At 34.3% G+C, this 72,089-nt stretch overlaps 4 protein-coding genes and 1 pseudogene across 13 annotated transcripts; 4 read left to right on the forward strand and 1 right to left on the reverse strand.

Moving 5' to 3' along the window:
- The first annotated feature begins 6,458 nt into the window (after positions 1-6,458).
- Positions 6,459-10,464, forward strand: LOC116126575 (monocopper oxidase-like protein SKS1). The gene is made up of 9 exons (XM_031412253.1): positions 6,459-6,599; positions 7,497-7,606; positions 7,734-8,004; positions 8,103-8,241; positions 8,574-8,940; positions 9,202-9,567; positions 9,660-9,738; positions 9,959-10,158; positions 10,252-10,464. The coding sequence occupies exons 1-9, from the start codon at positions 6,459-6,461 to the stop codon at positions 10,364-10,366; spliced, it is 1,788 nt and encodes a 595-aa protein (XP_031268113.1). The 3' UTR covers positions 10,367-10,464.
- Positions 10,465-14,015: 3,551 nt separating this feature from the next.
- On the forward strand, positions 14,016-21,436 carry LOC116126576 (annotated as a pseudogene).
- Positions 21,437-25,594: 4,158 nt separating this feature from the next.
- On the reverse strand, positions 25,595-29,929 carry LOC116126586 (NAC domain-containing protein 7-like). The gene is made up of 4 exons (XM_031412265.1): positions 29,381-29,929; positions 27,113-27,293; positions 26,756-27,027; positions 25,595-26,537 (listed from the first exon to the last, which is right to left on the reverse strand). The coding sequence occupies exons 2-4, from the start codon at positions 27,270-27,272 to the stop codon at positions 25,893-25,895; spliced, it is 1,077 nt and encodes a 358-aa protein (XP_031268125.1). The 5' UTR covers positions 27,273-27,293; positions 29,381-29,929; the 3' UTR covers positions 25,595-25,892.
- Positions 29,930-38,272: 8,343 nt separating this feature from the next.
- On the forward strand, positions 38,273-47,164 carry LOC116126523 (pentatricopeptide repeat-containing protein At5g62370). Of its 3 annotated transcripts, XM_031412201.1 has the most exons (4): positions 38,273-38,566; positions 38,675-41,464; positions 41,552-41,671; positions 47,080-47,164. In XM_031412201.1, exons 1-2 carry the CDS (start codon positions 38,437-38,439, stop codon positions 41,434-41,436), a joined length of 2,892 nt encoding a protein of 963 aa, XP_031268061.1. In that variant the 5' UTR covers positions 38,273-38,436; the 3' UTR covers positions 41,437-41,464; positions 41,552-41,671; positions 47,080-47,164. The 3 variants fall into 3 exon arrangements, with proteins under 3 accessions (XP_031268061.1, XP_031268059.1, XP_031268060.1); XM_031412199.1 differs by having other exon boundaries at positions 38,273-41,464; XM_031412200.1 differs by having other exon boundaries at positions 38,273-41,460.
- Positions 47,149-52,328, forward strand: LOC116126525 (transcription factor MYB86-like). Of its 8 annotated transcripts, XM_031412205.1 has the most exons (10): positions 47,149-47,201; positions 47,288-47,382; positions 47,658-47,793; positions 47,911-47,958; positions 48,217-48,307; positions 48,658-48,736; positions 49,175-49,268; positions 50,875-50,984; positions 51,078-51,207; positions 51,415-52,328. In XM_031412205.1, exons 7-10 carry the CDS (start codon positions 49,204-49,206, stop codon positions 52,220-52,222), a joined length of 1,113 nt encoding a protein of 370 aa, XP_031268065.1. In that variant the 5' UTR covers positions 47,149-47,201; positions 47,288-47,382; positions 47,658-47,793; positions 47,911-47,958; positions 48,217-48,307; positions 48,658-48,736; positions 49,175-49,203; the 3' UTR covers positions 52,223-52,328. The 8 variants fall into 8 exon arrangements, with proteins under 8 accessions (XP_031268065.1, XP_031268069.1, XP_031268070.1 ...); XM_031412209.1 differs by having other exon boundaries at positions 47,658-47,958; positions 50,814-50,984; XM_031412210.1 differs by having other exon boundaries at positions 47,658-47,958; positions 50,819-50,984.
- The last annotated feature ends 19,761 nt before the right edge of the window (positions 52,329-72,089 follow it).

Here is a 72,089-nt window from a genome sequence, read left to right on the forward strand (position 1 = left end):
AACTGGTGAGCAGGGCGACGTCTATCGATAGAGGTGGTAAGGTGTAAGGCTGAGCAACCACCATCTGGTGAACTGCTGCCACCTAGCCACTACACCACCTATAACTCCTTCATTTTTCCTTTCTTTTGTTTCTTATTATTCTTCTTCCTTTCTTTTTTGTTCTCCTTTCCTTCTTTTATTTCTTCTCTCCTTCTCTCCATGGTCGCTTGGCCCTCGCAGCAGCTAGAATTTTGCGGCCGCGTGAGGGCCTCATGGCGGTTAGATTTTGGTTGCCTCGTGGCAACTGGATTTTCCCACCACAAAGCCCTCACGTGGTGGCCAAAATCTGGCCACCTCGAGGGGTAAGAAGTGGCCATTTGGCTATTGCTTTTAGCCCACGCCAAGGCCAAATCTGGTTGCCACAAGGCCTCCATGCGATGCCGAAGAAGAGATTAGGGTTTGGTTAAGGGTTAGGGAGGGAAAGAGAAGCATGGTTGCTGGTTAGGGAGAGAAATGGGAGGCTATGGTGAAGGAGAGAGAAAGAAGTGGCAAAAGAGAAAGAGTTTTAGAGAAATAGGGATTGTGAGAGAAATTTAAGATGTGAAGAGTTATTTTAAAATTTTTATTTTCATTTCAGATATAACCCAAATGTAAATGACCACTCTACCTTTTGACCATTATATTAAACAATTTTTTTATTAATTTATGAATATAAATTTTGTATTTACGAACCAGAGTGAAAACTAGCTATTTTCATAATTTGTAAGACATTCGGCAGGAACATGTCTTGTACTGAACTCTTTATTCAATTAATTTCTATTTAACAATAATCATTGGGTCCTTAATGGATGGATAACGTTGTAATGCCCCAGACACTCATGTGATAAAATGAGCTGGCAGCCGTTGGAAGTGGCAGTAGTGAGTAGGCCGTTAGCATACCTGGAAAACTTTTGATTAAAAAATTAATTTCAATGTGACTTTAAAGTTTAAAAGTGTTTTGGATGCAGCTAATGGGTGCTTATTTGATGGTCTTCTATTCATTTTCTTTTTACAATATTATATATATTTGTTGTCTTTGTGATTTTTATTATATTTATTCTTTATGCCTTTCAACTTTATCTTTTCTCGGTTATCTCTTCTAATCACTCTGTTCAATTTTGAGGTTCAGAGATTGTCCCAAAAAAAAAAAAAAAAAATAGTTTTCAAACCTAAGAGATGGTAAATGTAAAGGATGGTACATGATTTAGTTACTAAAATTATAATAAAGCTTTAAAATCAATAATACTAGTTTTACAAACACCTCTCACTAATCACATGTGACAGTTTGTAATTGACTTGATTAGACAGGACTTATTGTTAGATAGATGAGATTCATACAAACTGATCAATAATAAGTTGATACGTCATATTTATAAAATAAAATTAATGAGAAGTGTTTGTGAATATAATATTACTCTTTAAAGATACTAAGCCAATAACATAGGAATTCTACATTTTTTAAATCCAATAAGATTGTATTAACAACTTGGATGCACGACATATACATCTTTACTATGATCCTCCATTCATTAATTGACAATTATAAGCAGAACAACTCTTCATTGTTAATTAAAACCAATTAATTCGACCTACCAGTTATAAATATAATGGACAATATCATCTGCAGACTGCAAAAGGTCTTTTGTTTGGCACTCAAAGTAGAACATAATCACAATTTACGAGGTAATGGAGATATTAAATATTAAATTTGTGTAAAATTAATATTATTGTTATCACGTTGAAGTAAAAGTTATGGTGTCGTGGAAGCATGCATAGACGAAAGTACAAGTACGGAGAACTGAATTGATCAACCCAATGAATTCAAAAGAGAAAATATAGTCAGAGGAAGCATTAATGGTTGTAGATGAGAGCATAAGCAAAGCTGACAACGTTGATCGTCGGATCACATGCAATAACAAATTTCCCAAGTAAAGGAGGCTTTTATTTGGCAGCTTTACGAAGAGTAATATTACGATAACTATCATTTTCTATAAATTTTTTTTCACAATTTTGATATAATAATTTATAATTAATTAACGAAATTCAAGTAAGACCTATCATAAATTAACTAATTATGAACTGTTATATTAGGATTGTGAGAAAAAACTATCAATGCAATATTATTGAAAGTCATCATAAAATTTCATTTTTTGTATGGAGCATTGTATATGAATCTCTTGAAACAAACTTATTTCTATTGATTTGATAATCCTTTTAAGACATGATTCATATTAGCGAGAATAATTATTGAGAATGATATTAAATTACATTAAGATATAATAGTTTTGAAAAATCATTACATATAGTTAAAATATCACAACTAAAGTAATGCTACTTATACAAACTATTCCCTACAAACTGATGTGATAAACTTGCATGTTTGACATATCATTTATCTTAATTATTACATTTATCTCTAATTCAAAATAATTTGATTACATTAAAACACGTAATTTATATAAATGAGTTTGTATGAAAAGATGGTTAAGACGAATTAGAGATAGTATGGATTGACGCACGGCCTCATATTTGATTCTCTATCTGAGCATTCACGATTTAAGTGGATGACGTGACAGTAGGTTGTTACGCTAGTCTTTTTTGCATGTGTTGCTAGCTAGCAAAATTAATGCCAACCTAAACATATAAGCATAATATTACATATACAATATTTCTCATCAAGTTCATACAATTTGATGTCAAAATATAATTGATTGATTTTAAATTAAAAATAAATTTTTACTCAATCATCTTTTGTCGCATCAAGTTGTATGAGAAAAGTTGCATGTGTAATATTATTACTCTTAGCATACCTACCCTAGAATCCTTCCTCTCATGATGCCGGCCCAAACCTTTGACTCACGAATTCCCCACAAAGAAGTCATTTAAAAGTTGACTTTTCAAATGCACATGGGAGATGAAATATATATATATATATAACTTTAGTATGCTCCAAAGGCCAAAGTGGATTAATTAATAGTAAATATAGAATTACTTGTCTCTTATACACGTCAAGACGAGAGAAAAGTTCTTAACATATTAGAATTAAAGAGTAATGTTACAGTTATCAAATGTAACACATCAAATTTATGTACCAAATGACGTGACGTAATCCTGACCATCGATTAATATTAATTCATAATTAATTGACTGTCAGGATTACACTATGTCATTCGATCGCTCCTTTTGGTAACTGTATTATTTTCTAAAATTAAAATTTCACCCTTAATTACACGTGTCAAATCAACAATTAATATATATATATATATATATATTATTTTATAAAATTAAAATTTCATCCTTAATTACACGTGGTCAAATCAACAATTAATATAATTATATTATAGTGTGTGGTGTGTGTGGTTGTGTGTGGTGTGTGTGGTGTGTCGCGTGTGTATGCGAGTGCGTAAATTAAGACATTATAATATAACAATTAATAAAAAAGAAAATGAACAAGAAATCGAATGTAGAATATCCAGAGTTGGTGTGATCTTGGAGATGTGGCATGTGCGTGAGCTTGAATTTTTTTGGTAACGGATATATATTCAGAGTTGGTGTGGTCTTGGAGGTTTGCATGTGCGTGAGCTGAACTTTTTTTTTTTTTTTTGTAATTGGGTGTTCGAGATAGCTTACGTGTATCTCAATTAATTTTTAGTGCCTATTGAACACTTTACAAAGCCTAAACACTTTACAGACCTAAATAACCAAATATTTTGATAAATAACCTCAAAATTTGAACCCAAAAACTTAAAAAGAACAAACCTCTTTAAAATCTCTGTTTCGTGAGCCTGAACTTTAAAGCCTTTTTATTTTAATTTTTATTTTTTTTTCCCCTCTGAAATAATTAATTTAATAAAGAAAAGGGGAAACCAAGATTGTCATTAATAAAAGTACGAGGTACAGAAACTTGTGCAAATGTGAAGGGTGGCGCATTGTCTATGGGTACCAGTCTGTCACTCTCTATTATTTTCCAATTTTCTCAATGTCACCGGCTGCACCCGGTTTAAGCTTTTTTTGTCACCCGAATATGACAAATTATGGTTTGGATTTGAAATATGGGCAGGTAACAATCTAATAATGTAATTCATGCTATTTGTATTGTTTATTATTAAATTAATATCATAAGTAGACTTAAGGAGATAATTTAATAAATTCAATTGTTATTGAAATAAATTATAGATAAGGTAAGTAAAATATTATAACGATTTTTTAAATATCCTAAAAGAATAAACTAAAATTAGTTAACTATTAAGTAAATAACAGTTTTTCTACCTTTTGCATGTGTTGTAGCTAGCAAAATTAATGCCAACCTAAACATTTTAGGAGGTGTATGCATTGTATAAGCAAATACATAATAATATTTCTCATCAAGTTCATACAATTTGATGTCAAAATATAATTGATTGATTTTAAATTAAAAATAAATTTTACTCAATCATCTTTTGTCGCATCAAATTGTATGAGAAAGTTGCATGTGTAATATTATTACTCTTAGCATACCTACCCTAGAATCCTTCCTTCATGATGCCGGCCCAAACCTGGACTCACGAAATCCCCACAAACAGTCATTTAGAAGTTGATTTTTCAAATGCACATGGGAGATGAATATATATATAAATTTAGTAGCTCCAAAGGCCAAAGTGGATTAATTAATAGTAAATATAGAATTACTGTCTCTTATACACGTCAAGACGAGAGAAAAGTTCTTACATACTAGAATTAAAGAGTAATGTTACAGTTATCAAAAGTAACACACCAATTTATGTACTAAATGACGTGACGTAATCCTGACCATCGATTAATATAATTCATAATTAATCGACGGTCAGGATTGCACTATGTCATTCGATGCGCTCCTTTGATAACTGTATTATTTTCTAAAATTAAAATTTCACCCTTAATTACACGTGTCAAATCAACAATATATATATATATATATATATAATATATATATCTATATATATATATTTATATATATATAATATTATATATTATATATGTGTGTGGTGTGGTGTGTGTATGTGTGTGCGCGCGCCGAGTGCATAAATTAATTACATTATATCTAAGATGTGTGTGTGTGTGTGTGTGTGTGTGTGTGTGTGCCGCGTGTGTATGCGAGTGCGTAAATTAATGACATTATATATATAACAATTAATAAACAAGAAAATGAACAAGAAATCGAATGTTTAGAATATCCAGAGTTGGTGTGATCTTGGAGATGTGCATGTGCGTGAGCTTGAATTTTTTTTGGTAACTGGATATATAATTCAGAGTTGGTGTGGTCTTGGAGGTTTGCATGTGCGTGAGCTTGAACTTTTTTTTTTTTTTTTTTGTAATAGAGATGTTCGAGTTAGCTTACGTGTATTTCAACTAATTTTTAGTGTCTATTGAACACTTTACAAACTTAAACACTTTACAAACCTAAATAACCAAATATTTTGGTGAATAATCTCAAAATTTGAACCCAAAAACTTAAAAAGAACAAACCTCTTTAAAATCCCTTTGTTGGGTGAGCCTGAACTTTAAAGCCTTTTTATTTTTATTTTTATTTTTTTGCCCCTCTGAAAATTAATTAATTTAATAAAGAAAAGGGAAACCCAAGATTGATTCATTAATTAAAAGTACGAGGTACAGAAACTTGTCCAAATGTGAAGGGTGGCGCATTGTCTATGGGTACCAGTCTGTCACTCTCTATTATTTTCCAATTTTCTCAATGTCACCGGCTGCACCCGGTTTAAGCTTTTTTTGTCACCCGAATAATGGCAAATTATGGTTTGGATTTGAAATATGGGCAGGTAACAATCCTAATAATGTAATTTCATGCTCATTTGTATTGTTCAATAAAGTATAAGGTTTATTTTATTTTATGTATAGATACGTTGAATTCTTTCAGGTTGTATATTGTTAAATGTTATTTTAATTCAACGGTTTAGAGTCATTTTTCTAATTTCTTTATCCATTGCACATCATATTATTTAAAAAATCATCTTATTACGTCTAATTAATTTAATATCTATTATCAATAAAGTATATGTTAAAACTTGCCAAATACTACAAGAAGAAGCCGCGTGCAGGGTATTTGTATTTTATTATTCTGTTGTCTTCTTGGAGAACTTAAAACTTCCAAATACTTCAAGAAGAAGCCGCTCTATCTTTCTTGAGTAATACTAGTCTTATTCATTCCTCTTACTTACTTCTCTTACTCACTTAATGGGGAGAAGTGAGTAAGACTCACTTATGGGAAGAATGAGTAATGTGAGAATCATATACTAGCCTTACTCACTTCTCCCCATAAGTGAGTAAGAGAAGTAAGTAAGAGGAGTGAGTAAGGCTAGCATTATTTATCTCTTCTTTATGTGAAAAAAATCCTTTATAAATTAGTGTGAAATATGTTCTAAACAACTCCCATTCATCTCCAAACTCATTTTACGTTGCGTATACTCATGGCTCTGATGAGGTCCCTTCTCTGTATTTTCATGCACATTGTTTTATTTTCAACCCTCTGTTTCGCTGCCGACCCCTATGTCAACTACGTTTTAAAAGTCTCTTACATCACTGCCTCGCCTTTGGGTGTTCCTCAACAGGTTCATTCTCTTAACTGGCTTTGTAGAACAAAGTTTTTTTTTTTTAATTATTTTTTATCTGGGTTTTTGTTGGGTTGACGCATACACTGATAAAAATGGTACCTTGGTCATGGTTTTTTAACTTATTTTGTATCTGGTTTTGGTCTTGGTTCTACTGGAAATAACAGTGTAGAATTTTTTTTTTTTTTTTCCCTCTACGTGGGTATTGACTGATTTTCAGTGTGGTTTTGAAAGATTTGAGCTTTATGTTGAATATGGTGTTGTTTAAGGGTGGTTGTAGATTAAAGGCACAAGCTTGTTTCTGACTTTTTACTCGCTTTGATACTAATTTTCCATTTGCACCAGTAAACGAGATTTAAGGGCCTGTGGAATAGCTTAAGGTCTATAAATGTCAGTTTGAGTTGATTATGTTCTTCATTATTTTTTGTTCTAAAGATCAATTTTTCAAGTACTTGAGCTTGATAGGGTACTTTCGGGATTATGGAGAGAAAAATTTTCTTTATGTTATTTGTTGTTATTGCTGTTGAATTAAATTTTGTGGTTGAGCGTAGTTAATGTGGTGAAGGACTTAAATATTTCACTTCAGATTTGGTTAAAGAATTTTATGTGCATTTTATTTTTCTCTGTTTGAACCCAAAATAACTCTATGTGAATAATTTGAAAAAGTAGTTGAACTAAGTAGTGCATTTTGTTTTTCCTAAAGCATGTAGGCATAGTTGAACTAAGTAGTGCATTTTGTTTTTCCTAAAGCATGTAGGCATAGTTGAATATACTCTCTAGTTTTTTTTCCCCAGTACAAAGTTTATCGGGTCTGAATTAGGATTTTGATGGTTTTGAGTTGTACAAAATTTTGAATTAGTTGTATTGTTACTAAAGGTAAATAGCTTTTGATTGCAGGTTATAGCAGTTAATGATAAGTTTCCTGGCCCCCCTATCAATGCAACCACTAATTACAATGTTGTTATTGATGTGACGAATGAATTGGATGAAGATCTCCTAATGACATGGTAGGTTTAAGCCAAACTTTTTTTTTTCTCATATATTATTATAAGGACTTCAAATCTATCTCTACCTCCTCTTTCCCTGCTTTTTCTTTGGGTCACTTTGAGAAAAATGAGTTTGATGGTTGAGCAGGCCTGGGATCCAAATGCGGCGTAATTCATGGCAGGATGGTGTTCTTGGAACAAATTGTCCAATCCCACCAAAATGGAATTGGACTTATCAGTTCCAGGCCAAGGACCAGATTGGGAGCTTTTTCTACTACCCATCACTTAATCTTCAGAGAGCATCTGGTGGCTTTGGTGGCATTATTATTAACAATAGGGCAATCATTGCAATTCCATTTGCACCGCCAGATGGAGATATTGTTATTCTGATCGGTGACTGGTATACCCGAAACCATACGGTTAGTACTTTATTTTAGGGTTGATACATTATGTATTTCACAACATTGAAGGAGTGATTGCAGCTTATCTCTAATATTGGTCTCTTTCTTGATGTTAGGCACTGAGGAAAGATCTGGACTCAGGGAAGGACCTTGGGATGCCAGATGGAGTTCTCATTAACGGGAAGGGACCTTGCCGATACAATACCACCCTTGTTCCCGATGGCATTGAATATGAAACTATTAATGTAGAGCCAGGTAATATAGTTTTGGCATTTATAATTTGTTCAACCATTTTTCTTCATTGCAGTTGTAATGAATATGCTTTGTGCTGCAAGACACCTCTGTTCTTTTATTAGTTTGATAGAACCATGCCTCATCCCTGGTTACTAGTTCTTTCATTTATTTATTTATTTTTTGGTGGTTTTCTTGGAATACTTTAGTTTCTTTAGCCCTGAATGTTCTTTTACATACGCTGAATGCAAGTACTGAGAAACTGGTGCTGATTGTCGGTCATGCTGTCACTAATTATAATGGAAAATACTTTGAACTTTTCGAAATTTAATTGACAGTGGTATAATGTTGTGCAGGAAAAACTTATCGAATGCGTGTGCATAATGTTGGGACTTCAACTAGTTTGAACTTCAGAATTCAGAATCATAATCTGCTTCTTGTCGAAACAGAGGGATATTACACAGTGCAGCAGAATTATACCAGCTTTGAAATTCATGTGGGTCAATCGTATTCGTTCTTAGTCACAATGGATCAGAATGCAACTTCTGATTATTACATTGTGGCCAGTGCTAGATTTGTGAATGAATCAGTTTGGCAAAAAGTGACTGGAGTTGCCATCTTGCACTACTCCAATTCAAAAGGTCCAGCATCTGGTCCTTTGCCGGAAGCGCCTAGTGACATATATAACACATGGTCAGCAATGACCCAGCCAAGGTCTATCAGGTTTGTTTCTAAATTTGAAGACTTTTACTATATAAATACATTCCTTTTTGCTTTTTCTACGATATGTGGCTATTGTCTGTTTACCACGTATGGTTTCTTGTGGTGAATATGTTGCTTAAATTGACTAATTTGGTTTGTACTTTTTATAAGGACCCCTTACCCTTCATTTTGTCTTAAAACTGGATATTTTATACAAAATTTATGATATTTAAATAGTGGTTTATCAGTCTATATTAAATTCTAAATTTTTGTGTTGATCAGGCAAAATACAACTGCTAGTGGAGCTCGTCCAAATGCTCAGGGATCTTTCCATTATGGTTCAATCAATGTGACTGATACTTATGTTATAAGGAGTTTGCCACCAACAACGATTGACGGGAAACTTCGTGCTACAATGAATGGGATTTCCTCTCTCAAACCTGATCTACCAATCAGGCTTGCTGACAAGCACAATGTGAAGGGAACTTACAAACTAGATTTTCCAGCTAAGCCTCTGGATAGAACTCTACGGATAGACAGATCTGTTCTTAATGCTACATACAGGGGATTTGTAGAAGTTATTTTGCAAAATAATGACACCAGAATGCAGAGCTTTCACATAGATGGTTATTCATTTTTTGTGGTTGGGTAAGAGTTTTTATATTGTTTAAGAAATTCGCTTATCCATCTTTCCAAATTTTTCAGAATTTCAACTATCATAATAATTTGGCTGACTGCAGGATGGACTTTGGTATATGGTCAGAAAGCAATAGAAATAGTTATAACAAGTGGGATGCGATTTTTCGTTGCACAACAGAGGTTGGTAAATCTTGTACCTACATTTGTAATTGTATTTCAAAGAACCATTTGTCTGCAATTACTATGAATTTTTAAGACATTTAGTTTGCATATCAAAAAGCTCATTTTCTTATTCTGAAAGAAAAATCAGATGGATTTTTGGCATGGAAAATGAGAAAGGTCTTTTGAAATGGTAATTGAACAATGCCATATTAATTCCTCTCATGTTTCTTCTGCGTAGGTTTATCCGGGTGGATGGACAGCAATCCTTATCTCTCTTGATAATGTTGGAGTATGGAATCTTAGAGTAGAAAACCTGGATCGCTGGTATCTCGGCCAAGAAACATATATGAGAATTATCAATCCTGAGGAAAATGGCGGGACAGAGCTGTCTCCTCCTGATAATGTTTTATATTGTGGTGCCCTTCAGAGCTTGCAGAAGTATCCGCCCCTTTTCATTAATATCTTTTCCTTTTTCCCTTCTAACGACTATTAATTCACATGGCTAATGTTTTGCCTTTTTGCATCTTTCAGACCGCAGAGTCACTCAGCTGCAACATCAATTATGATAGGAGTATCAAAGATGGTCCTTACTTTTGTGTTGGCACTCTCTGTTGGAATTTTGATAAACTCTCATGCGGATGGGTGAGTTCAGAATTTATGACAGTAGCGGCTTGTTCCGGTTCGGTTGTAGGCAGGATTTAACAGTGAGTTTTTGTTTAGATTAGGTTTAGAGATTCTTTCCTTGGTGTTAAATGACATTTATTTTAAGGTTATTGCGGATCCATCATTCTTATAATGTTACATGCCAATTCTCAATATCATTTTTTGTATTTTATACCTTTATTTACCTACTGACAACTATTATGTTTCATTTTCATCTCTAAACTTCTTTTTCTTTTTAATCTCTATATATCACTTTGTGAATGTTTGAAACTAGCAAGAGGTCCGATTCGTATGGTTTCTACTTGCTAGTGCTTTTAAACCCTAGAGGGTTCTTTTATTCTAGCTTAAAATGCGCATGCTTCTGAATCTTCTCTGGTCATCCCACTACACTAGCTAAGAACACTTTTCCTGCATCCGACTCTCCCAACCAATGAATCTAGCACTCTCTCCTTATAGCAGGTAATATTATTTACTTAAATATGGTCACAGTTCAGGTTGTCGACTTTAATTGTTTGCATTTCATGTGTTAAAGCAAGTGATATCTCGCTGGAAGTATGATAATGCGATCTGCATGCCTACACGATCTGAAAATTGAGATCAAATGTGCAAGCTAAGATGGATGGGAGCTGTGGATAGATGATTAGTAACGATCTGCAGAGCATGCGACGTAATGTGCATGCAATTTTTGGAAACAGTGTCCTTGTTCTTGAAGATGAAAAATTATAAATAAGGGTATTGGTAAGTCAGAATATTTATATTATTATTATATGTTGTTTAATTTTAACCAGATGAATAATAAATTGTTGAAATTTGAATGATCAGGTTGATCATTCGATTGTGGAAAGCTTTGGGCAAGGAGGGAGGAGAGTTATAACGTCAAGAATTTATCCAACAAAGGCAATCTATGGAGCTGCAAGATTGTATTTGTTCAACAATGCAACAGGAGTTACTGTTACGGCCACACTCAAAATCTGGCAATTGAATTCTGCCTTTATTCATCCTTTCCCCTTGGTGGACAAAATTTAGAAATCAAATCAAAAACCATTTGAGTTGAGCCCATTTCTTCATTGCTCTAGCTCTAGGTGGTTGCCAAAAGTTGTGCAAATTTTGTGGCAACTTCATTTTTTGGTAGGGCTGTCGTTTAATTATTCTCAATCTAAATAAAAAAAAAAAAATAGAAAAATGCTCAGTTTATAATCAAATCTCATCACCTTCTCTTACAACCTCCGATGTGACAGTTTATAATTGATCAGTTCACAAATGAGTCATGTATAATTGCTATGCGTCCCGTCTACTTGATCAATTGCGAACTTTCACATCGAGAGTTGTGAGATTAGATTGCAGACCTAACATATCTGATAAAAATATCGTCTTGAATAATTATTAAAGAGAGACAGTAGTAGTATAGCAAATTGACCGGCCTCTTTGGAAGCCAATTTATTATATGGAATAATAAATCAGTAACTACCCACAACAAATTCGAAACTTCTTCCACTGAATAGAATTTTAAGTAGGAGAGAACACAATTGAAAATTGGTTATCAAAAATTAATTTAATAAATATTATATAAATGCAACAATAAAATAATAATAATATCATATGAATTTGTATAAATATTTTGTAAATGTAAGATTTTTTTTTTTTTGGTCATAATGAAACATTCATTCCTCAATAAACAAGGCATACATATGAGATAACAACATACATATGAAAGTCATAGTTTAGAAGACAAACAAACTAATCCAATTGGATATTAACATATGGTTTATCCTAAAGACAAATCTTCAATATACTCGTATGGTAAGAAGACAACCAATTCAAAGGCAGAGAATCCAAAGTTATTAACCTTGCAACCTCATGCGCTAACATATTAGCTTTCCTATTGGTCCATTGAAACTCAACTGAGGAACAACTGTAGGCAAGGTTGTGTATATCTATCACAATACCATCAATCTCCCAAAAAACGTTTTCCTTCATGCAGGCCATAATAAGATCTAAACAGTCTGTTTCTAGTAAAACCCTACTCAAACCCAGATTGGCAACTAAAACTATAGCTTCCCTAACAACTAGCGCCTCTGCTACAAGGGGATGTTGTAGCGATTTTTTTTTTTTCTTTTTTTTTTTGTTTTGCTTGCTCCATTAACAACATACCTCTGTCATCCCTTATTTCAATTCCCATCGCTCCATTGTGAGATTACTTTATAAAAGCCACATCACAATTGATTTTAAACCATTTTAACTTGCTGAACTTCTTGCATTGGATTAATTTTTGCGCCTCGAGGCACCACTTCATTTCGCATTTTCCAAATTACCCAGCTAAGATTGGTGATATTGGCTTTGGCACTTTCTGGTTTTTTCAAAGATGGAAACAACATCAAGAATTTTTCCAACAACCAGTCTTCCAATTCCAATACTTGTAGGCTTCTAACATCCCATTAGAAATCAGGATGAGTCCAAACACATCCCAGAGTAAGATGTTCCATAGATTCTACATTATTGATCTAAAAATAAAACATTCAATGACTTTGTATTCGCTTGATTATAGACAAGTCAAAGTATTTAGTCCCATAATTTATTCAATTAATTTCTATTTAACAACAATTATCGGGTCCTTAACGGATGGATAACGTTGTAATGCCCCAGAAAATCAAGTGATAAAATGAGCTGGCAGCCGTTGGAAGTGGCAGAAGACCGTTAGCATACTTGGAAAACTTTTGATTAAATAACTAATTTCAATGTGACTTCAAAAGCGTTTTGGCAGAATCAATGCAACCAATCGCTGCCTATTTGATGGTCTTCTGTTTATTTTCTTTTTACTATATTATATTATATATATATTTATATTTTTTTTTGTCGTTTTGTCTTTTGTGATTTTTATTATAGGGTTCTCGTCTATTCAGCTAATCTTATCTTCCGCTTTCAACTTTATCATTTTTCTGTTTATCTATTCTAATCAGTCGAAAAATTAAAAAAAAAAAAAAAAGAAAACCAAGAGATTTAGTTATTAAATAACTAATCAGGTTTATCAAGATCCAGGCCAACAAGGATCATTGATATTCTGTAATCTAATACCATTGATTGACAAGTGGATGAAATTTTTATCAGATCGATAATTTTAAGATTCTAAAAAAAATTAAGTGTGACCAAATATTTAAACACGTCAATAGTGTTAAAAAAAAAAAAAAAAAAAAAAACTTGGTGCAGGACATACACATCTTTAATATCTCCATTCATTAATCGACAATTCCTAAGCGAGAACAACTCTTCATTGTTTGATTGAAACATAAATCGACCCACAGTTATAAATATATGGACAATATCCTCTCAGACTGCAAAAAGGTCTCTTATTTGTCACTCAAAAGTGAAAAAATAATCAACAATCTACAGATATGGAAATATTAAATAGTAATTTTGTGTAACATTAATATGGCCAGTGTCACACGTCACGAATTGAAAAGTTAAATATGGTGATGTGGAAGCATGCATGAACGATTTCGAAATTGAATTCAAAAGAGAAATACAGCCAGAGGAAGCATAACGGTAGCAGATGAATAATATGCAACTGACAATGTTGTTCGTAGATCACATGCAATAACCATTTTTTCAAGTAAACGGGCCTTATTTGGTATTTTATGCTAAAAAATCATGTCAGTTTATATGTATCAATCAGAGTTTAACAAGATTTTACGTCATCTAGAGCTTGCCACGTCCACTAAACAGAAAGATGTTAATAATCCATCAACTCAAATTTTGTTTGTGAATGAATTTGATTGAACACCCTATCAAAATCCTATTTAATTTAAAATAGTCTTAAGCATCAACCAATGGGGCTAGAGAGACTTGCACCGCATCTATCCACTTGCAGATATGTAATCATTACCTTGGGATCATATTAACAGAATAATTATTGAAAATGATACTAATTATATCAAGGTGTAATATTTATGAAATATCATTACACAGTTTAAAATATCAAAACTAAAGTAATGTTATGTGATAACTTTTCAGTTTTCACATATCAGCTATCTAATTCTAAGTTTATCTCTAATTCAAAATAACTATCAATCAATTAAACACAATTTTATAAAATTTTTTGTATGAAAGAGATGGTTATAGGCGATTGGGATATGTGGATATGTGCAGTGGTTTTTAGTCAATTCTTCTCTGAACATTCACATATTTAAGTGAAGGGTGTGACGGTGGTTTGCTTCGTTATCTTCTTCCTTGAAGATGATTGAGGTATGTTAGTTGGTACAAACACTTTATTACAAAAAAAAAAAAAAAAAAGTTTGGATATGTATAGGATTCAAATTTTAAATAGGTATCACAGTTAGTAGCCGTAGAATAGTATATGCCAAATTGAAATTAATTGGTATGGATGATTCTAATGAAGATGAGGCTGACTTAAAGAGATATTGGGGCCGGCATAGTGATGCGGAACACGATTAAAAGGCTTAACTATTATGATTTACCTCATAATATTGGCTCCTACTATTCCCATTATCAACCACTCTAAACATTACTTACACCTGAAAATTCTTATTAAATTCAGTATATTATATCAAGAATCAACGCCCTCTTTGCTGGCCAAATTTTGACAAACAAAATTAATGCCAGCGCACGCAAACATGTTGGAGGAGTGCTGCATCTACATAACCAAATCAAATCAACTTTGTGTTCCAATATTCATTGCCGGCCCACATTGGACGCCAAAATTCCCCACAAACTAGTCATTTTCAAGTTTCATTAACTTGTTTTTTCAAATGCATATTATATATGAAACTTTAGTATGGTCAAAGTGGATAATTTGTAGAGTTTTGATGATGTGATCGAGAAAAAGTAAGTGTGTGGATCGTAACGATACTGGAATTGGAAACAAAATACAATTTAGGTAGTAAAGTAATATTTTAAAAGTCGGTGAATGAAAAATGTGTTGCAAGGGGAAAAAGTCATTACTTGAATTATAATGTCACATAATAAATGTGAATGAGTGGGATGTGATGACATCAAAATGATACCAAATAAGTAAAGATTTGATGGTCTCACGTTTTTATTTCTTTTCCGTTTTTGAATTTGGACAGTGACAGCCCATACCACCCGGAACTAATTACCAAGCTGGCAGATAACCTGGAAAAGCGTCATCTGCCTCATTCATTCATGCTTATGGGAGGGCCAAACCAAATCAATAAACAGAAACTGACGAAGAGAAGGTTTAGAATATTAAGAGTTGGTGGGTCTGGAGCTGTGCATGTGCGTGACTTTGAAGCCTTTTTTTTCTTTTTGAAAATCTTACTTTAGAATTATAATTAATTAAATTTAATAAAGAAAAGAAAAAAAAAAAGATTGATTCATTATATAAAGGACGAGGCGCCGAAACTTGTGCAAATGTGAAGGGTGGTCTGGTCAGTCATGCCTTCAGCCCTTGACTATTTGGCTTGGCTGTCACTCTCCATTCTTGTCACGGCTGCACCCGTTTAACCTTTTTTTTTCCTCACCAGAATAATACAAATTTGGTTTGTGAATAATGGGCGGTACAGTTCTTAATCAATGTAATTTCATGCTTATTTTATGTACAGACACGTTGACTTCCGCATTGTTAATGGTAATTTTAATTTAACGGTTCACTGTCTTTTGAATTTGTTAATTTTTGTATAATAAATATATTTGTGAAATTATACATTTCATTTTTATAACTTTTTTCCCATTATATCATATTAATCTATTAACATTATTTAAAAAATTACGTATCACTATAATATTTAATAAATATATCAATAAGTGTAAGCTTATTTAGTAATATGTTATATATTTTTTGATAAATTATTATGGAAATAATATATTTTAAAAGGGAATCTGAATAATATCATTACTATGAAATGGAAATGATTTAATTTTTCTTAAAAAGCTCCGATTTAGATTTCTAAATATACCATACTCTTATAAATTAAACTCTATTAAAGTTTTTAAAGTATAGATAATTAATGAATAAAATAAATACCAAGTATTAATTATCAAACATGGTAAAAGTAAATAATGGATGATCAAAATAAAATAATAATAATAATTAGACATGGAACACAGTATATATACACACACAATAAAAATGAAGAAAAACGCGGTTTAGTCATAACCGTCGTCTTACCGAGGATAATACGACCTTGCCAAAACAATACAGAGCGGTAGCCTGTAGGGTATTTGTGATTCTATTGTCCTATTCGGAACTTCCAAATATAACTCCTTCTTTCCTTCTCTGTGTTTCATAATGTAGAAAAAATCCATTAAATTAGCGTGAAATATGTTCTAAACAACTCCCATCATCTCCAAACTCATTTTACGTTGCGGATACTCATGGCTATGATGGGTTCCTTCCTGTTTTCATTCACATTGGTCTGTTTTCAACCTTCTGTTTCGCTGCTGACCCCTATGTCAACTACGTTTTCAAAGTCTCTTACATAACTGCCTCGCCTTTGGGTGTTCCTCAACAGGTTCATTCTCTTAACTGGCTTTGTAAACAAAGCTTTTTTTTTTTTTTTTTTTTTTATCTGGTTTTTTTGTTGGGTTGACGCTTACACTGATAAATGGTATCTAGGTCTGGTTTTTAACTTATTTGTATCTGGTTTTGGTCTTGGATCTACTGGAAAACAGTGTAGATTTTTTTTTTTTTTTTTTTTCCCTACGTGGTTTGATTGATTTTCAGTGTGTTTTGAGAGATTTGAGCTTTATGTTGAATATGAGTTGTGCAATATGGTGTTGTTTAAGGGTGTTGTATGTAAGGCACAAGCTTGTTCTGACTTTTTACTCGCTTTGATACTAATTTCCATTTGCACCAGTAAACGAGATTTAAGGCCAGTGGAATAGCTCAAGGTCCATAAATGTCAGTTTGAGTTGATATAGTTCTTTATTTTTATTTGTATTTTTTATTTTTTGGTTCTAGATCAATTTTCAATGTACTGAGTTTGATAGGGTATTTTCGGGATCTGGAGAGAAAAATTCTTTATTTAATTTGTTGTGATTGCCATTGAATTAAATTTTGTGGTTAGTGTAGTTAATGTAGTAGCGCCTTAACCATTTCACTTCAGATTTGTTAAAGAATTTTATGTGCATTTTCTTTTCTCTGTTTGAACCCAGTTACAGGAAATTACTCTATATGAAAATTTGAAAATAGATTGAACTGAGTTGCAATTAGTTTTCCTAATGCATGTGGCATAGTTGATTATTCTCTGTAGTGTTTTTATTCTTTATTTTTTTTGCCCCAGTACAAAGTTTATCCGGTCTGAATTAGGATTGTGATGGTTTGAGTTGACAAACTTTTAATTAGTTGATTGTTATTAAAGGTAAATAACTTGTGTATTGCAGTTATAGCAGTTATAGAAAGTTTCCTGGCCCCCCTATCAATGCAACTACAAATTACAATGTTGTTATTGATGTGACGAATGAATTGGATGAAGATCTCTAATGACTTGGTAGGTTTAAGCCAAACTTTTTTTTTCTCATATTTATTATAAGGACTTAAAATCTATCTCTATCTCCTCTTCCCTCTTTTTCGTTGTGTCTTTTGAGAAAATGAGTTTGATGGTTGATCAGGCCTGGGATCCAAATGCGGCGCAATTCATGGCAGGATGGTGTTCTTGGAACAAATTGTCCAATCCCACCAAAATGGAATGGACTTATCAGTTCCAGGTCAAGGACCAGATTGGGAGCTTTTTCTACTACCCATCACTAATCTTCAGAGAGCATCTGGTGGCTTTGGTGGCGTTATTATTAACAATAGGGCAATCTTGCAATTCCTTTTGCACCGCCAGATGGAGATATTGTTATTCGATCGGTGACTGGTATACCCGAAACCATACGGTTAGTACTTTATTTTAGGGTGATACATTATGTATTTACAACAATTGAAGGAGTGATTGTAGCTTTATCTCTAATATTGGTCTCTTTCTTGATGTAGCACTAAGGAAAGATCTGGACTCAGGGAAGGACCTTGGGATCCAGATGGAGTTCTCATTAATGGGAAGGGACCGTACCGATACAATACCACCCTTTTCCTGATGGCATGAATATGAAACTATTAATGTAGAACCAGGTAATATATTTTTGGCATTTATATTTGTTCAACCATTTTCTTCATTGCAGTTGTAATGAATGCTTTGTGCTGCAAGACACCTATGTTCTTTTATTAGTTTGATAGAACCATGCCTCCTCCCTGGTTCTAGTTCTTTCATTTATTTATCTTTTTTTTTTTTTTTTTTTTTTTTTTGGTGGTTTTCTGGAATACTTTAGTTTCTTTAGCCCTGAATGTTCTTTTACATACGCTGAATGCAAGTACTGAGAAACTGGTGCTGATTGTTGGTCATGCTGTCACTAATTAATGAAAATACTTTGAACTTTTCGAAATTTAATTGACAGTGGTATAATGTTGTGCAGGAAAAACTTATCGAATGCGTGTGCATAATGTTGGGACTTCAACTAGTTTGAATTCAGAATTCAGAATCATAATCTGCTCTTGTCGAAACGAGGGATATTACACAGTGCAGCAGAATTATACCAGCTTTGAAATTCATGTGGGTCAATCGTATTCGTTCTTAGTCACAATGGATCAGAATGCAACTTCTGATATTACATTGTGGCCAGTGCTAGATTTGTGAATGAATCAGTTTGGCAAAAAGTGACTGGAGTTGCCATCTTGCACTACTCCAATTCAAAAGGTCCAGCATCTGGTCCTTTGCCGGAAGCGCCTAGTGACATATATAACACATGGTCAGCAATGACCCAGCCAAGGTCTATCAGGTTTGTTTCTAAATTTGAAGACTTTTACTATATAAATACATTCCTTTTGCTTTTCTACGATATCTTTGTCTGTCAGTCCAAAATTATTCTCTCTTACCACTTAAGGTTTCTGTGATGAATATTTGCTTAAATTACTAATTTAGTTTGTACTTTTATAAGGAACTATATGAATATAATGTTCTGAGTTTGCTTTTGGCTCTTTCTTTCTGTATATTCTGAAATAAGGAGAGCAATTACTATTTATGAGAACATAACAGAGAAGATGGAGAGGAGGGGGTAAAATAATTTTCAAGCGTAGGAGGGATTTAGGACAGCAGTGTAATTTAGAAGGCATTCGCAACTTTCATCTAGAGATGATATTAAAAATTTGTCTACTGGGGAGTTCTTTAGCTGTTGATATTTTTTCTTAATTTCTAAAACAATCAAGCTAAAAGAAAAAAAAAATGTTGGAGCTCCAAAGACGGAATTTATACAGAGTAGATATTTCTCATGCCCAGTGTAGGTAAAGACCATCTGCTCATTGCATCCAGTGATTGAAAATAATGAAAATTTTCATTTTTCGCATACTGTTTCAGGACCCCCTACCCTTCATTTGTCTTAAAACGGATATTTTATACAAAATTTATATATTAAATAGCGGCTTGTCAGTCTATATTAAATTCTAAATTTTTGTGTTGATCAGGCAAAATACAACTGCTAGTGGGCTCGTCCAAATGCACAGGGATCTTTCCATTATGTTCAATCAATGTGACTGATACTTATGTTATAGGAGTTTGCCACCAACAACGATTGACGGGAAACTTCGTGCTACAATGAATGGATTTCCTTTCTCAAACCTGATCTACCAATCAGGCTTGCTGACAAGCACAATGTGAAGGGAACTTATAACTAGATTTTCCAGCTAAGCCTCGGATAGAACTCTACGGATGGACAGATCTGTTCTTAATGCTACTACAGGGGATTTGTAGAAGTTATATTGCAAAAAATGACACAGAATGCAGAGCTTTCACATGGATGGTTATTCATTTTTTGTGGTTGGGTAAGAGTTTTTATATTGTTTAAGAAATTCGCTTATCCATCTTTCCAAATTGTTCAGAATTTCAACTATCATAATAATTTGGCTGACTGCAGGATGGACTTTGGTAATGTCAGAAAGCAATAGAAATAGTTATAACAAGTGGGATCATTTTCGTTGCACAACAGAGGTTAGGTCAATCTTGTACCTACATTTGTAATTGTATCGCTTGAAATTTTAAATTATGAGAGTGGGTATTGACGTTTAATGTGGTGCACAATCCAAATTATTCTTATGAGTGCTTTATTTTTAGTCTATAGGAAAAACAGAATGATCTTTTATTGCATTGGAAGCTGTAATTTCTTGGGGATTTTGTGATTTTGAAGAACCATTTGTCTGAAATTACTATGAGTTTGCCTATCAAAAAGCTCATTTTCTTATTCTGAAAGAAAAATCAGATGGATTTTTGGCATGGAAATGAAAAGGTTTTTTGAAATGGTAATTCAATGCCATATTAATCCTCTATGTTTCTTCTTGGGTAGGTTTATCCAGGGGGGATGGACGGCAATCCTTATCTCTCTTGATAATGTTGGAGTATGGAATCTTAGAGTAGAAAACCTGGATCGCTGGTATCTCGGCCAAGAAACATATATGAGAATTATTAATCCCGAGGAAAATGGCAAAACAGAGATGTCTCCTCCTGATAATGTTTTATATTGTGGTGCCCTTCAAAGCTTGCAGAAGTATCCACCCGAAACCTTTTTCATTTTTAACTCTCTTTTCCTTTTTTCCCTTCTGACGTCTATTAATTCGCATAACTAATGTTTTGCCTTTTTGCATCTTCCAGACCGCAGAGTCATTCAGCTGCAACATCAATTTTGATAGGAGTATCAAAGATGGTCCTTACTTTTGTGTTGGCACTCTCTGTTGGAATTTTCATTTCTTGATAAACTCTCTTGAGGATCAGAATTTGTGACAGTAGCGGCTTGTTCTGGTTTGGTTGTAGGCAGGATTTAACAGTGAGTTGTGGTTTAGATTAGGTTTACAGATGTTTATACAAATTCTTTTCTTGGTGTTAAATGACATTCATTTTGTTGTTTTATTATAAGGTTACCGTGGATCCATCATTCTTGTAATGTTACATACCAATTCTCAACATCATTTGGCATTGTATACCTTCTATTGACTTGCTGACAACTATTATCTCTTTGTGCACATTTGTACCCTTTCTTAAACCAGAATATGATAATATCAGAACTGTGAAATATATTGTCATCTTTTGGCAATAAGTAAAAATAGCATCTTCACTTTATTATATAAGGTTTGTGAATGCTTTTAAAGTCAAAATAACAGTAGAAAAGGAGAAATAAATGTTCATGTTTTCTTTTCTATATTGAGGGTTGGTTTAGTTATCCCGATCAGAGAAAGCAGAGTACCTCAACCCATTGGGGACGATTTGCGATGTTTATAATCGTCACATATAAGCAAGAACATTGGAAATACAATCTAGTTTGATTGAACGGTCTGATGAATAAGAAAGTAAAAAGTAAAATTTCCAGCAGAAACAATAGCTTTTCTCTAATGATAAAAAGATTAAGTAGGTACAAATATATGGACAGAAGCATATCAATCTGGTAATGATCACAAGTCAATCTAAGCTTTCGGCTGTGGTACTAGTAGGAGAAAGAGCCCAACTGTCAAGTGAATTTCATTCCACAATGAATGGGGGACACCTTAATTTGGTTAAATAACTTAGTAAGTTTTTCCTGTTTTTGTAAAAGATCAGTTTGCGTGCATCTCAATTAGTCATTCGAGACTTTGAAGTTAACGGTCAGTGGTATCCGAAAATGTTCAGATCAGTTTGCACGCACTTAAACTAGTCTTCAAAAGCCCTAAAATTAACGAACAGATTGGCTTTCAGTGATTATTCTTTATTATTAGTAGTAGTAGGGATAATACACTCCAAAACAAAAGCTCACCGGGGATAAATATTGTGCGCCTCTGATCATGATATGTCTCTGACTAAAACATTATGAAGTAAAGCTTTAAGGGGACCAAGCTACCTTCAATATGTGGGTTAGAATTTAGAAACATCATCAGTGGTCAGAAATTATTGTCTCCTCTTTGGCAGCCATTGACTCTCCCTTTTGCTCTCAGCCAGTCTTATCTTCAACAATAATCTATAACATAATAACTCTTTAACATCATCCCATGAAATGTTTACTGTGCATTGTGTTTTCTATATAGACTCTAAATTAAATACGAGTAGCTAAAATATTTTATTCATTAATTATCCTTTCTGTTATTCTCTCATGATCTTATAAATAATTAAAAGCCATAAACTGGTCACTGTAGAAGGATATAGGATTCCCATTACAAACCATTGATAATTCAGTGTTCGATATAAGTTACCAGAAGTAAGAGCAGATTTCTAGATATATCAAGTTTATTATAACATTAATAACTTATAAATATAATATAAATGATATGGTACGTTACAAAAAGATTATTCTAATGTCTAACCAGCTGGGTTTTGAATTTGACCACAATGTAATAAGGTGATAAAGAATGGTGGAGTACTGAAAAATGATGGATAATATTTGTGGGTGGGAAGGAAATAATAGCAGTCACATGGACTTGTTGAGAATGTGAATGTATCATGTTACCTTCTACCACAAACAACATTTTAATAAAACCCTAATTATTCAGTCACCCGCTCGCTCACTGGCATGCGCTTCTTCATTAATTTCATGCCTGCTGGTATCTTTGACTTCACAAAGCAGCAGTCTCTCACTCTCAAAGCCCTAATCAAAAGAAACGAATCCACGCGTCAAATTTTGTCAGAGATGAGCACTGACTACAAGATTAGCTTTTTCCTTTCTTGGGATTCTTTTTTTATGTTCTTCAACTGTCTGTTCAGAATTATGTGAGATACCAGTCATGAGATTGAGGCCCTACACACAATGAATATGTTGTAAAAAATCCCATTTGCTTAAAAGTTACATCCAGACTTGACTGCATCACAAGTAAATGATCTCTGTCCATATATACATATGACATTAGTGAATGTTTGAAACTAGCAAGGGGTACGATTCGTATGGTTTCTACTTGCTAGTGCTTTTAAACCCTAGAGGGTTCTTTTATTCTACCTTAAAATGCGCATGCTTCTGAATCTTCTCTGGTCATCCCACTACACTAGCTAAGAACACTTTTCCTGCATCTGACTCTCCCAACCAATGAATCTAGCCCTCTCTCTTTACAGCAGGTAATAATATTTACTTAAATATGGTCACAGTTCAGGTTGTCGATTTTAATTGTCTGCATTTCTTGAATTATCCATCTTTGATTCCTTGCATGTCTGCAGTTAGAAATTATTATTCTCTTTTGGTAAGTGCTCCTACTGAAAAAATAAATAAAAGGGTTTTCAAGAACCTTAAAGTTATAAATATTATTTTATACATAAGGATCCACACAATTTTTGTTTTTATTTTTATTTTTTAAGTTAATGAATTAGGATTTGCAATTTGATTTGGTTTTGGATTTCCTCATTCTCTTCGTGGTGATAATTTTAAACCAGCATGGTTTTCTTCCTTTTCAATGGTGGAACTTCATATGTTTTTGTTCATTTTCAGAGAATGAGTCTCTCTTCCTTTTTATGCCTATTTAGAGTCCCATTTTTTGCTTCCTAGGTAGAGGTATATATTTGATATACTTTTTGCTGAATTGTTTTTATTCACAGTTGATATCAATAGATTAGTTATGTTATGCTTATTTCTCAATTGTAAAGCTCGAAAAAGTACAAGACAACCCCTTAAATATAAAATAACTTATTATTATTATTGTTCTGGTTACTTCTCAAACGATGAAAGTCCTCTCTTTATATCAAATGATATTGACAACAACTTAGTATGATGCATATACCTGCTCGGCAACTATTTTTGTTTTGGTAAATAAGCAATATCATTAAAAGAGAAAAAGAATATACAGAGAGATCATAAAAAAACCCGACAATCCTACCTTAGGAAAGGGCTTGGAAAAGGAACAAAAACACATCAGAAATTGACTGTTTGTTTGCATTGTAGGGAAATAAAAATGTCTTCCTGCATAGCTGAATTCTTCCGTGACTAATGATATTCTCTGTAACATCTTTGAGATAGATATCTTGCCATGCATCTCTGCATCATGCATAGGTGATTAACAATATCGCTTATTGAATGGTACCTAAGTAAGCTCAAAATCCTTATTTTTAACAACATATTATATATAATATATCAATAAAACTATACTTACAAATATTTTAATACAAATTGAGGTAGCAAAAAATAAATGAAAGAGTGAAATAAAAAATCAAACTTATTATATTCACTCTTTCATTCATTTTTTGTCACATCACTTTGTATGAAAATATTTGTAAGTGTAGTATTACTTATAATTATATATACGTAAACTTATACATGTATATATATATGCTAACTCTCATCGATAAGAGTTTATAAAATTTAATCAAAATCTTACGAAATCCTATTAATTCATATCTTTGAGACTTAAAACAAATTTCAACATCCACGAGAACACTAATAAAAAATTGTTTTTTCTTGAGATATTTTAGGAGAGATCAGATTATCTATATCAATAAACTTGATCATGAAGACTTGATCGAAGGGAAAAATTAACTTTGAAACTACTAAACAAATCAAGCTTAATGATTGGCCAATGCACTAAAATCAATCTTGTTGTGCTAATTAATTAGTGCCGTGCCCGAATCCCGATCAGGTTGATTCAATCAATTGAGTGTCATCTACGACTTGACAAAGAATAGAGTAATGCACATTTCATGTGGCTTTGCCAAACTTACCAGCAAAGCATTCAGTACATTATCATTGATTTAATTTCTTACAAATTTTTTGCAAACGTATGTGCCATTTGAATAAATATTTTCGATAATATTTTAGATTTACAGATAATAATTGTATAGTTCCAAAAAATATATGCCAAGTCTTTATAAGCTCGTGGAAATCTGCTCTTACAAAAACAGTAACAATTTTACAAAGCCTTGACCAAACTATGAACATATTTATTCATTCTATATATAAATATATATATTTCCACGAAGAATATTTGAAATCTTTTACCATTGGGATCTGGGAATTGAAATGATCTTTTATATATATGATCTCAAATTTATTTTTCCAAAATTTTCAACTTTAAAGGTCAATCTACTCAAGAATTTTACATTTTCGTGTTTTTTTTTTACCTATTATCTCCTTTAAATATTGGAACATAAGGCAAAGTAAGAGGAAAAAGAAATCCATTGAGGCAAAATTTAACAAAGACAATTGTAAATCTTCTATTTCATCAACAAATTGAACATACAAACATATTTGGAATCGATCTCCAAGTCGATTCCATAAACATGAATAAACAGCACATACGGCTGTTAGAACAGTATAGGCTACATAAAAGACCTTTACAAACAAACAAATGCTGCAATTTCACATCTTACAGCAGCTTAACACTCGGTTTTAGTTTGGTGATATTAACTTAAATATTAGGAGGAAGAGCTAGAAGCTCAAGAGTTAAAACAAAAGTTATATTATTTAGTTTTATTATGTACAGGAATTTAGATTATATAATCACTTCCCTTTACCTCTGCATTGAATATCCTATAATCAGTATATACTGTCTCATAATTATAAATAGTAAGTTGTCACTTCCATAGATCAATTTGACAACTGGAGGTTGAGGTTGAGGGATTCTCCGGCACCATTTCTTGCTTGTTCAAGTGTCTCATCAGAATATTATTTGTCTGCTCATTCGCACGAAACATGTTGTTGCCTCCATTTGAGTAGTTATTTTCTTTAGGAACATCATCTTGGCTGAGCTGGGAAGCCACGAACTTGTCGAGAACTCGCCAATCGGTGACTTGATCCACTGCCTGCTCGTTGTTGTCTCTGCCATACATTGGATGCAAGATTTGCTCATGAGGATGCTGGATATGTTCTTCTTGTGAAAGTGATGAGGACTGCAAAGTGTTTGCATGGTTTATGTCCAGTCCATATGCAGCCATTGGACTGCAGTTTACATTTCCAGGTGTTTGCAGTAGCTTTGGGCTCTCTAAAAGTGGAAGCTGGAGAAAGTGTTCATGGGAAACTTGGTACTGCAAATCTAGCTCTTTCTTGCAGGCATAGGAGAGGTGGTAAGCCAAATTGGGCTGCGAATTTTGCTTCGGTGAATCGAAGTCTTGCAAGAATGAGACTTGATCTTCATACCAGCAAGGAGATCCATGCTCACTCATTTTACGCACGGTAGTTATTCTCTTCTTGAACACCCTACACACTACCCAACCTTCTTCCTGTTTTCAATTACACAAATATTTTTATCAGCGTTATTGCCAATAATCTAATGTAATTTCCAGTACTTCTCAAAAATATTGATTTATCTAAGTTTTACAAAAAAGATTAAACTTTGGTAAACCAAACTGGTAGAAAATTTCCAAGAAATGTTCATTCTAAGAAAACTTCTATTTGTGTTTCTTCCTGAAGTTATTAATGAGTGTAATTAAATACTTGCCTGTGGAGTACCATTTTCATCTGTCTCAAGGCGGTATTCGTGCATGATCCAATCTGACTTTTGTCCGTTTGGAGCCCGACCTTTATAAAAGACTAAGGTCTTCCTCATTCCAATTAAGTCATGCTTCGAATATATAGCCTTGTCTCTACCTGTTGCTTTCCAAAATCCAGCTGCTGTGGCTCTATTTGTTCGAGTTCCAGTTGGATACTTCTTATCTTTATGGCTGAAAAAGTACCATTCATTTTGCTCTTCTGTTCCTATCCTGCATAGGTCTGTTCAATTTTGAAAACACGCCAATTATTAAAAAGGTTCGAGATTGAAATTCTGAACTAGTTAAAGAAAATTTTATCCTTATACCTTGAAGATCCCATGGCTCAATTTTATAGAGGTCCACATCTTTAATGACATCTAGGTCAATCCTTCTTGCAGTGATTTTTTTCCTAAGATAATAATCAACAAGTTCTTCATCGGTCGGATGGAACCGAAAGCCAGGGGGAACATGTGAAAAAGTATTCATATCCTCCTTCTCGATCGATACCTGAATCCATCAATCCAGTTACAGAACTCTATCAGTACACCTTAGTTTCAATACCTATGCACATGCAAAATAGTAATAGAGTAATAAATCTAAGGGCTACGTATCATGCAAAATAAAATAACTCATCCACATAATATCTATCTTTCTTCTACCAATTATTCCTTATGGTAATATATGGTCTCTTAAATTCATTTTTTTTCTTCAAATTTTATATAAAATGATGTTTTATGGAACACATGACATATAATTTTTCTTTTCCTTCGAATGCAATACAATAACAAACCATTCAAGCATATGCTTTTGATTTCTGTCTTTTTGTTTGGAGATTCCAAACTTAAAAGGACTGATAATTAGGTGTCCCATTAAAATGATTTTAGTTAAACTATTTTTTCTATATTAATTATAGATAAATATTCTGAAAATAGATGCACATTACTCTACACTATACACCAGTAATATCAAATGCTGCATTATTCTAATAGAATTGAAATAAAGAGTGTTAATATTATATATACAAATTAGCATTCCTTCTCATTTTGCAAGACCTCTTTAAAATTATGCTTCAGCTTATGTAATGTTCATATGAATGCATGTATGCACGATTTAGTTCTGGTCATGAAAACCATGAATTTACTTGATAATTAAATAACCCGTAAAAATAAAATAAAACAATGTAAGAACCCCCTTAATGTGACATGATGTTGTAACACAAAATTTTTTACTTGAATTTGAGATAGAAATGCTTAGCAATTAATAACTTTTAAATCTTTAGATTTATCAACAGCGAAAAATCAATTTGTGTTATATCACTTCATAAACCAACTATTAAAGTCCCCCAAAAATATTGTTTATATAATGTCAAATAAAATGCATAAAATATCTGCCCCAACCTTTATGTTTTCAGCTAGTTGCACCAAAACTTCAAGTTAAGAAACAAAGCTGATTATAACATCTCATGAAGACGATATCAGGTTGAATAATTTTTCAAGTTTCCAAATTAATACTAAATATTGTGAAGGTAGATGATGTATAGCACATAAAATTATGGATATTAAAGAAAATTTACCTACAAAAAGACAAAGAAAAAGGCAAAGATTAATTACTACATTACCTTACAAAGCAAAACTAGATTTTGGAAAAATATAGAATATGATTTTTGAACATACAAAGAATAGGAAAAAAAAAAACAAATTATGGATTGGTGCTTCACAGATTCTGTGTCTGATAATAAACGCAAGAAGACAAGTAAACAAAATCATGTTTCTGTCTTTATATCAGGCCTAAATTTTCTTGAAAAAATGTAATGAGTATATATAATTCAGTTTTGTTTTTTTCTGTTGAATTATAGGGGGAGTCAAGGCAATAGAAAAAAAACATCAATAATCATACCTCTTAATGAGCATTATGAACAAACAGATGAAATCAGTTTTCTTGTCTTGATAACAACATGACATTAATCTTTATAAGAAAACTATAATTAACCATATAAAGTTTTGACAAAAAAAAAAAAAAAAAAAAAGAATTGAGCGATAGATATTTGTCCCCTTACAATTCTATAAAAAGTTTTTCAAGTACCAAATAAGAGGAAATATCTCTATGTAAACGTGATATTTCTTTATCAAAATAAATATAATAAATAATAAATAAGATAAAAGAAGAAATATCCATATCCATATAGCTAAGGTAGCTTCTTTGAGTTGCCTTCCGAATAAATCATCTAACAGCACCTCGTCTCATGATCAATTTATGCTTCTCTTATTTCTGTTATATTACAAACGTTGTTCATTTTATAAAAACCTACGCAGTGCATGGATTAACTCATGGAAAGTCTTGCGGAGTTTTGACTACATGGGATGGCAAGCAAAGGCTAGAGAAAGTGGTAAAAGTACGAATAAAGAAGTAGATCTTAAGGTACATTTAATAAGAAATATATTCATGAAAAAACCACCTTAAATAATATGTGAATTACATTAAATATCAAGGTTCAAAAACACAGAGATCTAACATATCAGAATGTAGCAAACAGACAATATATATATCTTAACCAAAAAGAAGATGAAGATCAAGCAGAGAAAGAGAAAGCTCACAAATAAAGTCAAGCAACCAAGATCTCTAGCTCTTGTAATCCACAGATCTGGGTTGATTGAATCTTCCACCAAGAATCAAACCTTCTTTTTGATAAATACACGGTTTCTAAGTGAGACAAGAAACAAGACAACAAAGTACAAACTATGTTGTTATGTGTTTATATGTGTCCTCGGGAATTGAACCCAATTGTTTTGGAACTCCCACAAAACTGTCTAGTTGTCGGATCAGATCCCGAGGAAAGAAATAACTCGAAAAAGGAAAGGCTGCAAGGAATGGAAGAATGGAGAATTGATAGGGTTAAATAAGAAAACCAAAACAGAAGAGAGAGAAAACCCTAATGATGAAAAATTTATGATTAAACTTAGTAGCTTAGCTTAGCACAATAGTTCTATCAATATCATGAACTCTCATTGTCTCTCACTGTCGGTTTGAGCTAAATTGGTGTATAAGCTTAGGGCGGGAAAAAAGCTGACACAGAGAGAATTAGGGCAAGCTAAGGGCTGTTTCGACTGCCAACTCTACCCGCAACTGATAGAGACACAAAGAATAAAAGAGTTGAAGATGAATAAATGAGAGAGAGAGAGAGAGATGAGAATGGCTGATTTGTCTCCAGGTTTTGTACAGCACTACAGCATATATAAATGAACGGATGAAAGAGAAGGAGAGAGATGAAGAGAAAAAGCAAGAGACAAGTGTGAGGAATTAACTAACACCACAGACCAATCACCAATCTTTAAGTCTCCAGAAGACCCCAGAAAGGGAGAATAAATTAAATACTGGTGATATAGGTGGTGACGTAATGGGACAGCCACCAGCCAAAAAGTTAAATAAAACACAGAGATCACTGGGCATGGTGGCCACTGCTACTGCCCCAAGACTCCATTCCTCGTCCCTACCATTTGTTTCAAGTTTCAACTGTAATATTTTAATCAATATCATGATGTTTGGAGTGACCCATTTTCTCATGGATGTTTGCTTCCATTGAATTGGCTACCCTCCTTTTATTTTATCACATCTGCCTTATCGTCATTACTGTGAATAATGGGTGATGTTACTTGATCATTTGAATCATCAAATTCAGCTATCCAATAATTTGCAATTCTTGAGCTTTCTGAGCATGCAAATATGTAATTCTTTCGACTAGTATTATATGATCATTAATATTAGACGACCAATAAAAGGATCTTATACGTTTGGGATTGGCTTATATATTGATATTAGGGAAAACTGTGAATATTGTATTACCAAGAAAGGAAAAATGCTTTCTATATACGGCATCCTCAATAATTTAACTAATTTATCCTTCTCCCTTCCTTCCATAGATTTTCATGCCAGTTATACTTTGATATGATGGATTTTAAGTGTATTGCATGCTTATATAAGATTAAATCCTTTATTCATTTGAGTTCACTTCAACTTCACAAGTTATTGTAACATGATGTGATCCTTATATACAACAAAGTTTAATCATAAAACTTCATACAGACAGAGATTAAAATTCACATTGCTCATTCAATGTCTGTCCCAACACAAGAATTAGTAACATATGTGTGAAAAAACCATCTCTAGATAGCTTGACGGTTCGCTTTAGACTCTTGGATGTATTACTTAAGAGGTTCTGAGTTTGAATCCCCACAACTACTAATAAAGAATAACCACTGAAGACTTACTTGACCGTTAACTTTAAGATCCTGAAGGACTAGTCAAGGTGACACAAATTGATCTGGACACCTTCGGATACCAAAAAATAAAAAATAAAAGTGTGAAAAGCATATTCAAATCGTTAATTGATCTTCACTTAGGTGACCAGAAAGTTCGTGGAACTGCTAGGGAAATTAGCATGTTTTATAATTAATTAACTATCCCGTGACATTTTTTTCTTCCAAATTCTCCTTCACTCATTATACTATGATGCTATTAGTCTAGAGAATGTACTATTAAACGTATCGGTTCGGCTCGTGACCGATACGTTTCCATCCACTACTAACAGCCATGATGATACCATTTTTTTATATGCATCTTTCTTAATCCAGTTGCGTTGTTACGGAGCTCAAGCCCCGTCCCAACAGCTCACAGTTTCATCCCGTACCGTCCTGGTTTCAATGCGCGTTTCCCCAGTTCGAAAATTAAATAAAGGACCTTTTTTTTTTTTTGGTTGAAAATGCATAAGAATTTTGTTAGTGGGGGATCTGATAAAGTGGGTCCAGGAAACCGACCAATCATACTGAGAAACTGACAGTCCTCCAACCAGGGATTGCGAGAGTCGTGAAACTCGTGTTGAAGCCGGCTTTTATCTTTTTCCAAGCAGCCGAGCCGAGAAACAGAAGAAAGACATGGGTGAGTTGAGTATGGTGGAATGCGGGTCCCAGTTGACGGAAAAGGAATGATGATGGCCCTGGCTCTCTGTACGTGGCGGCTTGCTGGTCCGGCATGGGCTAGCCACTATCATTAGACTCGCAACTTATTTTGCGGTTAAGGCTTTCGCTGAGTTGTGCTTGTGGGTCCCGTTTTTGGTCCCACGTGGATCCCACTTTACAGTGACAGTAGGTCGCACTCCGCGGTTTCGGAGGGGTCCCACTCTGTGGGCCCAGTGCTTCCCACATCAAACGTGTCCCACTCGTTTTATCAAGATCGATATTTACTGTGATGGGACAACAACATAAGGCCATTGAAGAATTCTATTTTATTTGCACTTAATATATTATCTTGTAATATTTTTTTTGAATTAATATTAAAATTATTTCACAATTAACAATGGAGTTTTTATTTATGATAATATTGTATGATCTAAATTTATATGATTTACGTACAAGATTATATTTCTAATGAATTTTATTTTTATTTATAGATAATTCATCTAGTAAAAAAATCATTGTTCATATTAATCTTTTTTATGTTTAAACTTAAGGGGTTAACGTGGTGAAAGAAGTTTGTTCACCTTTTTTAATTTTTTGGTTTAAACTTTAGGATAATCTATTATAATAATATTATGATTTTTTTAGATTTTTTGGATCAAAACATTTTAGTTATAAAAGAAAAAAAAATTCTTAAGGTTTAATCAATAAGAAATATCTTTTTGAGATCTAAAAAATAATAAAAACTTTCTTACAGTTAGTTAACCATTAATAAATCATTAGAGTTTATAATATACTAACCATTAATATATCATTAGAGTTTATAATATAACAGGTGTATGAATATTTATTTAAATATTGCTTCTCTACTTTTTATTTTAATACTACAAAATTAATAGTAAGAACATTTCTATTATTTTTAAAAGCACAAAAGGACTTATATTATTTAACCTTTTACCTAATGAAAATTATATATATATGTATATATATATATACACACACAAAAGAAGTAAGGAAAAAGTTTTTACACGTGAATCTTAGACCACCACCTTCCAATTTTATATCAGCGTACAGTGAAATTTAAGCGCACGTGAATAAAATCCATTGCACCAATACAACCGCGACACATGAAATCATCTGGTCTTTGTGCAACTAAATTTGTTAAACACGTTGATTACAAAAGTGCACTTTATGATGTGGGGGTGATGACCAATCATGACGGCTGGCTTCAAGCCATCATGCGTTTCCGGCCAAAACGTAACTCTGTTAGGATCTGACGTGGCACCGTTTGGATGGCTGAGCTTCACCGCAACCAATAGGAATGCTGCTTCTCTAAAACTCCTTGGGCCCCACTTTAGATGTCTCATCATAGCAATTCCTCCGGGTTCACCTATCCCCTACAAACACGGACAGATTTTTTTTTTTTTTAATTCGAATCAGGGTGGTCCAGGTGGACGGAAATGCCCTTGTTCGTGTTTGAAATGTTTGTAACCAAGGAACGTACTAATCCCCGCATTAATTGATAGTTAATTTCATAATTAAGAGTGCTTCTGTTCAAAAATATTTCTTTTAATGCACTTTAAAATTCTTATATTAATAGCTACTTGAGATTATTAGGTTGGTATTCAAGAGGTCTTTAATTAAATCTTTATAAATAACTACAAATAAAGAATAATCATTGAGGTTTACTTAACCGTTAACTTCAGGGTTTGAAAGATTAGTTAATATGCGCGTAGATGGTTCAAACACTCTTGGATACAAAAAAAAAAAAAAAAAAATGATTTGAGCAACTTAAAGGCTGTTATGAAATTATTATCTTAATTAATTAACAATCAATTTCAAACCTTATTTACTTGTATTGATGCTTGATTTTGACACAACTACTCGACAGGTAAAATGCTAAAATGCTTAGAAGTACATGTGATATAAGGGAATGAATCAAATAAAAGATGAAGAGCAATATTTAAAATGGTTTAGGATGCTCTAAAGCGATAATACGTCCACTGCTATTATTAATAAGAGGAGAGATCACGTCGCGTTCCGTGAGCTGAGTTACAGTTTAGAGAGAGAGAGAGAGAGAGAGCTATTTCAACGTAAAATCAGCTAATCCTTTCAAATGAGAGAGAAGTCTTCTATTTATAATGGGAAAGTTTAAGATAATGATTATGAAAGCTGCAAGTGGATAGGTGCCGTGCAAATCCTTTCTTTGCATCCCATTGATCACCTGCCCAAGAGATTTCCTCGATTAAAGTAGGGCTTTGACACGTGGGCGATCTCCAGCCGTTTGCTGGCCTGACACTCACCTGCTGCACTGACAGGAGCCATGCCACTTGGGCTAGACGCGACGTGGCCGCACCTGGACGACGCATAACCCTTCTGTACTCTGACCATTCTTTACTGATGAGACTCCACGTCAGCCCTACTTTTTTCGGCATAACAGCTTGAGTACAACTTATATATATATATAAACTACGTACTGTATAATCCCATTACATCAAATCGTGGCTTCATTCCTATTTTCGAACATAGCTTTATTCCTTACTATGTTTTTGAAACCATTAATGTATACTTTATTTTTCTTCATATATAGGCTATCAAGAGAGACTAGTACTACTAGCAGACTCAACTCCATGATCTTCATAATGTTAATACATAGCTTAATTATAATTAATCAAAATTATTAAAGAAATCTAAGGTTATAGTACAAATATATAGTTCAATGATATACATCGATATTTGAACATGCAGTATTGATTTTCCCTAATTCTATTCTTTTATGGCATATGGAATTGAATATTAATTATCGATCATATATAGCATTATACAAGATGATTTAAGTTAAATTAATGACTTGGAGTTGTGGGTGGATTAATCTTGCGGAATTAACTATATACAGGGGGGTAATAAGGGAATTCAAAAGCATAGAAATATCTAAAAGGTATAATGTACCACCTGCCAGAAGTATGGAATACTCAAGCAGAGAGTATGAATACAGGGTAGGCCATATGTGATAGAGATATTATTCATAATCATTTTGTGTACTGAATTGAAGGAGATAGTCTACCAGCTTTGATCAATACCAAAATTTTATAAACAAAAACGAGTGAAAAGATTAACCCTCTAAAGGTCAAGACCAAACTCTTCGTTGAAACTAAAGGCCATTCGATTTCAGGATAACATGTAGCATCCAAGCTATCTAAATTAATTTGATCGATCGATCGATGCAATTATAGCTTGGATATACGGCATCATTATATTGGTCCCAATATCCTTACCATTACTCTTTCATAGTAGATATTTCTTCTATAGGATATATTATTTTAACTTCTTTTTCATTAGCTAAATGAGAAAGCTTCAGTCGTTGTTATATAGATAGGTTAAAGCTTTGTGCTTTAAGCCTTTAAGGACTTAATTAACATAAACTTCATATGCATGCATGGAAGACAAAAGAAGAGGAAGAAATTAACTCGAACATGTATTACAAAATGGAAGACAAAATGTTTATACAGTTTCTCTCATTGTGTTTTTCTTCAAGTACTCTGGAGGCCTCAAAAATCCAAATTCTGTATTGTTTCCTCTCATTGCGGTAGCTTTCTTCCCACATTTCCCCCATTTCTAGCCACCAGAAGCAATTATAGTGTCAAATAAAGGCATGATCAGGACTTACTCCCTTATCCCTTATCACATATTATTATTTGCATATGGAGTCTATGTATGGTAGAGTTTAGGGTTTTCAAAATTTGTCCCATTTGCCTTCACATGCGCGCCGTTCGTTATTATAATGCTGTTTCTAAATCTAAACTTAGACGATCAAACTCTCTATTCTTATGTTCCTTTTATATTTTGGAATAATCCAACTGATTAACGCAAAAAATAAAGAAATTAATGACACATATTATTAGCTAAAGGTGACGTTGTGCAAAGTAATTAATTTCAATGAAAATCTTAGTTCAAAACTTCAAAGAAACTCACCAAATTTTGAATAATTAAGTTACTATTAGAGACTCACGTGGCACATAGACAAATTTTCTACTCTACCAACATAAATGAAAACCCTAAAAGGAGCATAGAATATTAGAACTTTTCTTCTTTAGGAATACTTGCAGTTAAGAAAACAGATTAATTAGAGATGATCGGTTAGAATTATATTAGTGTAAATGATCGAAGGGCATGAATCATTTTCCCTTTTCCTATGCACACGCTCAGACACATATTGATTATAATAATAATAATGGTGTTTTTAGTGGTTAAATATATATAGTGTTGTTGTTGTCACTGTGTTTAGAGTAATGACAAATCTTATCACCTAAAAGTAAATAATAACATAAACAGGAGAATTTATGATTGCATTTTGCGGTTTATATGTCACATTCAGTATTATAATGTCAATTATAACTGTAATTATATGAATANTCAAAATTTGTCCCATTTGCCTTCACATGCGCGCCGTTCGTTATTATAATGCTGTTTCTAAATCTAAACTTAGACGATCAAACTCTCTATTCTTATGTTCCTTTTATATTTTGGAATAATCCAACAGATTAACGCAAAAAATAAAGAAATTAATGACACATATTATTAGCTAAAGGTGACGTTGTGCAAAGTAATTAATTACAATGAAAATCTTTGTTCAAAACTTCAAAGAAACCCACCAAATTTTGAATAATTAAGTTACTATTAGAGAATCACGTGGCACATAGACAAATTTTCTACTCTACCAACATAAATGAAAACCCTAAAAGGAACATAGAATATTAGAACTTTTCTTCTTTAGGAATACTTGCAGTTAAGAAAACAGATTAATTAGAGATGATCGGTTAGAATTATATTAGTGTAAATGATCGAAGGGCATGAATCATTTTCCCTTTTCGTATGCACACGCTCAGACACATATTGATTATAATAATAATAATGGTGTTTTTAGTGGTTAAATATATATAGTGTTGTTGTTGTCACTGTGTTTAGAGTAATGACAAATCTTATCACCTAAAAGTAAATAATAACATAAACAGGAGAATTTATGATTGCATTTTGCGGTTTATATGTCACATTCAGTATTATAATGTCAATTATAACTGTAATTATATGAATACGAAGTGACAACAAGTAAAGGATTAAATAGTGGAAGTAGGAATCATTAAGATCTATAATTTCTCTTTTTTTTTTTAAAATCATCGGGATGTCTGGGCTAGCTTACGCTCGCTTCAATAGATCTCCGAAGTCCATTAAACATCTTACAAACCTAATGTTTCAGGCAAGTCACAAAAGTGGTTAGTGGTTCCTCGATGATTTAAACCCTAGGAGTCAATGAAGGGAGCACACTTTCTTAACTGTTAGACCAATACTTTAAGGTTTATAATTTCTTTTTTCTTTTAAGTAAATTTTTTATTTTCATCTATTGGCATTATGTATGTTTCATTCTTTTTATTTTTAACAAAATAAATTATTAGATATATAATCTAAAATAATGTAAATGTAAAATTCATTTTCTAACTCAAATTTCAATTGATTACCCAACATGTCCATGATTACCAGGTAGGAATTTGTTGTCGGGCTGAGAGTAGCCCGGTAGTTTAAGAGTTGGGCTTGAAGCCCGCGTTTCAGATCTTGTTTCGAAGTTTGGACTTATCTACTAGACCCATTCACGCGAGGGCAGGCCCATGAGTTCGGTTTTGTATTGTTCATAAAATTATTTCAAAAATCCACATTTTTAAATACTTTAAAAATAAATTGAGTTTAATATATATTTAGGGATACTGAAGAACTGTATTTAAATTCATATTTTAAAGGTAACAAATTACATTCATATTAAATTTTAAATAATTAAATCATTTATCTATGGGTTTTACCACAAAATGAAAGAATTGGAGATGGACAAAGAGATGTACACATGATTGAAAATTTGAAATTACAGAACCAGTGAACTTGAAGAAGTTAAAGCCCTTTTTTGTTTTTTTTTTTGTTTTTTTTTTTTTGGTATAAAAAGGTGTTTGGACTAGCTTACGTGCACCTTAATTAATTATCCGGGGCTCTGAAGTTAATAGTCTGATAAGTCTCCAGTGGCTACTCATTATTAGTAGTAATGAGGATTCGAACTTAGGACTTCTTAAGTAATATATTCAAGAGTCTCCAGCAAACGGTCAAGAAAAGAAAAAAAAGTTAATACCCTTTTCATTTTTTGGCCTTTAAAATTGAAAATTTTCGTTTATCTTTTCTATCAAATTTGAGTCAAGAGAAGAAGAGAAATCTGGCAAAATAGAAAACAGGTAATATTTTGAATAAAGATATTTTTTTTTTATATTTTCTATTCACTCTTCAACAAAATAATTTTAAATCAAGTTTTTGTATAAAATTGCAAACGAAAAGAAAATATTTAAGACAAGCTTTTTCTGACAAATATTCTAGAAGCGTTTTTAATATATTTTTAATCATTTTAATATTTTCAAAAATATAAAAAAATACATAAAATTTATAAAATAAACCAAAAACATAAAATCCTGCATTAAAACCAGTTTAATTAACCGTGAGCATCACGGTTTGGAGCCAAACCCAGCCAAGTCGGTAAGGGTTTGAGTCAGTTCCGTTGTCGCCCCGCCATTAACCAACGGCACAACTTCATCATCTTCTTCACTCGACTTCTGTCAAAATTCAAAATTTCTACTTCTACAACCACGCAGCCCTTAAACAAACTATCCAAAAACATGATTACAAAACAAAATAGTTCATGTTACAACTGGTTCAAAAGCAGAAGAAGAGGAATAACCACATGTACACTTCAACTGGAGTCCTCACTGGTCTCACAATCGACGTCCAATGACCACAACCTGCTTTGTCTCTCTTTAGCTGAACAATTAATTAAACGTGGCTTAATATCATCAGCCCAACAAGTGATTCGCCGTATCATTGCTAATTCTGCCTCTGTTTCTGATGCTATTTCAGTCGTTGATTTCGCAAAATTTCATGGCATGGACCTTGATATGGGTAGCTATCGTGCTATCATAAAGAAATTGGTACAATCTGGTCAATGGCAATTGGCACTTTCGCTTTATTGTGAAAATATTGTTGCTGCAGGTATTGATCCTGACTCAGATGTTTTGAATTCGGTGGTTATTTGTTACTGTGAGATAGGCGAATTAGAGGATGCAATGAAGCATTTTGATAGGATTTTTTTGATGGATTCTGTTCCTGTTAAACCTGCTTGTAATGCTATTCTTAGAGAGTTATATGCGCAAGAAAGATTTTTGGAGGCTTTTGATTATTTTGTTCGGATACATGATGCTGGTGTAAACATGAGTTTTTCTTCTTATAATATTTTGATTGATGGGTTATGTTATAAAGGGTATTTAAATGAAGCCATGAAATCGTTTGAAATGATGCGTAAGATATCAGGATTGACACCTAGTCTTCATTTGTATAAATCTTTGTTTTATGGTTTTTGTAAAAGAGGGTGGGTTGTGGAGGCTGAGTCGTTGTTTGAAGAAATGGAATCACAGGGGTTCTTTGTAGATAAGATGATGTATACTTCTTTGATGAATGCGTATAGTAAGGATAAGAAGATGAAAATGGCAATGCGAGTTTATTTGAGAATGCTCAAGACAGGTTGTGAGCCGGATAGTTATTCTTGTAACACTTTAATTCATGGTTTTGTCACTATGGGTTTGTTTGATAAAGGGTGGGTAGTATTCAACCAAATGATTGAGTGGGGATTGCAGCCAAATATGGTCACTTATCATATTATAATTAGTAATTATTGCAGGGATCGGAATGTGGATTGTGCTTTGACACTTTTAAATAACATGTTAAGTAATAGTATAGCTCCCAGTGTGCACTGTTACACAGATTTGATTGCTTCTCTTTACAAGGAGAATAGGCTAGTGGAGATAGATGAATTGTACAAAAACATGCTGGAAAATGGCGTTGTTCCTGACCATGTGCTATCCTTTATCCTCATGAAGAAGTGTCCTAAGGGTCAAGAGCTTCAGCTTGCTCTCATGGTGTTGCTAGCAATTGCCAAGAATGGATGTGGTATTGATCCTTTGGCTCTCTCAACCTCCACTACTCTGAATGCTACAGGGGATTTGATCAAAGCAATTGAGCTTCTGCTTGGGGAAATTGTGAAAAGCAACCCAAATCTCGCTAATGTGGCATTTGGTGTCTATATCAGTGCCTTGTGCAAGGGTGGAGAATCAGAGTATGCTTTCCTTTGCATGGATAAATTGGTTAGTCTTGGATGCAGACCTTTGCTTATTACTTATAACTCTTTGATCAAGTGCCTTTGCCAGGAGGGACTTTTTGAGGTTGCCAATTCCTTAATTGAACTTATGCAAGACTCTGGTACGGCTCCGGATATATCTACTTATTTGATAATGGTAAGTGAATATTGTAAACGAGGAGATATAGCTTCAGCCTATGGTGTTTTGGACCAAATGGATATGAGAGGACTGAAGCCTGGTGTTTCTATCTATGATAGAATAATAGGTTGTCTTTTCAGGGAAAAAAGGATACTTGAAGCAGAAGTTATGTTCAAGAGAATGCTGGAGGCAGGTGTGGATCCTGATGAGGTTGTCTATGTGACAATGATCAATGGATACTCCAAAAATGGAAAACCTATTGAAGCTTGCCAATTGTTTGAGAAAATGATGGGGAATTCAATTCAACCAAGTTCTTATTCTTACACTGCCCTGATCAGTGGATTGGTGAAGAAAGGTATGATGGACAAGGGATGCATGTACCTTGATAGGATGTTAGGAGATGGGTTTGTGCCAAATGCTGTGCTCTATACCTCTCTTATCAATCATTTCTTAAGGATAGGGGAGTTTGAATTTGCCTTTAAACTAGTTGATTTGATGGATAGAAACCAGATAGAAGGTGATTTGATCACGTATATTGCTTTGGTCAGTGGTGTTTGTAGACATATGACTGGTAGAAAAAGATTGTTTATTGTTGACAGAGGGTCTGAAAATGCGAAGGAAATGTTGTATCAGTTGCTCCATCAGAGAACTTTACCCCTGAGGAAGAACAATTTAAAAGTTTGTGTCAATTCTCCTGAAGGAATGAAATCTTTCGCATTGAAGCTCGTGAAGAAAGTTAAAGAAATTCAGTTTATGCCAAACTTGTACCTTTATAATGGTATAATTTCTGGATTTTGTGGGGCAGGTAGGATTCAGGATGCACATGATCATTTGGAGATGATGCAAAGGGAAGGCGTATGTCCCAATCAGGTGACTTATACTATTCTCATTGATGGGCATATCAGAGCTGGTGAAATTGATTGTGCCATTGGGTTTTTCAATAAGATGAATGCAGATGGTTGTGCTCCTGATAGAATCACATATAACACTTTGCTAAAAGGTCTTTGCCAAGCTGGTAGATTGCCTGATGCATTGTCAATCTTATATACGATGCATAAGAGGGGATTCTTCCCAAGTAAGGCTTCTTATGAAAATTTACTCAAATGTCTTTGTTCTAGTTGTTTGAGCATTCCCGCCTTCAAAATGTTTGGAGAAATGATTGCACACGGTTATGTACCTCGTCCATATAGTTACAACTGGTTGCTTTGCATCCTATGCGAAGAAAAACAATTGCCTGAAGCCCATATGGTGCTTGATATGATGCATGAAACAGGGAAGCTTCCTTACAAATCAACGAAGAGGCTTTTGGGGGAAACATTTCACAGGCAAAGAGAACTTCTCTTTTCATGAGCACAGTATATATTTTGTTGTCTGGTTGGTAAGGCATTTCCTTGGTCAAATATATAAACAGTCACTTGTACCATTTTTCCTGTTGTCTACAATATTCTTCTTTTCTCAAATGCAGTCATAGCTTGGTCACCACAGCTAATGAAGAAGTGATTTCTCTTGGGAATTGGTGGGTATTATGCACTCCCTTTTGCAGCCTCACTAAAGATTTCCATGGTTTGCAGCTCCCAATCATCAGGTAGTTTACAATTTCTATCACTATGCAAAAGCTACTAGTGAGAACTTAGAGCTCAGAAATTCAGATTTTGCAAATAAAAAACTGTATCCATGATAGTGAGACATTGAAGAATTTTATTCTAATAAGGTTTAACTTGTTGACAAAATTTGGGCCTTTGTTTTATTTTATCTATTCAAGCACAGTTATATCATCTCTCACTAGGGGTCCCAGATATGTTGTGTTGGCAGTTAAATTCTACTAATGGTTCTGGATTAGGACATGAGAGGATATATGTAGCGAATTCTGTCTAGTTTATTCGACAAGATGTGTTTCCAACAAGACAATATATGATAAATTTAACTCCTTTTTTTTTTTTTTCTCACATGGTTTACGCATGGTTTACACATGGTCTACATGTAGCCAATTCTTCCAACTTTGCTGTTTTGATTTCTTCCCTCTCTTGCATACTACTTATACTGTAAATTATTTCTCACATTCAATCAAATCTAAAATGCTATCAGATTTTACATGAGCCCTATTCTTATATTATAATTGTAGTTTCTGTGGAACCAATTTTCCAAATGTTATTTGTCTTTTCTGTTGAATGGGCTTTAGTGATGGTGTTTTTGTACTGCTTCCAAATATAGTGTCAGTTTCAATTTTCTTATGTACATGTTAGAGAATAGCTGAATAAACAAAAACTTAGTTTCAAATTGCACTCATCTTCAATTATCTTCACTCAGGTACTCAATTTTGTATGACTTACTTGCAATTCCTGCTGAGTCAAATCTGAAAGTTGATATTTTTGGTTAAAAATAAAATTCAAATCTTTTTTTTTTTTTTTTTAAGCCTCCAAGTAGAACTGGGTCAGTGAAATACTTTACTTTCTATAAACTTCTTGTTGAATTTGATTATGAGATTCATCTTCTAGGGGTTTATTGTTTAACAGAAGTTTTTACTTTGTATGGTTCAAGATGCATTTTAGAACGATGCGTTGAAAAATGGCTCATTTAGCAATTTATCAAAATCACATGGGATAGAAGTGATAATGGAGAAAGGTTTAGGGACTTATATGTAATAGGCCAAAAGGTTAGTTTGTCCGACATTGCTTAAGAATGAAAAGTGGAAAACTTTTGGGGCCTATATATAAGGACTCAAATCATTGTTATTTGTATCCCAAGTTGTATTTCCATTACACTTCTCTTGTATATGGTTCTTTCTTTAAGGACTCTTTAGTTTGAAAGTTTTGTTGTATCTCCCATTTGTTTTGGGTATTTGTTGTATTGCCCAAAAGTTTGTAATATTGTTTGGAGATAGCAGAGTTTTCTTTTGCAGTGCCGTAGGTTACAATAGCGAACCTCGTTAATTCCTAGTATTCTTTATTTTTGCATTTAATTTTGGCTATTTATTTCTGTTTTACTAGATGTTATTATTATATTCAATAACTAGCGTTAGAGTTTATGTTTCTGTTGCATAACAAGTGGTATCAGAGCTTAGGTTTGTGACAGTGAGTAGTTATTTGTATGGTTATATGCATGTCTAGGAAAATTCTGTCAACAAGATGATAAAAGTCTAAGGAGACTGAATTTTAAGTGGGACCATTTGTGACCCCTCCATTATTTTCTGGGAATTTTCCTGGTGCATATTTAATCATTTCAACACTTGCTACTACCTAGGGCTATAGTTGATATGTTGGTTAGCTATTGAATATAATAATTTGTGGAGCTTGGTTTTTGGGAACTTTGTTTACCAAACCAATTGAGTAAGGCATAAATGACATCATCGTTCGAGGCGTCATCGTCCGCGGCACCACCATCTGCGCCAGTAAAGATGATAACGGTTTCAAATGCAAAAATTGATGTTGAAAAATTTGATGGTCAAAATAATTTAGGCTTGTGGCAAAGTGAGGTAATGGATAGCTTGTATCAGAAGGATCTAGATATCGTTCTGGAGGAGGAAAAACCAGAAGATATCTATGAGAAAGACTGGGTGAGGCTGAATGCAAAAGCTTGTAGGATGATTCGCTTATGTCTTTGTAGAGAGCAAAAATATTCATTCATGAAAGAGACGTCTGCCAATAAGTTATGGAAGGCGTTGGAAAGCAAGTACATGAAAAGAAGTAATGAGAATCGACTCTATTTGATGAAAGGATTGTTTCGCCTTCAGTTGAGACCAGGTGCGAATATCAGTAGCCATATTGATACATTTAACAGATTAATTGCTGATTTGTTAAATTTGGATGAAACATTCAAAGATGAACATAAAGCTATGTTGTTGATTGGATCTCTTCCGGATGAGTTGGATCATCTTAGTATTACACTTCTTCATGGGAAAGAAAAATTGTCCTTTGAAGAAGTTTGTTCTGCTTTGTCCAATAATGAAATTCGGAAAAAGGATCAGAAGGAGAATAAAGATGAGTCAGCAGAAGCACTTGTAGCAAGAGGGCGTAGTCAAAGTCAAAGTCGTAAGAAGGAGAGAAGAGGAAGATCTCGTTCGAAGGGAAAACTCAATAGGGATCAATGTGTCTTTTGTCATGAGAAAGGGCGTTGGAAGAATGATTGTCCAAAGCTGCAAAAGAAAACTCCATTATCTCCAAACAATATTACAAACTTTTGGGCAATACAACAAATACCCAAAACAAAGGGGAGATATAACAAAACTTTCAAACTAAAGGGTCCTTAAAGAAAGAACCCTATACAAGAGAAGTGTAATGGAAATACAATTTGAGATATAAATAACAATGATTTGGGTCCTTATATATAGGCCTCAAAAGTTTCCTACTTTTCATTCCTAAGCAATGTAGGACAAACTAACCTTTTGGCCTATTACATATAAGTCCTTAAACCTTTCTTCATTATCACTTCTACCCCATGTGATTTTGCTAAATGAGCAATTTTTCAACAAATCTCTACCTTGACGAATTAGCAAACCTTCAAAGTTTTGTATTCTTATGTCAAAAGTTTCGTATTCAAATGCGGTTGGTAGCTTGATGTATTCAATGGTGTGTAGTAGGCCCGACATTTCACATGCAGTTGGAATTGTGAGCAGGTATATGCATGATCCTGGTAAAGGACATTGACAAGCTGTGAAGTGGATTTTACGATATATTATAGATATTGTAAACATTGGTTTGGTTTTTGAGCGGGATGAAAATCTTAGTCAATTTGTTGTTGGCTATGTTGATTCTGATTATGCTGGTGATTTGGACAAGCGTCGGTCAACTACTAGATATGTATTTACTCTTGCTAGAGCTCCAGTGAGTTGGAAATCTTCTTTGCAGTCTAAAGTTGCTTTTTCTACTATAGAGGCAGAATATATGCCAGTTACAGAGGCTGTAAAGAAAGCAATTTGGTTACAAGAGCTATTGGATGAATTGAAAATTAGTCAGAAGAAGATCACTATCTATTCTGACAGTCAAAGTGCTATTCACTTAACAAAGAATCTAGTATTCCACTTTCGCACCAAGCATATAGATGTTCGTTACCACTTTGTGCGGTCAATAAGGATCAATGTGCCTTTTGTCATGAGAAAGGGCATTAGAAGAAAGATTGTCCAAAGCTGCAAAAGAAAACTCCATTATTTCCAAACAATATTACAAACTTTTGGGCAATACAACAAATACCCAAAACAAAAGGGAGATATAACAAAACTTTCAAACTAAAGGGTCCTTAAAGAAAGAACACTATACAAGAGAAGTGTAATAGAAGTACAACTTGGGATACAAATAGCAATGATTTGGGTCCTTATATGTAGGCCCCAAAAGTTTCTCACTTTTCATTCCTAAGCAATGTGGGACAAACTAACGTTTTGACCTATTACATATAAGTTCTTAAACCTTTCTCCATTATCACTTCTACCCTATGTGATTTTGTTAAATGAGCTATTTTTCAACAAATCTCCAGCTTGGTGAATTAGCAAACCTTCAAAGTTTTGTATTCTTATGTAAAAAGTTCCGTATTCAAATGCGGTTGGTAGCTTGATGTATTCAATGGTGTGTACTAGGCTTGACATTTCACATGCAGTTGGAATTGTGAGCAGGTATATACATGATCCTGGTAAAGGACATTGGCAAGCTGTGAAGTGGAATTTACGATATATTATAGATACTGTAAACATTGGTTTGATTTTTGAGCGGGATGAAAATCTTAGTCAATTTGTTGTTAGCTATGTTGATTTTAATTATGCTGGTGATTTGGACAAGCGTCGGTCAACTATTGGATATGTATTTACTCTTGCTAGAGCTCCAGTGAGTTGGAAATCTTCTTTGTAGTCTACAGTTGCTTTGTCTACTACAGAGGCAGAATATATGGCAGTTATAGAGGCTGTAAAGGAAACTATTTGGTTACAAGGGCTATTGAATGAATTGAAAATTAGTCAGAAGAAGATCACTATCTATTTTGACAGTCAGAGTGCTATTCACTTAACAAAGAATCCAGTATTCCACTTTCGCACCAAACATATAAATGTTCGTTACCACTTTGTGTGGGAAATCATTACTGAAGGAAGAATCTCATTAGAGAAAATTGGGACTGTTGAGAATCCTGCAGATATTTTAACGAAAGTAGTGACAATGATCAAGTTCAATCACTGTTTGAACTTGATCAACATCCTGCGAGCTTGGTTGTGCCTTTTGGCGCATTTGAAGGTGTTGCAAAATTTGACAGAAGAATACAAAACTTTGAAGGTTTGCTAATTCGTCAAGGTGGAGATTTGTTGAAAAATTGCTCATTTAGCAAAATCACATGGGGTAGAAGTGATAATGGAGAAAGGTTTAGGGACTTATATGTAATAGGTCAAAAGGTTAGTTTGTCCTACATTTCTTAGGAATGAAAAGTGGAAAACTTTTGGGACTTATATATAAGGACCTAAATCATTGTTATTTGTATCCCAAGTTGTATTTCTATTACATTTCTCTTGTATAGGGTTCTTTCTTTAAGGATCCTTTAGTTTGAAAGTTTTGTTGTATCTCTTCTTTGTTTTGGGTATTTGTCGTATTACCCAAAAGTTTGTAATATTGCTTGGAGATAGTGAAATTTTCTTTTGTAGCGCCCGAGGACGTAGGTTACAATACCAAACCTCGTTGATTCCTGATATTCTTTATTTTTGTATTTAATTTTGGCTATTTATTTTTGCTTTACTACATGTTATTATTATATTCAATAGCTAATGTTAGAGTTTATATTTCCGTTGCATAACATAATGATAATGGAATTAGCATGTGTGGATGAATTAACTTACTCAGATGGTACAATTTTTGTTGCTAGCCCTGAGATTTAACTGGCAATAGTAGTAGCATGTTTTCACTCATTAAAGAGGTGTGGTTTTTGATTCTCATGAGCATCAGTTTCATTTATGATAATTATGAATTAACAGGCTTTATTTCAATTGACTACGGGATTTTAAGATAAGGTTTGCTTATTTTATTGCAGGTTGTCATTCAATTGTTAGGATTGGTTTTCAATTTCTGCCAACAATAAAGGAAGAGGATCACAATTCGATGCGATTTCATCTGCTTCTGTTGGTTTATCATCTCTCTTAATAGGGGAATTAGGTTGCTGACTGAATCCTTTGTTTCTCTTAAAGTTACTTTGTAGTTGTGTGCCCATTGCAATAATAGATCATCATCATGTGCTTTAGGTCGAAGGCAAAACCGACTTCTTTGGAGTTTTTGTGTTTACATCATCTATTGCGATACTTCTCTCAGCATTTTGTGGCATTGAGATTTAATCAAGGTTAGACTTCAGTTCATTATTTCCTTTTCTACATTTTTATTTATTTATTTAATTTGTACGAGAAGTTTCATTGTTGTCCAGTGTTCATGATCTATTTTGACAAAATGGTACTCATCTTTAAAATTCCAAAAGGATTCGACTTTTTTCCGAATTTTTCTTAGACTAAATGTGGAAAAGAGCATATCTCCCATATTGCTTTGAAACTTGTTTGTTGGAGTTTTGGTGTTTTGTAGCTCTGATTTGATATCTTTTAAAATGCTTGGCTCGGGACACAGCCTCTAGTTCGCTGCCTGCTCTCTTTCTAATTCTCTCCCACTGCTGTTGAGCCTCACTCCCATTATTCAACTCAGCAGCCCAGACATTGAGTGACTCACCAAGTTGAAAAGCAGAATGATTCATCAAGTCTTTCAGGTTTCCATTCATTACTTGTAGTTATAGATTGTGAAGTTTAAAGAGATTGAACAAAAACGAGTCATTTGAGCTGTGAGGAAGAATATTGAGAAATGCAAAACGACACTGTTTTGGCAGTTTAAAACTTTTCAGGGTAGAAATATGCCTGCACATGCTGTTGCGTTGGTGAGTATTGTTTAATACTCTGTTTGGCTGTTTATTCTTTAAACTCGGTGCTTGTATTTACTCACTTTTATTTGTCTGTTCCTTTTTCCCCTGGTTTTGTTTTATTAGATTTGACAAATGAAATATATATCTTTTCTTTCAACAGAATATCAGCATCCTATTGAATTTGCTTTCTGTTTTCAAATTTGTTCTTATACAACCTCTGATCTTGTTTTAAGTTTTGGAAATTCTATGATTCTTTTGTTGCATTATTTGCAGAGAGAAGCTTATTACGCCTCCCTGGGAACTTCAGAGTCAAAGACCGCAAAAAATTCAAAATCAGTCCTTACTTATTCTCACTCGATCTGGGGTATTGTTTCTTCACTTTATTACGATAAGATTTATTGGTTTTTATTATGACGAATTCTAGACCTGACAATCATGATGCCGTAACAAATTGCACAAACGTTTGGAGTTATGGCCTTCAATTAATCAAAAAGTTTTTAGTCATTATTTTTTGTTTCAAAAGCATGAAATCTTGTGGGTAGAAACTATATCAGTCTGTTTTCTGGTGTATGTACATAATATATTAATGGAGTGGCATTTTACATATAAATATAGATTTCGAATACGTACGTGTTATTTTAGTGATCTCAAAGTGATGACATTTAAGAACTATCTGTGTTGACTAATGGTTTCTTATGATAAATTTTTTTACAGTGGCTTCAAATCGAACGGCAGAAACAATACCGTTCCTGGGATTTTATAAAGTTGGTGTTTGATAGCTTTGATGAAATGCGTAATTTCCAGAATTCTGTTAACTAAGCAATTTTCATTGAAAGCTTTGAGAAAAAAAAAGATCGTATTGGCATCTAAACTAAACGTATCCATTGATAGCCGCTGTAGCCTTATTGTAGAATTATTCATAAAAGTTGTGTTTTAAATGATTAATTATCTCATTGGTTGATTAAAAGCATACACTTAATGCATACACGTCATAAGGTGACCAAGGTTATTTGATTAGAGAAAACTTACCATAGGTTAATTATATAAGAAAATGTGTACTCGAGGATACATATATATTCTATAGTATATATATATATATATATATATAGGTAAGACTACAAGCTATGAAAAGCTAACAAAAATGGCCCCTTGACAAAGATCAAAGAAGAAATAAAAAAAATTAGGTCAAACATACAAGGTTTAAATTCCTTTACCTTCTAATGTTACTCAGGTTGGTAGCCATCAAAGTATGACTCCTAGATGATGACCCAAGGGCAACATATTTACATGTACAAGCAAAAGATCGATCCAAACAAAGAGAGAAGGTAATATTTGTATTGTTTTATACTTTAAGACATATTTCCAAGTCTTTGTGCAAGGAATATTGCATAGCAGGTTCCTTTTCATACAATTAATTTTCTGATAAATCCTGCCATCCCCAAAGTTTAATTTAAAATTAAAGCTTCAAGTTTATGATTTCTTAAGAGCTTACTTATTCTTTTCCTTGGAAATTAAGCATTCATAAACATGTCAAGTATTGACAAGAGAGAGAGAGAGTGAAAACTAGCTAATAAATTGAATTACGCACTTCAAAATATCAATAGTACTGTGAGAGTGAGATAGATTTAACACGGCAACTTGAGAAAACTACAGCTCTATCTCCATATATAGAGTGATTAGAAGGAAATTAATTAATTAATATATAATTAAGTTTCTTTAATCATAATCATGACCCTTCCTCATATTCTAATTGAAAATGAAAGTGCAATGATTTGCTCTCAAAACAAGCAGCTCATTTTTCTCATGTTTCGATATCAGTATTTTTCATCACTCTACTCTATTATTAAATTAATTAATGCCTCTTTCATGGCCATGACACCCATTATTGTGTCATATATTGTCAGCTCAAAACTCTAAAGTACATGTACATGAGACAATATGTTCATACTCTTACAATTACATCATAGGGTATACTTCGTTATATATATTAATTCCCTTGATGACTTGATGGATCTGTACTTCTTTTCTTGAAAACAAAATCTATAATAATTTTTATGTATAAAATTAATGCCCACCAAAGCACTCAATCAGACCTTGTGGTCCTTCTCACTATGAGTGAACCCGAAGTTAAATTTCCAGCACATTTCTCAAATGGAATGGCCTTTCTCACCAATTAATATGGGATCCTCTATGAATTCTTAGTCCTTTGGTGCCTAGATTATTTATATTATCGAATTTGTGGAAGTTAAATTGTAGTATTAATTAAAGTATAGTTTGTTTTTGTTGTAATCTTTTGTTTTTTAGTTGGGACAATAATAGTTCAAAGTCTGCAAATAACAGCACATTGTTGGTTTACACAATCAAGTGAAGTGAAGTACATATATATAGAAATATAAGTGAGGCATGCAAATTTAAGAGTTGTTATAAGTAACCCCTCTCACACTCAAATTGACAAAAAGTTTCTCATTTGTGTGAATTTATATTATATTTGGGGAGTGGGACCTTGAGTCACCATGAGGGGATCTTTGCTTCTAGGGAAATATGGTTTGAAAGATTGGCCAAAATTTCTATTAAAACAAAACATCTAATCACACTACAATTGGCTTAACATCATGTTAAATGTGTTCCCACTTGGCCTATATTACTCAGATTTCCATGCATTTCAGTTGCCTGAGTCCCCTCTGTCATTTCTTGACGCTTTTAATTTGATACCCTTCAACATTTCATTTCATATATTTATTTGAATAATCGCTCACCTCATGAGGTAGCAAGCGCTTTCAGCGTTTAAAACAGTGAAACCAGTAAGTTGGAAGAGCGAATTAAAGTTAGGTTTATTTATACGGATGAGCTTATTGTTGATATAAATTAAGGGCAGGGGGAGGGAGCAGCATGGAAATTAACTACTGAGAATATGGGTCACAAGTGCTGCAGCAAACAGAAAGTGAAGAAGGGATTGTGGTCGCCTGAAGAAGATGAAAAGCTCCTTAAACACATCACTACTCATGGCCATGGCAGCTGGAGTTCTGTTCCAAAACTTGCTGGTATGATATATAGCAAGCTTCTCTCTCTCTCCTTTCCCCTGAAAGTATTTGATATATAGTTGGTGGGTATATTAATCGATGAACCGCGTGCAGGTTTGCAAAGGTGTGGAAAAAGTTGCAGATTGAGATGGATAAACTACCTGAGACCAGACCTCAGGAGAGGTTCCCTTTCTGAAGAAGAAGAACAGATAATCATTGATTGCCACAGAATTTTAGGCAACAGGTAAACCCAATTCAATTTCACCACAAAACAGAATATTAATATATTAACTTACAAAAGTACACGAACATTACAGTCAATTGATATTAAAAAGCAAAATTTTAGTAAAATTTTTATTTCTGTATTAATTTATATATATATATATATATACACACACGAATACCAATACGATACATTAGCTTATATTTTACTATTGCATGGGTTTGGCAGATGGGCCCAGATAGCTAAGCATTTGCCAGGAAGAACTGACAATGAAGTGAAGAATTACTGGAATTCATGCATTAAAAAGAAGTTGATCTCACAAGGTTTGGACCCAAGGACTCACAATTTGATCCCTTCTCATCAAAGAGCTTCTAAAAAGCTTTCACGCAACATCTCACAAACCTCCTTTGATCCATCCATTCCCGTTTTCACAGTCAATAATGGACAAATGACGCCAATTAATAACAATGTGCAGATGGAGATTCGACCTCCAATTCTAACGTTACCTTCACCTTCACCTCCTCTTCAAAATGCTCCATTGCTTCAACCAGTAATGGCGCCCTCAACAACACCAACACCAACCTCTCAATATCAAATTCAAAACCCTAATGTTTGGACTGCAAATTGTGGTCAAAATTCTCATGACTCCATCACTAATACTACTACTTTCCCTAGTGTCTCCTCCATTGAGAGCCGACCCATTTCTTCTTCCGCAACTTCTTCAGTGAACCCATCAGGATTTGGTCTCTTAGATGAGAGTTATTATTCCATATGGGGTATCAATACAATGGTTGAACCCTATAGAGTTCCAAGCGTCGAAGGACTGCAACTTCAAGAACAAGAACAAGAACTTCAAGAGAAGGAGAAGATGAACGATAATATCTATGAAGCAAACAACAGTGTTCATCAGGACATAGATTGTTCATTTGACAGCTCTAGTTTTGACCTTGAATTTGTGGAATCGACATTCATGTCTGGTGCAATGTGTCGTGATCTAAGCTCAATCTCCATTGATGATTTTGCATGGAGCTTTTAATATGTACGTTAATTTGTATTACAATTAAATTAGTATTTCTCTAATTAATTGCTCATCAGGTTGTAATTCTTAATTTTCTATCTCTTTTTTTGTTGTACTTTTTGCTGGGTGGTCTAATTAATTTAAGGTTGTACAAATTACTTATTTACATGGAAAACTTTTGTTGCTAACAAGATGATGATTTGAAAACGAGAGATCCCAAAAGTGTTAGAAAGCTAATAAAATTATGAAATTGGTGATTCCTTTGTGTCGGGATAAATTGAGATGTAATCAAGAACGACTCCCATTCATACTTATAACTAAATGAATTGACCAGATACCACACGGGTTACTAGACCTTAGAGGTGCTATCAGAAACTCATGGAGTTTATGCATGTGGGAATTTATGATAGCCGACCTAAGCGGAACCAATCAACACACAAATATCGGTCGAAATGATGGTCAAGACCCTCCTTTTATCCCACACACACGTACACCCACCCAGCTTCTAACATCATCTAAAATGGCTAGTGAATATTAAACAACAACATAAATGGAGAACATGAATATAAATGAAGAACATGTACAGAAATAAAGAACAAGAACATAAATGAAAACATAAATATTAAACAGGTTAAAGAACATAAATTAAAAGCATATATGAGATTTTTTGCTATCTATAACATTATCAGAGTATTACAACACCCTTGAGGTTGAGGGAAAGTTAGAAATATGAAAGAAATATGGAAGAATTATAGTAAAGATGTGTAAAGAAAAGTGAGAGAAATAAACCAAAGTTTTGCAAAGTTCCTCCTCCCCGAGAAGGTAAAAGGTTTTATTTATAGATATAAGGGATATAACCACTCATAAATGAGTCATTAAATACAAGACTAACATTTTTTAGTTTGATTTGATTTTTTTTTTCTTTTTTTACATGAAGTAGCCTACAATTCTTGACTTTTTACAAAGGATACGGGAGATATTACATTGAGATAGCAAATTGCCATTTAGTTCACCCCTATTTTACATAAAGGACACAACTATTTATTTTAGCACACGCGGGTCGTTAATCGTCTGACAAATTAGTAACATGCCACGATTCTTCATCTTGGAAGTCGAGACAACTCATTGATTGTATCCAGTCAGCAGGGATTTGTTGGGGAGATATATTTGGATGAGTCTCTGAAGAAATGTCTGGAATCTGAGATGTTTGCTTTGCAGATGTACTTGGTGCATGCATGTATTGTTGTCGCCTGGATTTATGGAGATAGTAATTACACTGAAGCTCTTCTTCCTGCACAGTATCTGACTATGAGTCCAGATACCACCATTCTGGATATGCTGAATCGGCATCGAATTAAGCATTGATGGAACGTATGCATGTCTGTTTGGCTTGGAGTAATTTCTCAGTGTAGTCTGGAGGAAAGAGTTCCCACGGAGCATCATCGTAAAAGGATGGCCATAATGCATCTGGAATGATCTAATTTTTTTCAAAAATGATTTTTTGAATTGATCTAGTCTCAACAGGATGATCAAACATATTATGGACGAGGTCATATGGATAAGACCGATGAAATGTGACTTGATGCTGTGAAAAATATAGGCCATCAGATCTGATGGAGTGATGTCTGTGAAAAAACATGATAGACCATGCCATTTTGATAGACATAGGACCTTTGTACCGGGCCAGTTGATGAGCAAACACAGATTTTCATTTGTCTAGGGTTTTGAACCATCAGAGAAAAGTCATCAATGAGAGGAATTCAGGGGTTAAGGTTGACTGGTATTGGGAAATTATTTTCAACACATAATGGATCGGGAATTGAATGGCAATGTGATATTAGTGCAACATATACCAAAAGAACCATAATAATTCTTCTGGAAATATGATTTCAAGACCTGGAGGTAAACAAAAGATTTTTGAAAAGGGGTAATCTGGATGGATCCCTAACATAGCATACATGGATTGACCACATTTTTCAATACATTGAAGTTGGTAAGAAAACATGAGGGTAGTAGCATTTTCATCAATAGTATGCATCCAAACAAGGTCATCGAATTCAGGAGGTACGTCTGGAGTATGGTTTGATGAAGAGGATGATGAACAGGAACTGGACAGGGTTAATGGTTGGAACATGAAACATGGAAGAGGTTTGAATCTAAGGTTCATGAAACCAACTTATTTAGTTTTAGGTCTGGATAAATAATCTGCAATGGTGTTGGTGTGATCTTTGATATGCTGGACGGTGAAGGAATATTTACTGAACCATTCTGCCCAACAAAGTAACTGCTGATGTGGAACATTTTTCTTGTGGAAACGTAACATTTGATCAAAAGACTTCATATCCGTTTCAACAAAGAAATGATATCCAACAAGGTGGAATTCAAACCATTTAATGGCATTTTTTTACTGCTAATACTTCCTTGAAAGTAGAATGATAATGCTGCTGGTGTGGTTTGAATTGTCCACTCTGGTATCCGCACAAATGTCGTACCTTGTCCTCATCTTGTTCAAAAAGCACTGCACCCCAATGAGTGTCACTAGCATCCGTCTGAAGAATTCGTTTCCCCGAAGAAGGAATCTTCAACGGCTGTGTATGGAAGGATGCGCGCTTGAGACTCTTGACTGCATTTGTCTGCCTTTCAGACCACTCTGGAGGATTCTTCTTAAGCATCTGGGAAAGTAGAGTAGTGAAACGAGAAATGTTGGGAATGAAACTGCGCATATAATTGGCAATTCCCAAGAATTATTGTATTTCTTTCTTGGCGGTGAGAACATCTGGGAATTTTTGCAATTCATTAGCAATGTAAGGCTAAAGATCATACTTGCCGTCGGCAATCACCATGCCAAGAAAATCAATCTTTGTCTATCCTAACTGCATTTTCTTTTCAAAGAGCATAATACTATAACTGTGGATGAGATCGGCAAAGTCACGAAGAAGACGTATATGAGATTCCTCATCTTTTGAAAAGAGAAGGATATCATCGATATAAATGAGTCATGTATGCAGAAGGGGAGCAAAAATCTTCGCCATGGCCTTTTGAAACAGGGAAGGAGCGACTTTGAGTCCAAAAGGCATGACTGTCCACTAGTAGTGTTGATTGAGAATGCAGAAAGCAGTCTTATGACCATCATTAGGATGAATTCCAAGTTACCAAAATCCAACTTTGGGATCAAATTTGGAAAAAATCTTTGCATTATGGAGATTTGCAAAAAGAACTTGTCTGGAAGGCAGAGGAAATTTATCATCATGGAGAAAGAATTTAATGGCTGATAATTGATAACAAGTCTGAGTTTTCCTCTGGCCTGTTTTGCCTGTTTATTGACATAAAAGCTTCACATGCCCATTGAGAGTCTGTGGGTTCAATCAATCCTTGAGATAAACGTTGAGTACATTCTTGTTGAGCTAGATTGAGATGTTCTGGTGACATGCCGGAAGGACTAGCTTTAGTCGGATTGATATTTTCGCTCTTGATGAATGAAGACGGATAAAGAAATCCGAATTCTTCCATAATGGATGAGCACATTTAGTGAGAAAATCAGCATAAGAATCTGCGCAAGAGCGGGAAATAAGCTAGGTCTTGATCTGCTAAATAGGATTGCCTTCAATCTAGAATAAATTAGGCTGAGTGGTCCAGGATTGGAAAAACATCTTGTACCGCACACCATCAGGGAGGATTCTAAGTTTATTGAGTTTAGAGTAAACATCAAAACCTAGAACCATATCTTTGCCAGGTAGATCGGAACCAAGAAATTTATGAAAAGTGAAACATCCTGAGAAAATTTGGATTTTAATGGGTTTGCTGATCAGATGAGTAGTGAAAGCCTCACTATTAGCAGTGTAGAATATTTCCTGATGAAGTTTCCACTGAGAGGCTGGAAAGATCTTAGGGTTGATAATAGTACGAGTAGAACCAGTATCAAAAAATGCTATGACTGAAACAGGATTTGAGTATTTAGTGGGGAAGATCTAAACTTTTACTGTAGGTATGTGACATGAGAAGGCTAATGATGGAAGGGATTGTGGTGCTTATTGGATATGGTAGAAATAGTGATAATCATCTGAATCAAAGAACTCAGTATCAGTGGCTACAAACTGGAAAATAGTGTTTAAAGTGGGTTCGTCATCTATGGAAAACCAACTTTCAACATCATCATCAGAAAAATCTATATCTGTGAGTTGAGAAAGTTGTTGCATCATTTTGACTGACTGCTTAGGCTTGTTTGGATAATTTTTTGCAAAATGACCCGGACGGTTGCACAAATAACACCGATTAGACCGTTTGCCTTTGCGTGTCCTTTTCCGAAGAAACTTGCGGTTCTTGAAACATCAAAATTTGCGCCTAGCCGGAGGTAGAGAAAACTTGATGTGTCTAGAATGAAACTTCTTCTTTGTAGGACAAGAACATGAGCAATCTGATTTGCATTTGATCTGCAAGTCTGGGCATTGACAAACCTTTGTCAGTTGTTTAGAATGCTTCAGATAATTGTCAAAAAATTGTTTTTGAGAATAGAGCTTTTCCAGAGCAAGAATAACAAACTGATAAATTTCACCAAGAGAAGTGGATCCAAGTTGTTTGTTCTAGGACTGCATAAGCTTGGTTGCTTCATGACTCAGAGATTCAGGAATTGATGCCAAAAAGGCTTGCTTCATATTAGGATCATCCATGCCCCTAAGTATATGATATCATTTTACCATCTCTTTGTAATGTCTGTCAAGATATTTCTTTTTTAGAGAACAGTATCGCATCTTAAAATACTCTTCTCTGACTTGGTTCTCATAAAGGTGAGGTAATCGACAGAATTCATCATACAAGAGATACAAAGCTTGGTTAATATCCGGTATTTGGATGAACAAATTTTGTCTATACTCCTGAAGACTTATCCACCAATCACGGAGAATGCCACCAAATCTAGCTATAAACTGCGTAAATACAGTAAAGACTTGGGCATTAGGTTTTAGCATCTCAGCTTGTAACCAGGCCTGAAATTCATACATCCGAGTTCTCCATTTGTGTGAAGGAAGATCATCGACGGTAAAAGTGTGGAGCCTTGCTAAGGCTGTATAACAGTCACGTTCAGTCGTAGTATGACGAGATTATCGATACATAGGCGGAGAGTCGGGAATGGAAACATCACCTTCAGACATCTCATCATCGACCTCAGTAACAATAGGTGGTCTTGACGATTAAGGTTGGTAGGTCATCAGTTGGGGATAAACATTAGGATGTTGATCAGAAGTATTACTGTCAGAGTCAAAGCTACTTTCAAATGATTCATCAGTCGAAGTTATATCGACTTCTGATTCTGTTTGAGAGGTAGATAGAGAATCTTGAGAAATACCCGAAGTGGCAAGACGTTGCCTTTCTGCCATGTCTCGCAAAAAAGAGCTCATAAAATTGGAAGAGACGGGATTTTCTGAAGATTCAGGATTAGAGAAGGTTGGCGGTCTTCCATCATCATTATGTGCATTGGAGCCTTATCCATAGATAAAGGATGATGAGGCTTAGGAGATGGAGGATCTGAGTGACTAGAAGAGAAAGAGTCAAGAATATCAGCGGATGGGGTCTGTGGTCTAGCAGAATACTTTTCTCGTTTCTTTTGTTCTCGTTCCAGCTTGATCTTTTCATCACGGTCTTTGCGGAGCTTGGCATATAACTGTTCAGTGTTGTCAAAAGCTTGAACAGCACCGGATGGTATACGAGGTGAGACCAAAGGTTGGCTAATTTTTGGGAAAGGGGAAAAAGAGGGTTGTGGCCATGCTGTTGTGGAGTCAAAAGGGTTTGTTACCAATGACATTTCAGGGAAAGTCTATGGTTGTCTGAGTTTTTGCTTAAGATATTCCTACTGAAGCGATGCCATTTGGGTTTTTAATGACTTCATTTTTGCTTCCTTTTGGAGAAACTGAGTTGAATAACCATGAGAGGTGCACACAATGTGCATTAATTCCTGATGGAGCTGATCAATCTAGTTTGGAGATGATCAATTTGTTTTTGTAGCCGACAAATCAGCATAGTTTGATTATGAGCTGAGAGTCCACCTGATGAGCTACCAAATCTAGTTTTTGTTCAATTCTGGTAATGGTTTTGTTTTGGGCTAAAGCATTTTCAGTCTGCCAATTGAGAACTGTTTTAGCTTGGGAGAGTTTGGGTGTGGATCCATCAGGCTGTATAACTTTGGAAGGAACCACTATCAGTTGTTGAGTGGCCGTTTCCTGAAGAGAAGGAAAATCTGTGTCATAATTGAAATGTTGTCTTGTCGTTGCGGGCTCAGGGGATTGGATCATCATAACGGACTGAATAGGTGGAGTATGAGCAAGAGGTGAATGGGTGGGTTTATTTTCTTTGGCAATCTAATTGAGAGACTGTTGATAACATGGTAAAGGTTGTTTGAAGTAAGGTGATTTAGCAGGTTTGGATAGTTTTAAATGTGATGTGGGATGAGGTTTCGGAGGGATGTCCCATGAGGGATTAATGGATTGTGAATCTTTCCTAGCTGGTGGAGAATATTTGACATAATAATCAAATTTACCGGACGGTTGACCAAGAAGACCAACTTCGGGATCATGGTCTTCAAATCGGCAATGAAGATTTGTTTGACTGCAGCAAGCTGTCTGTTTTTTCTGTCTGAAATAGTTTCATCTTGGAAGATAATGCTCATCTATTTCCCAAATAGGATCATCACAGTATTCTGAACATTAGCAGTCAAGATCAAATGGAGTATGACCAGTGACTGAATCATATTGATGATAGACAGGAGCACCAGATTGTTGAAATGAATGAATGGAAAGTCCAGGTTCCCATACTGCTGTAGTGGGTATGACCGGAGTAATCATGAATTGAGTTTGTCGAAAACTCAAAGGTGGAGCACTAGGAGTTGCTTGAGAGTTAAATTTGATAGTTGTTGTTCCATCACTGTTATCATGCATGGTAGATTCTATAGAAACCACCGGAGTTTCTTTCTTATTAAGAGACTAGTAACTCATCACCCAAGAATCGGGTAACAATTTAATCAAATCATCTCTGGAAATTTGCCTGGGAATATTGATGCAGTGAGGAGTATTCTGAGAGTCAACAGTAAAGAGCAGTGCATTAGTAGTTGTAGGGATAGCGAGATCAAGAGTATGGTCTTGGATTCACCAAACCATTTGGTAATGCAAAGTAGCTGCAATACTCCCTAGATTTAAATCTGCACCAACGATCTGTAATTGAACTTTAAAAGCCTTTAAGCAATGAACATCAGAGAGGGACATGTTGAAATTAGGAAGCAGTGTCATAATGACTGTCCCAGCATTTAAAGTTGTATGTGTTGTCCCTATACAAGCATGTTGATATTGGACAAATCTGGTGTCCAATAAAGCAATTTGAATAGAGACTGGGAGTCCTTTTCTGCCATGATAAGATAGGGCGAGCCGAATAGTGCCAAAGTGTACATGAGAGTATCCTTCACGGATCCATTGAGTAATGGATTCTTGAGGGATTTCCAAAGTAACATATTGTTCTTGGGTTGTGGCTGGAATTTGACACTTGTCAAAAGTACTAGTCTAGACATATTCTTTGACTGACTTTCTGGAAGATCTGACAAGAGTTTTAAAGGTTTTAAACAAAAAAGACGAAGACTTGGAAAAGGCTGTATAAGGATTTACAATGGGAGGGATAGTATCTTGGATTTTTTGATTTTCTGGGATATAAGATATTTCATACAAACTGTCTATCTTAGAAGAAGATCTAGATAAGCTAGTATTTATGGGAGCAGTAAACGTAGATAAAGCTGAAGAGGATTCCATGTGTGTAAGTTCAATCTCTTGGATGTGTAATAGCACCTCAAATGATAAAGATAGTGCAAGACCCAAATATTAAACATAAAATAAAACATAACTTATTAAACAGAGAAATAAAACATAACCAAAACTTAAAGGAGCCAATATCCGAGGGGAGGTACTCCTCCGCACAAATCACATGATTTAACCTATCCTTAATAAAAATTATAAGAACAAAAATAATCAAAATGTTTTACATTACCAAATCTATCACTATCTCACATACTTTAACCAAATTCTTACACCATAGAGTTAAAAACTAGGGTCCGTTTGGTACAATATTTTCCTATCCTATTCTACCATTCTATCCAAATGAAATGAAATGAAATAATTGTTTTTTTATTCAACTCAAAATCCAATCATATTCTATTCAACTCAAAATATTTAACAATTACATTTCTCAATAAAAGTTTTAAAATTAACAAAAAAAACCCCCACACACCCAAGCCACTATCACCCAGCAAGCACCGCCGCCGCCGGATGATGGCGTCATAACGACGCATGACCTTTTGGATCTGGCTGAATCATGCGCCAATCTATCAATTTCTAGCTAAACGATGGTCATATCTTGGCCGACGTTGACAACCAAATGACGACCAGAAATCTGGCCGTCAACGATGGCCATCGTTTGGCCATCAACAATGTTCAAGATATGGCCATCATCAACAACCAGACAACCAGATCTTTGGCCATGATCTAGCTGTTTATAGCCAAATCGACCTACGATTGGCCAGATCTAGCCAATCGTGTGCCATTCTGGCGACTTCTGGCCACCGTTCGATGGTGGTGCCCGGTGGCCAGCAATAGTTAGATGGGGTGTTTTTGTTAATTTATGAACTTTGATTGTGGAGGGTGTTTAGTTAAATTAACAAATATAAGGGGTTTAAAAGGAATCTAAATATTTTTAGAAAATATTTTCTAAAACACATTCTTAGAATCCTATCCTATTTCATTAAATAATATTCTAAAGGAGAATGTTATTCTAAAAAGCCTGGCAAACGGAGCCTAGTAGTCTCTCAAGTCAAGTATATCTAGTGTTATATATCAGGAGTGTATCATTTGTCGTTTAATTAAGTGTATAATTGTTTTTCCATGATAGTTACGATAGAACAAGAGAAAATAACAAGAAAGAATGAGGGAGATAGAGTCAAATATTTAATTGACGCATGTAATACGGTTAATACAAAGACATAGTCTAGAATGATTTTTACAAATTTTAAGTTACTCTAGTAAGTAAAAATGAGTTGAATATTGACACATATTATATGCTAACATGAAGACAAGTTGAGACTATTTTATAAATTTTAATTAAATAGACATGTTTTTTTGACAATAAAGTTTTAAAATTATTTAGAATATTGTATTTTAAAAATATTTGGTTGAAGTAATTGAATTATACATTACCACATAATTAACTATATGTAATTTGTTGACATAATGTTGTCTAATATAATGTTAATTTATGTTGATGTACGGTTTAAGCACCAACTAATTGACACATGTGCAGCGTTGATTGGACAAGGAACACATGTGAATATGGATTATCAATATGAAATAAATGCAATCAGAGCTTTTAAAGTGGTTCGGATGCTAAGGTAGCAAGTCCTACATCCACTGATTTGTATTTATATGGTGGGTCAGGTCGCTAAAGCGGACTGACTTACAAATGATTGAAAAAGTAAATAACAAGCTTTTTAGAGAGAGAGAGAGAGTTCAAATGTCAAATGATCGAATCCCCCTAATGAAGGGGTCTTCCTCTTCTTATATCAAGTTGAATGCGTGTAATCATCATTAAATCCTTGGGTTGGTGTGAATGTCAGGACATAATCTGGCTTTACGTCCCATTGCCCATTGCCCATTTCCCAAGCTGATTTTACGCGATTTGGAGCAGGTAAGCGGACACGTGGGAGCTCCAGGGCGCTTGGCAGGCCTGACGTGTGCTTACCGTTCTGACAGGAGCAGGCCACGTTTCGTCAAGCGACTCCACGTCAGCCCTTGATTTCCCAGGCATAACAGAAGTCCCCTAGTTTTTAAGGTTTGAGGATCGAACCTTGGAAACTAAGTCATGCTGCGATTGGAGGTTCTGGTTGTTTCGACTTGAATGGAAAAGCTCGGGACAGGACCTTTTACGAACACGACCTCGCACAATTCTTGCCCAAACGACCTGACAATCATCATTTTAGCGACCTGGATTCATCGGACGCTCTTTTCCGTGCCTTGGAGAGATTCAATGAACCTGCATCCACGCTGTCAGGCGCTCTGCACATGCTGCCGTGTCTGTCAGGAGCATTAAATGCGTTGTGCTGACCCGACGTCGTTTTGACAGCTTTAACTACATGACGCATTTGAAACGATGACTCTCATCACGGCATTTAATGGGACGTGGGGCGCATTAAATGCGGGGAGAGAGAGAAGGCTGTCGTTTCAGTTCTGAGAGGTAGTAACCGTCGATTCGCAGTCCATATAAAAGCTCATATTTTTCAGATGAGGCCACCAAAATCCCTTTTGCTTCGAGTGACAAGCCTTTGCAAACCGGAAGTTCTTTTTTTCCGATTGGCGCTTCTCAGACATCTGAAACAAGATTCGGCCTTGGTCATGTATCCCAAAAGGTAAGATCATTTTTCTTCTTCCTCTCTCTTTTTTTGTTTGTTTGGTTGGTGGGCAACGGCGTTGGGTCTCCTGGTGTTTCACTAGAGACGCGTTGCTGTCGCTGGACTCGAGTCGTGGGTGGCAGCTCGAGTTACTGTTAGGGTTTAAGGAATTTGTCCCTATTAGTGTATGCCCTAGGAACCAATCGTGTCATCAGTTCCGAGGCATTATGTTTTGTATATACATTTTATCTATCAATAGAAGAAAGTGTTCTTATTTCACATGTGGTTTATTGCTTATTTATATATATGTATTACATGTAAAATGTCCGGATGATACAAATCTTTAGAAGATCAAAATCATCAAAGTATTCCCTACATAGTAATATAATTGGGCAATAATATTACATAGTAGGCATGCGTGATGCCTCCGTAGAATATCATGTGATGGTAGGGGTGGGTAATTTATAAAGTTATATCACTAGGGCATTAGCATGGATACCGGTTAGTGAACTGTTTATCGAATATGGCCATTTTAATGAATCACAGGACATTTAAAATGTAGTCAATGATTATCTAAGATCGTATAGGGTATTTTTAATCTTAGACTGAGATATCACGGTGGATTTGCATAAACGCATATGGTCATATGGTGTATACATGAGGCTAATCCTGCCATGTGTTTATAAGCCGATTTGGCCATGTGTTGTTTATGTGTGAGGACAAGTGATAGTCAAGATGGGATCCGTTGACTTGGTATAGATTTATATCAAGTTCCAAGACAAATGTCAAGATACATTGGAAAAGGGAAATCTCGGCCGGGGTATAAAAATGTTACATGAAAGGTTGTTTCATGGTGACACGTTCCATTAGATTGAATTAAAATTAAGATAAGGATTTTGCATACCATGAATCCATTCTAATTGGGATTAGACAACAGAAGGATTTGATTATCAAACATGTATGATTGTAAAAGGTTCGTTGGAGTATATCTTCATTGGACTTACGGGTTATGGAGCATTGCTAGATGCCTACCATAATCAGTGGGAGTTTTGTCCATAAAGAGTTATGACAAAACATATCGAAATAGTTGTGATATTGGGCACGGCTAGGCCACAGTGAACCTAAGAGGTCACACATAAAAACTAAGGAGAATGAAGAAATAGCAAAGAGAGTTGATTATCCAAGGTTGGCTAGCACCTACCAAAGGTAATAAAGTTATTTATATTAATCATTTTTTTATATTAAATTGGATTTTACAAGGGTTGTAATTGTAAACAATTTAAGGGTTAATTGTTATGTAAATAATTTAAGAGTTAAATTGTAATTGTGATTAAATGTTAATCCAATGTATAATTTAAAGAAGTTTAACAACTTCATAACAATTATGGAATTGTTTAAGGAATTCCAAAACAATATGAATTGTTTAAAGGATTCCTATATAAAGAAATGATATATGAATTTTGTGTAGAGAAAAATCTCTAAGAACCCTAAATCTCCCTCTTGGTCAAATCTCTTCTTCCCTTGGTGTGGATACTCTTTTGCTTAATTTTCTTGAAATTAAGAGTTCCAAGGTTGCTAAGGACTTAAGGTAACATGTTCTACCTTACTTATTTCAATTTGATTGAATTTTTTTTTAAACTATGACTATACTGTTATAGCATGATATGCTTGATTTCATGCATCCATCATTCAAATGGTATCAGAGCCAAGGATTTGATCCTATTTGTCTAAACTTGGCCAAAAATTATGCATATGATGAAGAATGAGTTGTAATTTTTCAAAAATTGATTTGTGAAGTTTTGTGATAACTTGCTTTGTAAGAGTTGTAGATCCCTGCATGTGTAGCCTTTATTTGCCATAAAAAGTTGTTTTTGACCCTGTTGGTTGTGAGCAAAAATTCGGCCAAGAGAGACTTCACCTTTTTGAAATTTTTTTTTATTTCAATTAATGTTCTTATGACTTTTGTTTGAAGAACATGAAGGTTATGGCACAAACACCAAGATTTAATTGGAATTTTAGTGTTTGATTGAGTTGGTCAAATGAGTTTTGGTTAAAATGTTGCTTGTTCAATATTGATGGCTTGAAGAATAAGATTCTTGAGGTTAGGACATTGTATGGATGCTAATATGTCATTTTGATGAAAATTGATGTTGTTCACATGATTTGATTATGTGACATTTTGGCCATGACAAGTTGTAAATTAATTGTTGATTAATTAGCATACTTGTTTAGACAATTCAAATTAAGTTTTAATAGTGAATAAATGTTCATGGATACATGGAGATGTTTTGTTCATAGAGAAAAGTTGCATATTTTTAGTAAGGTGCAAAAAGGGTTGTTTGATCTTCATTGGCAAATTTGTTATGTTATATTGTGTTTGTTAATATGTGATTTAATGGACATTAAAGGGTATTAAGATAATTTGTCTTAAAGAGTTAAGGGTAAAATTGCTTTGTGCCAAAAACATGGAAAACTAGTGAACACAATTAATTGTTATTATGTGTTTGATAAGATTAATAGATTAATGTATATTAATAGACATGTCTTAAAGATAAGCATGTTTAATGTTGCTTATGTGTTTGATAAGATTCAATGCCATAGCTTATAAGATAAGGGTTGAATAATTGCTTATTTATGTAAATGTTACATTATACCCTAAAGTTTAATAAATTGTTTTTAATTTCTGTATTGATGGGCAATGTGAATATTGATATATGAGATATATGTGTGTTATATCAAAATAATGCATTTTTGTCATGTTTGATAACAGTGATGCTATATTGAAGCATGCAATATGCTTGTATGTTTTATGCATATTAATTATGCCATTGTATATAGTTAAGTTTAATATTTATATGAAGTGTTGAAACTTAATTTTATGGCATGACATTTAGTTTTAGGTTTGAAGTTTGGTGGTTATGTTTTATATTAGTTGATATATATATGGATATGTATAGGGTAGATTAAAACATAACCTAAAATTAAAACCTAAACTTTAAATCTTCCCAATTAAAATATTAAGTCTGCCTTCCATTATGAGTCACTTAATTCTTTGCCATAAAATTAGAGATCCCAAGATTTCTATTATGTGAGGGATGTTAATTTATGACTTAGAATTGATTGTCTTAGTTTTTGGATAGAAATCACATTGTACCCAAGATTTCATTATGTGAGGGTATAATAGGATTCTATTTTAAGAAAGCATAATGGGTCGGATTTAACTAGTGTAGGGTACCAAGATTTCTATTATGTGAGGTATCTGAAACAGGGCAAGAAAATGAATCATAGCTTATATGGTGATATAAAAGGAAATAGTTTTCCTACTTATTGAATTTAATAGACCAAGATTTATATTGTGAGGTTTATGAATTTGATAGAAATTTGATTCCCCACTAGAAATTTTAATCCAGCAAAATTTTCGAATCTTTATCCGGGGAAGTATAGGTATTGAATAAAATAGTGGGAGCTAATAGATTAGCTTAGAAAAGATATATATATATATATATATAAAACAAAACACTCATGATTTGTTTTTAATTTTCTTGCAGCATCTCTCATAGATAAAAATAGGGAAAGATGAATATCTACTGTTGAAATCCTGGATGATAAGAAAAATTAGTTGGCCGTAGTAATTTCAATGATTGGCTGAGGAAATGAAAATAATATTGAATTCAGAAAACGCAGCCTATGTTTTAGAAACACCCCTGCCTGAACCTCCTCCTTCTGATGCCTCTGATGAGCATAATGATATAAAAAATGGAAGGAAGATGAACTTAAAGCTCGCTCTTATATGTTGGCATCGATGAGTGACGAGCTTTAGAGAAAGTGTGAAAATAGAAAAATGCTAATGAAATTTACCTCGCGTTACAAGAGTTGTATCGTGAGAATTCGAGGATAAGGCAATAGAATTAAGTTCAACTTTATTTGGAATGAAGTTGAAAGAAGCGGGTACTAGAAGAACATGTCATGAAAATAACATTCTGGGGCAATTACATGCCATGAGAATGAAATGCGGATACCCTCAAGGAGGATTTGGTTCTCCCACTCCTACCTCCAAGTTTCAACCTTATCAATAATATATCATCTCATAGGATTGAGAGAAAACTTCCTGATTTGTTGAATGAGATTCAACAGTTTATGATCAGGAAAGAAAAGGCAAAAGGCAGGAGGTTGTAAGTATGGCTTTTCTAGTAAGACAAAGAAAAAAAAGCCAATAAAATCCCAAAAGAAATTGGCAAAAAACCCAAGGGAAAGGGATTTAAGAACAAGGCTGCTCCTAAGCCAATAAATATAATGAAAAGGGCCAATGCTTTTGGTGTAAAGAAAGGGGCACTGAAGAGGAATTGTCTCTCTATCTAGCAGTTTAAGAAGGCAAAGCTCTTCGCATTACGAAGACTAGATCAGGTATGTCCTAATGCTATGTCATTTAATTTGAATTAAATGTTAGTTCAAATAATTTAACCTGGATATTAGATTCAGCTGCTACTTCACACATTTGTGTTGTTTGCAGGATCTGCAGAATAGTTTCTGCTCTAGCAAAAGATCAAGTAGTTAAGAATGGCAAATGGAACAAATGTTGTTGCCGAAGCCATGGGAACATGCAGTTTGAGGCTTCCATCAGGACACATTTTGTATTTGTACAATGTCCTGTATTTTGCTAAAGCACTAGAATATAATTTTTGTTTCTATATTATGTAAATATGGTTACAGTATACAGTTTAATAGAAATGAAGTTTAGTTTATTTTGGAAATAAAGTGTTTGCAAAGCTATCAATACAAATGGTTTGTATGTGCTAGAATTAAGGGCATAGCATAATGAATTCCATAACTATAAACGAACTCGAAATGAAATTAATCCTAAATTACTTTGGCATCATAGATTAGGTCATATAGGAGACAGAGAAAAAACCAGTTAGGAGAAAGTGGACTTTTAAGTTCATTGGGTTCAGAACCTTATCCGACCTGTGAATCTTGTCTAAGGAAAAATGACCAAGTCATCCTTTAAGAGTAAAGGGGAAAGGGCCAAGAAATTGCTGGAATTAATACATACAGATGTATGTGGACCATTTAATAAAATGGCCAGAGGAGGTTTTCACTACTTCATTACCTTTACTGATGATTATTCAAGGTATGGGTGTTTGTATTTAATGAAATACAAATCAGAATCTTTTGAAAAGTTCAAGGAATTCAAGAATGAAGTAGAGAAACAAACTGGAAAGAGTATTAAAATTCTCGATCAGATCGTGGAGGTGAATACTTAAGTACGGAATTCGAGATTTTCTAAAAGAAAATGGGATTATATCACAATTAACTCCTCCTTTTCACCACAACACAATGGTGTATCTGAAGAGAGAAATCGTCACTTATTAGATATGGTGCGATCGATGATGACATTTACGGACTTACCGATTTATAGTGGGGGTATGCCTTACAAATAGCAGTGCATATTTTAAATAGAGCACCATCTAAATCAGTCCAGAAAACACCATATGAAGTATGGTATGGCAAACCACAAGTCTTAACTATTTAAAGGTCTGGGGTTGTCCAGCTTATGTCAAGATTATTAAACAGACAAGTTGGATGAAGATCTGAAAAAGGTCGATTTATAGGATATCCAAAGAAAGTTTAGGATATTATTTTTACTTCCCTACTGATCAAAGAATTTCAATCAGTAGAAATGCACATTTCCTTGAGAAAGAATTCTTAGAAGAAGGAGGTGCAGGAAGAAAAATTGAACTCAAAGAATTTTCTGAAGAGTCTCAAATCGATCATACTCAGATAGGTGAACCAGATCAAGAACCTTCAACATAGACACAATGTTTCCAGCCCGTAAATCTTCTAGAATATCTCGACCTCCAGAGAGAATTATGGCTTTACACATGAAAAAGTTTTTGAATCTTTTTCAGTGGGAGAAGTTGATCATGGAGATGATCCTAAAACTTATGAAGAGGCGATTATAGATGTTGATTCTGGAAGATGGCTAGAAGCGATGAATTCTGAAATAGAATCCATGTACGCTAATCAAGTTTGGACATTGTTGATCCTCTAGAAGGAATAGTTCCTATTGGTTGTAAATGGGTCTTCAAGAGAAAGGTTGGCACAGATGGAAAGGTAGAGACCATAAGGCTGACTGGTAGCGAAAGGTTACAACTCAGAACAAGGGTTGGTATGAGGAAACTTTCTCACCAGTTGAATGCTTAAATCCATCAGAATCATGCTAGCCATAGCAGCATACTATGATATGAAATTTGGCAAATGGAGTCAAGACCGCGTTCCTCAATGGATTTATTGAGGAAAACATATATATGCACAACTTGAAGGTTGTATCCAATGCTGGAGGACATAAAGTGTGCAAATTGCATAGATCTATTTATGGATTGAAGCAAGCTTCCAGAAGCTGGAATATCCGATTTGATGAAACAATCAAAATTTTGGTTTCATAAAGAATCCGGATGAACCGTGTGTATACAGTGGATAAAAGATCATGTCATGATTTTCCTCATATTATATGAGATGACATATTATTAATGGGAAATGATATTGGAGATGAATGAAGTTAAGATGTGGTTGTCAAAAGTTCTCAATGAAAGATTTGGGAGAAGCAAATTACATCCTAGAATCGCATCTATAGAAATAGAGCGAAAGGATTGATAGGGTTATCTTAGAGCATGTAAATAGACAAAATGTTGAAAAGTTCAACATGCAAGAATCAAAAAAGAGGTTTTTGCCTTGCAGTCATGGATTACATCTTCTAAGGATTGAGTCTAAGACTACAGGAGCGACAGCGGTGGTAATATACCCTACGCTTCAGCCGTGGTAGTCTTATGTACGCAATGCTATGTATAAGGCTGATATAGCTTATGCTGTAAGTATTGTGAGCAGATATCAATCAATCCAGGAGAGAAACATTGGTCAGCAGTTAAAACAATCTTTAAGTACTTGAGAAGGACTAAGATTTAATACTGAGTATGTAGGTTCAGAATTGAAAATCCAGGGATACTCAGATTCTGATTTTCAATCGATGTGGATGACAGAAAGTCTACATCCGGATTCATCTTTACATGTAATGGAGGAGCAGTTAGTTGGAAAAGTTCCAAACAGTTGACCACTGCCGACTCCACTACAGAAGCTGAGATATTGCTGCTTTAGAAGCAGCAAAAGAAGGTGTGTGGATACACAAATTTGTAGCTGAACTTGACGTGATTCTGAATATGAGTATCCGATAACCTTGTTTTGTGACAATAATGGTGCTATTACATAAGCAAAAGAACCAAGAGCACACCAAAAATCAAAACATATTCAGCATATTTTGAGAGAGCTTGTTGAAGCTGGAGAAATTTGGTGCAGAAAACCCTTCAGCGGATAACGTAGCCGACTCCACTTACTAAAGCGGTGACACAGAAGCAATAGATCATCATCTTGAGAAGATGGGTATTAGATACCACAATGATTGTCTCTAGTGCAAGTGAGAGTTTTGTTAGTGTATGCCCTAGGACCAATCGTGTTTTCGGTTCCGAGGCATTATGTTTTGTATATATTGTGAATGTGTAGTTTGTATATACATTTTACTTTATCAATAGAAGAAAGTGTTCTTATTTCACATGTGATTTATTGCTTCATTATATATATGTATTACATGTAAATGGCGGATGATACAAATCTTTAGAAGATCAAAATCATAAAGTATCCCTACATAAGTAATATTAATTGGGCAAATAATTACATAGTAGGCATGCTGAATGCCTCCGTAGAATATCTGTGATGGTATTGGTGTGGGTAATTATAAAAGTTATATCACTAGGGCATTAGCATGGATACGCGGTTAGTGAACTATTTATCGAATATGGCCATTTATGAATGAATCACATGGACATTTAAAATGTAGTCAATGATTATCATAAGATCGTACTAGGGTATTTTTAATCCTTAGACCTGAGATATCACGGTTGGATTCTGATAAACGCATATGGTTCAATGGTGTATAAACATGAGGCTAATCATGCCATGTGTTTAAAGCCGATTTGGCCATGTGTTGTTTATGTGTGAGGACAAGTGATAGTCAAGAGGGATCGTTGACTGGTATAGATTTATATCAAGTTCCAAGACAAATGTCAAGATACATTGGAAAAGGGAAATCTCCGGCCGGGGTATATAAAATGTTACATGAAAGGTTGTTTCATGGTGACACGTTCCATATGTATTGAATTAAAATTAAGATAAGGATTTTGACATACCATGAATCCATTCTTAATTGGATAGACAACAGAAGGATTGATTATACACAATGTATGATTGTAAAAGGTTCGTTGGAGTATATCTTCAGGACTTACGGGTTATGGAGCATTGCTAGATGCCTACCATAATCAGTGGGAGTTTTGTTCATAAAGAGTTATGACCAAAACATATCGAATAGTCTGTGATATTGGGCCCACGGCTAGGCCACAGTGAACCTAAGAGGTCACACATAAAAACTAAGGAGAATGAAGAAATAGCCAAAGAGAGTGATTATCCAAGGTTGGCTAGCACCTACCAAAGGTAATAAAGTTATTATATTAATCATTTTCTTTATATTAAATGGGTTTACAAGGGGTTGTAATTGTAAACAATTTAAGGGTTAAATTGTTATGTAAATAATTTAAGAGTTAAATTGTTAATGTGATTAATGTAATCCAATGTTAAATTTAAAGAAGTTTAACAACTTCATAACAATTATGGAATTGTTTAAGGAATTCCAAAACAATTATTGAATTGTTTACAAGGATTCCTATATAAAGAAAATGATATATGAATTTTTGTGTAGAGAAAAATCTCTAAGAACCCTAAATCTCCCTCTTGGTCAAATCTCTTCTTCCCTTGGTGTGGATACTCTTTTGCTTAATTTCTCTTGAAATTAAGAGTCTCCAAGATTGCTAAGGACTTAAGTTAACATGTTCTACCTTACTTATTTCAATTTGATTGAATTTTTTTTTTAAACTATGACTATACTTGTTATAGCATGATATGCTTGATTCTTCATGCATCCATCTTTCAGTCCCATGCCGCCACACGGGACAAAATGCGAAGGCTAAAATGACCGTGTCTGTCGGTGTTGCAGACTCTGGAATGGAACCGTCAACATCCAGACCCGAGGAAGGAACCAGCTCGTCCTCGCGGGAAGTTCCCGCGGACGCATCCCTTGACGTCTTCTCGGTTCTCACCTGAGAAGAGCTTAATAGGATTAAAAAATAGTACAACATCCGCGCAGAGGTGTTCCTCGACCACACCCGGTCGTCACGGCATCCTGCTGATGGCCTTGCTGCGATCTCCGAAGGGATCTTCAAGGGTGGAGGGATGATTCCCTTCCATCCTTTCATCAGATCGGTCCTGGATCACTTCGGGATCGCACCAATGCAGCTGACACCAAACGTGTATGTCATCGCCGTCGCGATGTACATCGTGTGTGCGAAAGTGGCTTGGGCGAGCCAACGGCGGTGGAGC

This window comes from Pistacia vera, unplaced genomic scaffold (assembly GCF_008641045.1).
Source record: "Pistacia vera cultivar Batoury unplaced genomic scaffold, PisVer_v2 Contig180, whole genome shotgun sequence".
NCBI classification, from domain to species: domain Eukaryota; kingdom Viridiplantae; phylum Streptophyta; class Magnoliopsida; order Sapindales; family Anacardiaceae; genus Pistacia; species Pistacia vera.

What these genes read in the sequence shown, in the direction of transcription:
- LOC116126575 (XM_031412253.1), top strand. Translation starts at nt 6,459, where the DNA reads ATGGCTCTGATGAGGTCCCTTCTCTGTATTTTCATGCACATTGTTTTA. An exon ending in CTTTGGGTGTTCCTCAACAG is followed by an intron (nt 6,600 to 7,496) that starts GTTCATTCTCTT and finishes TTTTGATTGCAG; the next exon opens with GTTATAGCAGTTAATGATAA. An exon ending in TATTCATTTTTTGTGGTTGG is followed by an intron (nt 9,568 to 9,659) that starts GTAAGAGTTTTT and finishes GGCTGACTGCAG; the next exon opens with GATGGACTTTGGTATATGGT.
- LOC116126586 (XM_031412265.1), bottom strand. Translation starts at nt 27,272, where the DNA reads ATGAATACTTTTTCACATGTTCCCCCTGGCTTTCGGTTCCATCCGACC. An exon ending in TGAGCCATGGGATCTTCAAG is followed by an intron (nt 27,028 to 27,112) that starts GTATAAGGATAA and finishes AAAATTGAACAG; the next exon opens with ACCTATGCAGGATAGGAACA. An exon ending in ATGAAAATGGTACTCCACAG is followed by an intron (nt 26,538 to 26,755) that starts GCAAGTATTTAA and finishes AATTGAAAACAG; the next exon opens with GAAGAAGGTTGGGTAGTGTG.
- LOC116126525 (XM_031412202.1), top strand. Translation starts at nt 49,204, where the DNA reads ATGATGACCCAAGGGCAACATATTTACATGTACAAGCAAAAGATCGAT. An exon ending in TTCTGTTCCAAAACTTGCTG is followed by an intron (nt 50,985 to 51,077) that starts GTATGATATATA and finishes AACCGCGTGCAG; the next exon opens with GTTTGCAAAGGTGTGGAAAA. An exon ending in CACAGAATTTTAGGCAACAG is followed by an intron (nt 51,208 to 51,414) that starts GTAAACCCAATT and finishes TGGGTTTGGCAG; the next exon opens with ATGGGCCCAGATAGCTAAGC.
- LOC116126523 (XM_031412199.1), top strand. Translation starts at nt 38,437, where the DNA reads ATGATTACAAAACAAAATAGTTCATGTTACAACTGGTTCAAAAGCAGA.